The 60,948-nt window shown below is 53.5% G+C and overlaps 1 protein-coding gene across 4 annotated transcripts; it reads right to left on the reverse strand.

Moving 5' to 3' along the window:
* Window positions 1-44,992: 44,992 nt before the first annotated feature.
* Window positions 44,993-60,709, reverse strand: SLC16A1 (solute carrier family 16 member 1). Of its 4 annotated transcripts, XM_037410409.1 has the most exons (6): window positions 59,246-59,251; window positions 59,117-59,129; window positions 51,453-51,710; window positions 48,199-48,342; window positions 46,890-47,753; window positions 44,993-46,586 (listed from the first exon to the last, which is right to left on the reverse strand). In XM_037410409.1, exons 3-6 carry the CDS (start codon window positions 51,667-51,669, stop codon window positions 46,309-46,311), a joined length of 1,503 nt encoding a protein of 500 aa, XP_037266306.1. In that variant the 5' UTR covers window positions 51,670-51,710; window positions 59,117-59,129; window positions 59,246-59,251; the 3' UTR covers window positions 44,993-46,308. The 4 variants fall into 4 exon arrangements, with proteins under 4 accessions (XP_037266306.1, XP_037266305.1, XP_037266304.1 ...); XM_037410408.1 differs by lacking the exons at window positions 59,117-59,129; window positions 59,246-59,251 and adding an exon at window positions 60,598-60,709; XM_037410407.1 differs by lacking the exons at window positions 59,117-59,129; window positions 59,246-59,251 and adding an exon at window positions 53,318-53,570.
* Window positions 60,710-60,948: the final 239 nt, after the last annotated feature.

The raw sequence follows: 60,948 nt of genomic DNA on the forward strand, positions 1-60,948 counted from the left end.
GGCAGTTCCAGTTTGAAATGTACCTGCTCTGGGTTGGGCTGTGCCGTGAGGATGGGCAGGAGGAACAGCCAGTGCACTCGTATAGAAAAATAACAAAAGGCCCATCCTCCTCATTCAGGGAAAGCTTTTGTTTAGAATAAAACCACAGAGGAGACATTTCAGCCACTTTAGCCTGGGATGTCCTAGCTGGGCATCACGCTGGTGGTGCCTGTGCCAGTGGTACATGTGCTGGCAGTGCCCATGCCGGTGGTGCCCATGCCAGCAGTGCCTGTGCTAGGCCCCCTAGGTGCAGATGTGCCCGCTGGGCCAGCAGCAAAGGGCTGGCACCCAGACCAAGGCTCCTCCTGCGACATATCACTGCCAGCACTCCCCGGGAGGAATTTGCTGAGGGGCAATTGAGGGCGTTGGGTGGCTGGGAACAAAGTGCCACCCTGCTCTGCCTTCTCCATCTCCATCAACCTTTAATTTTATAAGAAAGTGAATGAAATAATCAGGTCTGGTTTTTACACCTCGAGAACTCATATTCCCAATCACAAAGGTGAATAAATCATCTTTATTTCAATAAATCTAATGCAATTACTTTCCACTACTAGGAAAATTTTCTACTATTTCCCCTTGAAAAAGAGCCTATACCACGCCTGCATTCAATATCACCACAAAATGGAAAGTTAACGTGATTTAGGGGAGCTGAACTATTCCTGTTAAGTAACATTTTCCAGGTCTTGATTTCTCTTCCAGTATTTCCTCTGTCAATTAGCCAAAGCAATTTCCGCTGACTAATAAAGCAGTTGGTTAAGCTTATTTTCCAATCAAAACTCACTTAATTCCAGCAAATAACAGTTGAAAACAGAACTGATCATAAGTATTTTAAATAGCCAGCATTTCTACCCCTAGAAAAACAAATTGCCTGGCAGAAAATGAAGGGGCTTTTTCAGCCCTGGTCCTCCCTGCTGAGATTTCACATCCAATCAGGAATTCCAGCCTTCCAAATAAAAACGGGCATAGTCTCAAGGGAATTTTTCACCTATTTAATGATAGCCATCCATGTTAAATTGTGCTTTGCTTGACTGTTTTGCTGGTTCAGAGTTTCACCCAACAGGTTTGATCCTGCAGTATCCCCAGACCACCCACGGAAATGCAGATTGCAAGGACTCGCTTCCAGCCCGGCACGGCAGCTGCTCCTTGCCATGCAGGACAGCGCGCGGATTTTTAGGAAAGAATACAAAAGATGTTTCCAGCTCAAAACTCCTAAGTAATTTAAGGGAAAACTGCTGAAGCTCGTATTCTTTGTGTCTTGGATTACCACCCACGCTTAGCACGAGCACCTGGGCTTTACCTCCCTGCCAGGAAGATGGATATGGGTTCGAGCCACTCCAGCTCGCCCTGGGCACGCTGGGCTGGAGCACAACTCTGCTCCGGGAAGCTTGGCAGCATCTTCTTGTGTGCTCAGATCACACTGTAAGGCCAATTTATCCAGCTGATACATGTTCTTATCATCAATTATTGAAGTACGTTGCTATTGATTGCTGATAATACCTTAGCAGAATTTCTTGCTTGGTAGAAAATAGCAGAAAGATTTTTTTAATGGTAATTACTTCGTTTTCTTTCCCAGAGATGAATTCTAATTATTCTTTCAGTTTCACAATGTCTGCCATGCACTTTGCTGGAAGAGCAGGAGGACGCTGAAATAAAGGCTTTAATTTATCGTACATTACGTATTAAGTTCCTTTCATGAATATTAAGTGGATGAACAGCCATAGTTTTGAAAACAAAAGTCTGAATGGTTAATTTCCCTATTGTTCACTACTTGACGATTTCATTTCTCCTCTCCATTGGAACAAAAGTCCCGTGGTGTGACCTGCTCCCCCCGCCGAAATCGCTGCTCCATGTCCCTGGGCACGGTCCGTGGGCTGTGCCCGGTGTCAGTATTCTGCACAGCGCTTGCCCGCCTGTTGCCTTCCCCAGCGGCTCAAAAAAAGACTTCAAAGGCAAACTTCAGACCAGGGAATCTGACTTGCCATCAGAATTTTTTAACCTTGAAGACACAACCCCACTGACATGTGGCTGAATGTTAATGAGGACTGGGAGGAAAAGGCAGCACAGAGGGAGTCAAAACGGGGGGGAAAGGCGGGGGGTTGGGAAAGGTTTCCATCAGGCTTCAGAAACAGCCCTGGGTGACACATAAACTTAATGAAGGTGGCAAATATAAGAGCTAAACTGCAGAAGTTAACAGGGACACGGTGGCCGAAGCCTGACGTCCCAGCACAGCAGAGGCCCCTCTGGGATGGCAGCCAGGGACAGAAGCCGGAGGTGGAACGAGGCGATGGAGAGGGAGCAAACCCTGGGACCACAGGGAACCCGCCAGAAACGCGGGCACTGCTTTTTGAGAGAATTCCTGTGATGTCACACCTTCAGAGGTTCTCTTGTTTGCTGGCATTGTTGATTAGATTTTGTTCTGCAATCATGCAGCGAATTACTTTTTCAGATTTCAATCATAACATTGGTGTGTCAACAGTATTCCTGAATTCTATCGCCGCATCCACCTTGTGGAGGCAGTTCTTCACTGCTCCGAAGAGAATTCCCATGGCATCACCTTGGATTTTTATTGAAACACACTCCATAAGCTTCTGAGATGGTAAGACTTCATAGTACCACTAACATAGCCCCAATTCTCCAATAAACTGAAATATTAGCATTACTTATATACATATTTTTATATACATATATATATATATATAAAAAAAACACTTTTTTTTTTTTCTGAAAGGATCTCCCTGCCACAACACCATCTCTATAGGGAACTTCTCTCTTTACTCCCTACAAGCACAACGATAACGTATGCTGGAATTAAATAGAACCATTGCCTCCTGAGCCCATTATCTTCTTATCATGATGGGGTACTCTCTAGCAACTCATGTCTTCCTCCAAAAAGGAATTTCTTTCCCTGTTCTCTGCCTTTAACACCGCCCATCATCCATAACTATTGTAAGGAATCGATTCATGCATGATACTATTCCCTAAAGCAATGTCTGTGAAGCTTCAACCCCAAACCACCAACAGATAGGAAAACCCTTGGAGGTTAAGGGCTACAGAAACCTGGGTTTAGCTGTTATTTTCTCTTGGAAAGGAGTTACCTCATTCTAAACGGCACAACTACCGTGTTGAAAGCCATTAGCGCTTGCATGTCCTGCAGTGCCCTACAGGAAGGTATTATTTCTCATATGCAACATAAGCTCCTGAACAAAATCCAGAATTACTTGGGAAGAGGAGGCAGAGTACAATTTAACAGCATTTTTGAAGGGAGCCGAAGCGCGTGAATGCAGAGCTGGTTAACCTCACAGCTCAGAGTGCAAGGCACCAGGATTGGTTTCTAGGCAAGCTTTTTGCTGCTGGTTTTTTTTTTGCTGACAACAATGAATTTTCATACTAGGCAAATGGAAATTAAATTGCTCTAATGAAAAGCAAATACAGAGGTTTTGCACTGCTAATGCTAAGTTTCCAGATAGGTCATCCTAAAAATAAAATCTGTGCACAGTCATTACAAAAGCTATTGCCTCTTAAAAGAGAAAAATCCTCCTAAACTCCCAGGAATTTTTAGCATCTTCCTCCAGAAGCCACCCACCCAAAGTTTTGATCTCTTCCCCACTCAGCCTCAGCCTCTGGTTTAAAATACTTTATCTGCCTTGCACACTCAGCGCTGTGTGGGCTGAGGGAAGGCAGGAGGCACCAGTCGTCCAGGGCTCATTTACTCAGGCTTTGCAATTAAATCTTGGCTGAATTGGGCTTCTGTGTGTGCTGAGTCTGAGCTGAGGATGAGGATGGTGTGCGGTAGCTCCTTCAGCCCCGTGCTTCAAGACAGCAGAGTGTAGGGGGACGAAGACAGTGGGTTGATTGACATTGATAATATGCAGCTGTTGGCCTTGCTTTGATGAAGTGCAGCTGTGATCCCACAGCAAAGTGGTTAAATAGCTCTGAGGAGTGTAGGAGGGCCTGGATGAAGCAGAGACAAGGAGGGGACCCAGATGAAGTAGAGAGAAGGAGCAGTGTGGTTTGGCCTCAGGAGGATGGAGAAACAGCATGGACAGTAGAATCTGACCAGCGGTAAAGCATTTTGCTGCTTGCTATTTTGTTTTGTGTTGCATTACTTCCTGACTGCCGTAATGCAAATTGTAACAGCGGACAGAGCACAAGCCTGTGCCAGCCCTGACCCCAGGGAAGGGACATCCCAGAATTTTCAGGTGTTACAGTTTAAAGCAATATTCCCATTATTAGCTGCAGAGCAGAAAGCCAGGTCCTCACACTCTCATCAATATTTTGCCAGTGATGGCTGGAAAAGGCTTTTCTGTGAACCCCACCTCTCCCTTGCTTTTGTTGGCATTTATAGCAATGCCATTTTTCCAAAAAATATGTGGCAAAAATTACTTTGTGTCCCAAGGGACATCAGCGGTGCACATAGGGGGAAACCAGATAAGAGTATACAGCCTGTTGTCTCAGGCTAATAAATGATTTTGTGACACTTATTGCAATGACAGAGGAACTGGGGAAAGCAAGAGAGTTTGAAGAATTAATGCCAATTATTATTATTAGTTACCAAAGAACCACAGGCGCGATGGCACTGGGGCGACCAGCACGTGCTGAGCCCTGGCACAGGGACAAAGCGAGGTACCTTCTCGCCCAGCCACCAACGGACTTGCTGCTTCCAGAGCCCTTTGTGGCAGCGGGTGGCACACTACTGTGTGTTTGTCACCTCTGGTAGCTCCAGGTCACACGAGGGAGGACGAGGCTAATGTGGCACCATGGGGAGCTTCGGCCTGGGTCAGTTTTTTGGCGTTGTTAGCGCAGAGCTGCCAGTCTGGCCCTTTCTGGCTCCTTTTCTGGGGCATCTCTGAGATCAGAATAGGAACCGTGACTGCTATATGAAAATCACTGAACGTGGGAGTTTGGAACTGTTTTCTGGCCTGGAAACATCTATCTAATTTAATGTGATGCCCTAATCATCCCGTTAGTGTGTTCAGCACCGTAGACTAGTAACACCAGCAAACACTGACATTTCCATGGCACAATGTGTGAGGTATGGTTGTGTAGCCTGTGAAGCTCCATTTTCAGATAAACCCTATTTTTCCCTCATAAGGAGATTGAGAAATTGTAATAATTAATCTTTAGCCAGACAGCATTAGTTACCAGGAGCAACCACTTTACAGCAAGCCACAGAAATAGCAGGAAGCCTTGGGGATGCAGAGGTGGGCAGCAGAGCATTAAGGCCATGTTTGCCACGGGACCTAGCCCAGGGGAGCGTGGATTATCTGTTTTCCTCCCTGTCGGTGATGTTTTACATGCCAGAGTACTTTTGCTGTTAAGCGATTTGATCTTTTGTCTTCGCTGAGGCTGGGCAGGCATGGTATATGCATGTCAAGGCTTTTCCTGCACTGGAAGAATCCCTGGGAATCTTCTGGGTGCCCAGATCTTGCTGCTTCTTCTTTCTTTACCAACAGACACTGACTTTTCCTTCTGATCTCCACCGCCAGCCCCTGCTCACCAGGGCAGGGTCCCACAGCCCTGGGCAGTAGCAGAGCGTGCAGCAGCAGAGATGAGGCAGGCCTCCAGCAACTAAATCTAGGCTTGAGTTAACATGATTTCTTATTAGTACTTTCCATGTGGGGACTTTCTGGCCAGATCTCTGACTTGGTCTAAACTCTAGGGAAAGGGCAGGATGGTTTCTGCATTGCAGGCTCCGATGTGCCACCTCCCAGCAGCCAGCATCCTCGGCTGGGCCCCTGCTGCCCGCTCAATGCGATCATGCCCCTGGGTGTGTGACCTCCACCATCGCCCAGGCTGGTGGGGACACATTCTCCACACCTGCAGAGCCATGAACTGGAGGCAGCTTGTATAGCAGCAGCACGTGATCCAGGAGAGACCATTTTCTTCATGTTTATTCCCTGACACCACCCACAAAATACAGAACTGTCCCCTGTACTGCAAACATCCCAGCAGCACCCATGTGTGCTTGGGTTAAGTGAGCTCTGCTTGGCTGAGTGTTAATGAACATCGATCCCCTGAGAAGATTTTGCAAGAGCTGTCACTAGGAGACACCTTAGTCATTAAAGCAGTTGTTTCTTAATGGGGTCCGAGGAAATGTTTAATGGTTAAAATGCGTGCCAAATGTCTCCAACACCAAGACATGGAAATGAAACTCCATGCACCGCTGTTTGCACTGTTACTGCTGGATTTGCTTCCAGGGCTTGCCTAACGAGCAGACATTGCTCCCTCCTGTTGGCCCAGGGCCCACAGAAGATTTTATTGCATTTTATAAGATATCTGTGGGACTGTGCTACATTTTCTCTTTACAAATGTGCTTAATTACGCTGTACCTTCTGGCTTTTGCTGGGCTCCATTAAATGAAGCTGAACATGGCTGTTGACCCAGCAGCCGCTCTGGCAGGCAGTGACCAAGCAGATGCACTGCATCCCTCGGTGACTGATCTCACCCTTTTGCTGAGGTCACTGCTCCTGCAGCGTCAGCAAAGCCTCTGAAGAGCAGTTCACAGAGGTGGCCCTGCTCTGGGGACAGCATGGCTTTTGGAAGAGGGCACAGGCAGATCTGCTTGGCTAATTGAAGGCAACGTTTGAGTAGCTTCCAGAGGCGCTAGGGAAGAGAGAGAGATGCCCTAGTCACAGCGTAATTGCCCATCTCAATGGGATGGTGGGGTGGAGCACAGCCCCGCAGGTAGGAGCAGATGGGAGTTGGGGCATTGTTACTGCGGAGCATCAGTTCTGTGGGGAAAACCTGTCGTTTGCGTGGCCTGGCATGGTGGTGCTTCTCAAGGCACTTCTGGCCTTCATGTGCTGGTGGGCTCAGAGGGAGAATACTTGTAGTCTGCAGCACTAATGTGATTTATTTGTAAATACTTCCAGGAGCTGTGAAGTTGCCTATATTTCTTTCTAAGGATTTAAAGATCATGGTTTGGTTTCACAAAACCTTCCTCTGATGAAGTTGTTTGCTCCTTTATTACAGTGTGGGGGAAAAAAGAGGGATTCTCATTGCACCTGCTGTCCAGATTAAATGCTTAATTGCCCAGTTAATACTGCCTTGCTCACCTAAACTTGACATGAGCAACTTCTAGAGCTGATACAGGGTTGGTGATGCCAAGTATCTGTATCTTTTTAAGGAAAGCCTTAAAAAATATTCATAGCTGTGCTAAAAGCTTGCTCTTTGGGTGTTCTTGTGATTCCTGAACAACAGAAGATTTCAGAGCGGCTCTTTTATTGCTCTGTTAGTGCTCAATCACTGAGAGAGAAACGCGTGAGAGATAAATGAGATCTCATCGTCTTCTCATGTTTCTCAATTTATTTCTTGGGGCATATTTCCTTGCTTTTCTCTCCAGACAGCACTTTATCTCTGCTTTTCTTCCATTACATCTCTCCCATTTTTCATTTTTTTTTTCTCTAGTTCTCTTTAGTTTTATCCAACAGCTTCTCAAGACCATCTGATTAGCGGCATAATAGACAAACCTTTTTCTGGAATACTTTCTGGTGAGATCTGATGTTTCAGGCAACTGCTGCCATGCCTAGGGACCCAACTCTAAATCATTAGACAATTACAAGTGTGACTGAAAGAATATCAGAACTTGAGATTAATTTTCCCAGCACTCCTGTGCTTGCAGTGCCTCCAGACTTGCTCCCTTCTCCTGCTTGCCCACAGCATCCTCCCCCTGTGCCTCAGGGCGATACCCCCCCAGGGGCAGGGTGGAGATGTCCTCTGAGGGTAGGGGATGCCTGGTGGCTTCCCTGGCAGCTGGCTGGCTTCAGGTAGGGCTGGCTCAAAACTTGTGCCCTGGGAAAAGCGGTGTATGGAATGACTTCATTACCCTTGAAACTTACGGTTAGATAATTTTGGAATGAAGCGAGACTAGTGCTGGTGCTGCAAAACTGTGATTTTGGCAGACCATCAGGCTCAGTCGTGGGACAGGACAGCGAAGCAGGCAGTTTGTGTGGAGGGCACACTGGATGTGTGTAACCATCTCCGTAAGTGCAGCATCTGCAAATCTATTTGTGGCTTTTGCTCTTTTTTTATTTTCACTTATGATGTGTAAATAGGGGCTTTTTGTTTTGTTGCTGGGTGGCTTCCATGATGTAGGAAGGCTGTCCCTGGGATGAGCAGGCACTGCTCGCTGGGTGCTGGTGGCACCCTTGCTGTCACTGTGTGGGAGGCTGGGTCTGCGATCGCTCGTCTTGCTGCATCTCAGTATTTCATTCCCTGTGGTGTCCCACTGAAGTGATCTGCTCTGGCCATCCAGCTTTGTACCAGACCCCACTTGCCCAGCTGGAGACCACAGCTGGGACCCTCGTGATCACTCCTCAGGTCCCTCTCCTGCACAAAGCCTTCCTAAAGCCAAATCCCCGAGCAGGGTTTCTGACCCCTGGAGTGGCAGCACCCTGTTGTGTTTTAGATGGTGAATTCACTGCTCTTAAAAAACCAGCCTGAGCTGCTGACAAAGGACACCAAAGTGTTTTGTTGCTAAAGGAGAAGATAACAGAACCTCTGAAATGACTCCTGTTTCTCATCTTATTACAATGCAGTTGCACAAATAACTTCAGATTAAATAAACACATCTGCATACAAATTGCTCCAAATATCTTTTGATGATTCTCATGACCTGAAATAAAGGTTCAGTTTGAAGCAAATGAATGGTTTCCATTGAAGTTTATTTTGCTGAGGAACTGGTGCTCAGATGGGTACTTCCCTGGGAACAGCAAGGCTGACATGGAGGCATCCGTTCTGAATTTTAAGCAGCCTCCTGTAAACACTAACTGGAGCAGCAGGAGCATGTAATCGATAATAAATATTCTACACCATCTCGCTCCAAAGATAATTTAAATGCAAGCATTTGAAATAGCATGCTAGGAACTAGAATATTTCTAGACTTTTAGTTCATTTTGGTTCTCTCTTCCCTAGTACCGCAGTGCAAGAGGTGAATATCATCTCCACTGAGACTCAGAGTACTTGCTTTATAATTTTGCATTCTCAGGATATTATCTAACTTCTTCTGATAAGTGCTCCATGGCTCGAGCCCTTTATTCCATCTAGCATTCTTTTTGTCACTAAATACTGGAGTTAGTTTCCTGAGGACGGACTACCAAATTCTCATGGTGATATCATCTTGCAAGTGAACTGCTTAAAATGGGGGAAAGGGGTTTTTTTTGTGACTGTGGGGACATGTGCTCGTGTGAGTCTGAGACATGCCCACCTGGGAACATAAATTATGAAGCATTTGAACCAGCAAAGGGCTTTCAGGAGTCAAATTCTAGTGATGCAGACAATAATGCAAGAATGGGTTTTTAGGAGCCATAAATCAATGAAGCTATACCAGAGCCCACTGCTAATGAATATACTTATCTTCATGTAGAATTGTTTCTGCCTTTGCTTAATTTAAACTACCAGGAGGTCAGCCCAGGGTTGGGAGAAGCAGGGAGAGAGGAAAGCATCATTGCACAGACAGCTATTACCTGCTGGAAGCTGTCCTGGATCTGTGAGAACAAACTCTATTTGTGTTCAGCTGTGATTATGGTCATCCTAAATACATCCACTTTCCATAGAGATTAGTATTTTAATTATACGTGTTGTTGCAGAGTCATGGCTTATGAGTCGGGGTAGAGCTCAGCTTCTGTAAATTACAGCGGCTCCACTGACTTCAGTGCCCACTGTGAGCCAGTGCCTCTCTTTATTTGCTATTTATCTCCTCATCCATCAGAAAAAGCTTCTTGCCCAGAAATACCTGCACATCTTCTTTAACGCATATCCTCATCTGGGGAGGAAAAGCCCTGCCACTGTAGGGCCACAAATAGCTGTTGTGCAGACCGTTCTCTGTGCAGAAAGGAGAACAGCAGGGAGGGGTGGCTGGCCGAGGGGAGGCAACTCTGCAGCCTGTGGGCTACCAGCTGTGTGCAGTGTTCTTGGGGTTTTTGGCTCAATAGAAAACATTTTGTAAATTAAACTTTCTCTTTGACAATAAATATTGTCATTCTCCTAAGGAAACATAAAGCCTTAGCTGGAGGAATAATTAGCAGGGGAAGCTCAGCTCTGTGCCAGCCCCCAGGACCCCAGGCTGCCCATTACCCCAACATGAGACCAGAGCGGGGTCTTCCCAGGGAAAAGCTGCTTTGTTTTTTGAACCATGCTCCTCTGCTGCCTTAACATATTGTATTTATGTCCTGTTTGTTTAATGTCTGCCTTTTATTTACTCAGAAAAGACGTGAATTGTGACAGTTTTACAGCATCGATTACCCTGCCTGTCTTGTTTGCCCGGTTGCAGGCAGTAATCGCAGCATCTCTGCCCTCACAGCTGCCCAGCCTCGTGCCAGGCACGTCGCTGCCAGTTTTGCTTCTCTGCTTGTCTCCTGCAGCTTGTGCTGACCACAGCTGCATCCCTCCTGCTTGTGCTCCAGGGCCTGACGCTCAGGGTATAAGCTTGTTATCAGATGGGGTGGGAGCACAGCATGCATTGCAGCATCCTCCCCAAACCTGCTGTCTCCACAGCATGCCACACATGGGGACTGCCTGCTGCTCTCCAGCATCATCTTAAACCCTGTGGCCCCATCTGTACCCCTCACGTGAGGTTTAGGGGCTGACCTCTGGTGGGTTCTGGGCTGGGGGAGCTGGTGGTCGGTGCCTGGGGCTTGAGGCAGTGTGTGCTGTGCCCAGCTGGGCTCTCCATGGGTTTGAGCCGGCACTTGGGTCCAGCACCAAAAATGTTTCTAATGAGCATTGCGTTTTGATGTTCCTGGCAAAAATAACTGCACTTGCTTATGGTCCAAGGGTCCTGAATTACCTGATTGTGTACTGCTGGGCTATGTTAGTGCAAGTCAGCAGACAGGAGCAGGGTGCAACCGCATGAGGTGCGAAGGATAGGCTGAAGCACGCCCTCTCCCATTAATGCAGGAGTGCAGCTCCAGCCACCTTGATACATCACTGTTAATATAAGAAGAAATTCCTATCAGAGTAGATAATGATCTCCCACTAATCACAGGGAATGTTAAGCTGTGGATTCTTAAGATAATTGTCTCAGTAATTAATGGGAGATCAGATACTGGTATTAGGCTCCTTGTCCAATCGATTAGAGGAGGAATGTTACTTCCGTGTAGACAATGACAGAGACTCTTTATCCAAATTCCATGAAGAAGAGAAATAAAGAAAAAAAAACAACCTGTAAAAGCTGTTCCTAGAGACAGGGAAAGTATCTCCCACAGTGCTGTCTAACTGGCTCGTGTGGGTAGCAGGGACCCCCGGGGCATCGTGCCCCCCCCCCCCCACCGGGAGGATGCAGGATGCCGGTGCCACCAACAAGGCCGGGGTGACCGACCCCATCAGCCAGGCTGGCCGGGACACGGGCCCCTCAGGTGAGCTCAGATCAGCAGGATCCCAGCAGGATCCCTCCTGTTGGGCAGACCACAAGTCATAGCACAGCCGTTTAGTTGCTTTCCTCCTCCAAGAATTATAATACTCCTGACAGCAATCTTAATTTTCTATACAGAGAAATTAAAAGAAAATGTTAATTGCACTAGCTGGGTTTCAGAATAATTTGTATCGCTGGTAAAGGGGCTCCTGATCGCATTATTATTTATCTAGCTATTGATTATAAAATATTAAAAGTGAAGCTGACAACCAGAAATTCTTTTGCAGCACTAATCATAATGGAAACAGTACTCAGCATATTTCTGCAAAAATGTTCCAGCTAACATATTAAAATCTTAAGGGTCGCAAATAAACCTGAAATTACAAATGTCCTGGGTTTGAATTAGGAAATATTGAGTAAGTGTAAACAGAGCTGGGGTTCCACTAAATCAAGAGAAATTAATGCAGTTTGCTTTCATCTAGAAAGAGAAAAAGCTTAGATGAAAAAGAAGGAATTACTTAAAAAACCAACCCCACAACATGCCCAACACCAATTAGTGTGTATATACATCCTCTGCTCGGCGGCGGGGTGGGTAGCAGGTGGCGGAGCTGCATTCCCACACGCTCCGTGCGCCGGCAGCCTTTGAAGGAAGATCTCGTGTGTGTCCCTTTGAAATGCAGCAAAACACTTTGCTGAACACCTTCATTTGCACTTCTTAATTATTTGCTTCCACGTGTCCAAGGCAGTTCTTGCTTTCATGGGATAAATTATCAAAAAATATGGGAAGCAGCTTTGTTTTGGTTTAGACTCTGGAGTAACTTCCCATAAAACTATGACCATCTTTTGTGCTGCTTTTTCCCAGCTTACCTGTGTCAGCCCAGCTGTGGGGTGAGGCTGCGGTCTGTAACAGCAAAACTTTTGGGTGCTTTATCACTTTGACAGAAGCTTTAATGACCTGAAGCAGGGAGAAATGAGTTTCTATTGCAGAATCTAAGACTAAGTGACGTGAAATCCCTGCCCAGCGAGATCTGCTCTGACTCAGGGCAGAGGTGAGCCGAGCTCCGGTGCCTCCAGCCCGTACCCAGAGCAAAAGGGATCTCGGCAGTGGGGTAGCAGCCAGAAAGCCTGGCAGCGGGTGCTCAGCTCTGCCTGACCTCTAGCAGGTTCTTAACTTCTCCATTGCTTTGCCTCGTATACATGAGATGTGTGGCAGGGTCCTCGCTCATACAAACCAAAGCATTGCAATGCTCTTGAATTTGTGTGTTCTGCTTGGCTGGCTCCTAAAGACTGGACAGATGGAAGCAAAAGTTACAAAAGCAAAATTTTCCAGTGGAGGTGGAAATGAGGAGTGAGAGCAGTGTTTTTCAACTTGTCCTCAAGCCTATGTGGCTTTTGGTTGCACCTCACCAGTCTCTGCAGTCAGCACTTCACGCTCAGAAACACCCCTCCTGTAAATGTAATATTGGGGAACTCAACTTGGATTTCATGCACCAGCTGCTGGCTAAATGTGCCGTAATAAGAACTCACAAATCATGTTTTCCCATGACTTTACCAAGTTCTGCAGAGCTGTCCAGCTTCACGCAGCTCCTTGGAAGAGTGCGTGGAGGCTCAGAGCCACGCACTCCAGCAGGGAGCAGAACTCGTGTCGGCTCAGCCGTGCTGCTCGAGGCTCCATCCTGCTCATGGGCTCGTTTCCACCAGGTGCTCTATACCTGGCCTTTGGCGACCTCGTCCTAGGGCAAAGCATTTCTCATTCTGTTTACATCTCCTGGTGTAATTTGTTACTAAATTCTTACACCTCCCCTCAGCCTGCAGACAGGCGTTTTACATATGGTACATGGCAATATACACGGGTACTGTAAATGAACACAGTGACATTCTGGTGTAGATTAAAGTGAAAAATTGAAGTTGCGTTCCTAGCTTCATTTCACTGCAGCACAATTCATTGGTGCCATCTGTCTTAGTCCTTTTTAAATGGCAGCTCTTCAGGATTGATTGGCAAGTGAATAGATTTCCTGCCACAAAGTTTTGAGGTCAATCAATCACTTATGTGTATTAATTAGGAAGATCTTGAAGTTGCAGTGTGCAAGTTTTTTTACTTCAATGAGCTACACATACTGAGTTGCTTAGACTTTTTTTAAACAGCTTATTTTTTACTGTCGGTCAGAACTCCAGGCTGACAGAGACAAAAAGGGATTGGCATCTCCTGTGAGCAAATGTGGGATTTCAGCAGACGTGGCTGTTGGGCTACTTCGGTATAGGAGTGATGGCACAGCAGCACTCTGAGGGCACAGAAATACAGATGCCGTTCTCCAGATGAGGGAAGGACCCAGGTATTTAGGCAATTAAAGGCAAATAAACTCTTCTTGCAAGAGTGGGGGTATGTACTGTGGAAGCAATGAAGTCGTGGTCAATCCCTGCCCAAATTCCACCATTAAATGCGGAGTGCCAGCCCTACTGCAGGCTGGCCGACTGGATGCTGCCCAAACTCCCCAGGAAACGGCAGTGCAATAAAGTCACCTCATGTTCTTTATGGATTTGTAGCGTTGCTATGCACAGTTAAACAGACAATGTTTTTCACCCAGAGAAACTTGCATTTTTACAGTCAGAGCAATGATTCTTTATACGCGCAGTATTTTTCTATATGGAGTTGCTGACACATGAAATAGAAAATACAGGATATAAGCTGGACTCTGTGTGTGTATGTATACACACACAAATTTTAGTTTGCCTATCAGTTTAACTTTGTAAAGTGGTTTGAGCTTCTGTGCACCCTGTAAAGGGGAGAGCTTAAGCAGGGGAATGTTTGCCAGTGCTTCCAATGATGTTGAGTATTTCCTGGATTTTATATGACAAAAGTTTCTCAGAGTCATGTAAGCATACTGCCTGCAGTCTGTTCTTGCTCCCTGTGACAGCAGTTGTTGGATACCCTCCTGCCTTTCCGCCGGATTGTTCCTGGGCTTTAAGCTCAGCGTGGCGAGCTGGGGTCGCCGCACGGCAGTCACATCACTTTCCTGGCATAAGCTTCTGACAGCAGCTGATCATGGGTCAGTCACCAGGGAGCTTTCAACCATAACGTGTGTTTGGAGTGTTAAACATCACCTTCGCGGGCGTTCTTGTGGAGCCAGTATTGAGGCCGAAGGCTGGGGCTGCTCTGCCTGCGGAGCTGTGCGAGGTGACTGGGTGAGGTGGGCGCGTTGGGCTGCAGCCGGGGCTCCGGCTCCGGCACAGGTCACGGTGCCGGCAGAGGCAGGGCTGCGCAGGGAGCAAAGGTGGCTGGAACCCTCCCTCGACCGAGGCTGTGACAAAAGCGGCTTTCACAGTATTTCTGACTGGTTCAAACCCAGGTGGCTGGAGGGAAGGAAGCTCTTTGTAAGAAGAGGGTTAAAAAGAAACTGTTTTTAAATTCTCTATGATCTGAATTGTATCTAACTACGGTCAGATGGTGAGAAAATGTCTAACAACCTCTGCAGTGTTATAACAAGCATCAGGAAAGAAAGGAACTGGTTATTTTGGAAGATACAGCACTGGCTTAGGTAATTGCAACTTCTGCAAATGCTGAATTGTGTGAAATTTTAAAGTGCATTTTTGGGGACATTTTAAATGCTTTATTTTCTCCAGAATGGGGTATTAATGCTTTTGTACATTCCTCCAGCTGCAGCAGGAAAGGCATTGTAATACCCACCTTGGAAATGAGCACTGTGTAATTAACACCTCTACTTAGCCTCAGACACAATGGAGGCTTCCAGGATGAACTGCCCGTAGAAGAAAGCTAAATGCCTTGATATGGCAATTAGTGCTTTATTGGAGCGCTGTGCACATCTCCCACCCAGCCAGCTCTCTGGTGATGGGGTGGCTCTGGAGCGAGCATCCTAGCCGTGTGCCTGCAGGGACACCCCCACCCTCCCGTGGGAACTGGGGGGAATCCGGCTGTGAGCACCTGGCTGTGCAGGACCCCGAGCAGTGCCCTGAGCAGCCCTGGACTGTGCCGAGCCATGGTGGCACCGGAGTGGTTCCACCGAGCTCGCTGGGATGCAGCTCATCACCGCCGCTTCTGTGTAAATTTTGGCAGAACTTCTCCAGCTCCTGCTCCGATTGCCACAGAGGGGAAAGCTCCCATTCTGTAGGAGCTGGGAAGCGCTGGATGCCGTTTCCTACCTCTAAGTACCTGTCTTGATCCACGTGCCATGGGGAATCCTGCAGCTCAAGCCCGGCACTGGTGAGGGTGTGCAATCTTTGCTGCACTAGAAGGTTTTGCAAATGATGCAATTGTAATAATTTGTATGTGAAATGGCCCTTCCTTCAGCTATAAATTTAGTCTGGCCAACTGAAATTCCCAATCTTTTCTTAGGGGACTAACTTGAAAGAAAACCCAAGGCTGCAGCCTGTCTGTACTTGTAGGTTTCTACTTATTGCAAAATAATTTCCCACCGCTGTTTTGTAAACTGCTTTGACAGAAACAAAGCAGCAGGTCGGAGTGCTGGCTTCACTCGGCAGCAGCTGCGTGGAATTGCAGGTTTGACCTCATTTTATCCTCTGAGTATTTAGAGATTGCTTTCATGCCTGGGAACCATATGAGAAGAATATAGATTCCTTCCAGAGCATGTTGAACTTGGAAACAATAAGTGACCTCTAAAGTTGAATTCTATAGCCACAAAATAAAGAAATTCATTCTTCAGGAATGAAAGAAACAGATTTTATATCAACACAAGAAGAACAGCTGCTCAACTAAAAATAACCAATAAAGTGGAAATAGAAAAGCTGTTTCCAAATGATATCCTTTTGAAGAAATCATTATGCCATTTCTGTGATTCCCTTATGCTTTCCGTATCTACATCGCTATCTAACAGAGGCTACAGAAGTTGAGGGATTTGATAGTCTATCATGTTCTTCCTTTGCAAACACACGGGCAGAGGGAAGCTGTGCCAGATCTGTTACTACATTCAATACCAGGGAAAATGGGCAAATTTCCACTTTGACAATGCAATGCCCAAAGGGCATTTTCACAGAATAGGAGGGAAAGAGAGAACCCAGTAGTTTCAGGCTATTTATCTTTTGGAACAGCTTTCCCTGAGGAACGGGAAACACTGTCATGGCAATGCAAGACCAATTCGCTGAATTCCCCCAACTCTTTGCCACTCCTGTGGCTTCTGGGTTAGTTCATCCTCCCTCCTGGCTTTGTCCTCTCTTCCCCTGTATGTACCTACAAGGGCTGCAAGCAGCAAATAATTTCTAATGGCCAAATCTGCTCAGCAGTGCCAGCAGTGCAGAAATACCGATGTTTGCCCACGCAGCTGTTAGCCAGGACAGTGCTGATGCTGAGCTGTGCCAGCGCACAGCGGGAAGCCCTGGTGATGTTTAACGTGCCTGTTCTGCAGTGAAGCTGGGGAGCTGTGGGCTGGAGGACCCAGCGATGTTTAATGCGCTTGCTCGGCAGCAGGGCTGGTAGCTGCTGCCGGCTCCTGGTGACCCCCGCCTCTGCTCTGCCCCTCCGGAACAAACAAGCCTGTCTAAACAGACACGGATTACTGCCTTGATGAGTGCGGCTGCTCTGAGCTGGGGAAGATAATCCACTTCCAGCTCAGTGTAGGTGCTGCCTGGCCCCAGGCCTGGGTCCATCAAAGGGAGTGACAAAGGTGCAGCTGATCCCCACTCCTGGGACACATCCCAACCGCCCCATGGCCGGGTTCTGCCCAGGAACCACGGGCTCGGCTGGCTGAGGAAGCAGCTCCAAGCAAAAGTCACTGGTCTTCCTTTCTTTTGCCTTTTTTTATTACTATTCTTCTGTCCTTCAGTGCGGCTGGGCAGGAGGAGGGAGGGATGCAGGGAAGCACCGTTCCCATCAAACTGTAGCACTGATGGCTGGCATGGCCCAGCGAGACGGATTTAGACATGAATAAATAGGTGTGTTAAAAAGTCTTGTCCTCCGCTTAGTGCTGTCTGTGCTGACAGGCTCATTTATGTCCTGCTCTCAGAGAGAAGTGGCAGAAGGTCTGCATGTCCTCTCCGTGCATGGGTTGGATTGGTGTGTTTGCTCATCTCTGCAGCCTCGGTGCAGCTCTCCAACCACCCTGGGCGTGAAATGGTTTACAAGCAAAGTTTTCCTTTTGCTTTTCTAAGGGCTTGAGCTCTTCCAGACAGCAAATTTCCAAATACAGTTAGACCAAAAGCAAGCTCCCCCGATACAAATGGATCTTGGTTTTCTGACTACTTAATATGCCATAAAAGCTGCACTCTCTCTTTTTTTCTTTTTCTTTTTCTTTTTTTTTTTTTTTTGCATGATGGTCAGCTCCCAGGGAGGAGGAAAATTTTCCAGCTAGGATTAAAAATAGGGCCAAAAATAAACTTTGGTCATAGCCCTGTAGTCATAGGACCCTGTGGGGCTGTGCTGCTGCTGCTGTACCTGGGCTCAGACTCAGCACCCCTGCCGGTGCCCTCTCCTCGCCTGGGGAGGACAGAGATGGTCCTACCCACCCTCCCATGCCTGCAGCCACTGGAAAGTTTCCTCCAGAGCGGCTTTATTGCATTCGTTCAGAGTGAGTTAAATAAGGAATCTTGATTTCATGGAGTTCATAAAATTTTAAACAGAAATTATTGATGGAGAAAAAAAAATTTGTTCACACATGCACCAATACCTTTTTCCTCCCTCTTTGTTGTCATGAGCTGAGCTACATCCACACTCACTTGTGTGCTGCAGACAATGGGAATAAGAAGTTGGAGAGAAGAGGTGGTGAGAATAAGGGAGGAATTTTGGGCTCAGTGCTGCTGACCCCACTCTGAGCAGTGGTGGCAAAATGAGGGACCACTGAATGGGAATGAGCAGGAAATTATGGCATTCTCTGCTGAAAATAGCTTGGTAATCGAGGATTTTATGTATATTTAATTTAGAAAGGACTTTGTTGTTTCATCTCAGCTAATTGTGTCCTGGCTGGGAGAGCTTCTGCGCCAGGGCTCAGGCACCATGCCGGGCTTGGGCAGGAATGCCGAGGATTCAGCATCCCATTCCTTGCCATCTTCACCTTGCACAGTGGGTTTCAACGGGCTTTTCAAGCACTTTACATCAGGCCATAAACGTGTATCCACTAGTTACCCACCCACAGCAGCCGGGGGAATGGAAGCAATTTCTGAGGCTAACAGGAAAAAACAATAAATCTTGCCGAATGGAAGTGAAGTGCGCATGTCCAGATAAATAGATGAATACTGCAGGGACCAAATTGTCTTTTTGATAGATGATACAAAGATAGGGTCATAAAAACCACTTTCTCCCCTATAAGTACGTACCCCTTGATTTAAATTAGGAATAGTGCCAAGAGTCATTACCGATTTAAACACAGCGTTTTGCAGCCTGTCAGAGGTCAGGGCCTGCCAGCTCTCTGCCGCTGCGATGAGCGCTCCAGCTTTGGCTGCAGCAGCAGGAGGAAGGGGACAGCTGCAAATCCTGAAAAGCAGCAATTGTTTTGTAGCCTTGGTCTTGGGCGCCAGCCTGCAGGCAGAGATGGAAATCCCTTGTTCTGCACTAACTTATGGTGTGATGCAAACACAACTTTAGGTGCTTGAGCTGTTCTTTGCTGAAGGGTAATTTGAAGACAAGCAGTAGATTAATTAGTTGAGGACGGCAATGTGCTACCCAGCAGCCACAAGGGAGTCCCCTTTGCAAGGTGCTCATGCCAAGACCCTCGCAGCAGGCATGCAGTCCCATTTAGCTGCCATCCTTGCTGGCCAGGGCACAGGTACAATGCCAAACCCTGCATGGTAACCACTGCCCGCTTCTGTATGGAGATCACTTGGGTACCAAGACCCCCTCCCACCTCTGTCCGAGCCATAAGCACAGCCTGGCAGTACCTAAAGGACATGAAATAAAGCTGAATGAAATACAGAGCCAGCTGCAATCCTCTGGGCACCTCACCTCCCCGCAGTCCCCAACCTTCCCCCCCAAACTTTAACAATTGCCATGGTAGCAGGGCAGAACCTGGAATTTTGTGCCTGGTTGAAAGAGACTCCAGTTACCGAGCCCCTCACTGCTGATATTTATGCTCTGCTCCCAGTCAGACCAGTCTCTATTATCACTTCCCTGGAGGCGTTTGGTGCAGCAGCAGCTCGGGGAGCTGGGCATCCTCTGGGCAGAGCAGAGCCTTTCCTGGAGGTAGGGGTGCAGCTCCGCAGGGGAGCGGCTGGGGAGGGAGGGGGTCCCTGGGATGACACGAGTGCTGCTCAGCCAGCGGAATACAGCACCACCGGCCACTGCTCTGGATCTGCTAAGCCGAAGTGATGTGCTCCCTGATAAAGGCCTTAATTGGCTGGTAACAGGAAGGGGCATCAACTGAGGTGGAATGCCTCGTGAGATTAAAATGTGTTGTTAAAGCTATTCCCAACCTACAGGACAGCCTTCCTCTCAACTGCTGCTTCTGACTTCAGGGTTTTGTGCTCTAGTGCTTCTTTATTTCTTGGTGTTTCTCTTCCCCTTTGCCAGTGCTGCAAAACAAATAGGAGGAAGAATGAGAGAAAGCCCAATGTCAAAAAGAAAGAAAAACCTGAAAGCTTTATTTTTTTCTTTCTAAATAATACAGGCAAAAAAACCCACCCCAGAATAACCCAGCTGAAGGGCTTGCACCTGAAAAAAAAAAAAAAAAAGTCTTTAGTGCTTTGGGAACTTGGAAGGCAGAGTGAGTGGCAGCTTCCCAGGGTCTGTCCCGCAGGCAGCAAGCCTGCCCTGCCTGCAGCGGGGTCCTGGTGCTGCCCGCGCTGGCTGCCCTGGCCCCAGCGGCTCGGCTCTGGTGATGCTGTGTGCTAAAGCATTCCCTGCACGGAGAGGAAACAGTGCTTTAGCTCCCTTACTCTGCCAGAAACTTTAATCAGGTGTCCCCAGACATCCTAATTAATTTGTTCTGAGTGGAAATAAATGTCTCTAGACTTCCTTTGTCATTTTCAATCTCTGTTCAACTCCCACCTGTTTCCTTCATGGTCTGTGAACTAAAAAAGAAAGGGGGAAAAATGGAAAGGAGTTGATTTGAATTTTCCTTATCAAATGCAGTTACCGTAGTTAGGCTCTGGGGATCTCAGAGAAAGGTTGCACATGTCTCTGCTGAAATATAAACAGCTGTGGGAAATGCCCTTTAACTGTAAATGTTGCATGGAAGTCATTAATAATCTGGAGTTTCATTAGATATCTCCAGATGTTAACTTCAATGCTCCGTGCGAATAACAGGAGGTCACCATCCGGCTGCGTGAGGAGCAGCAGCAGGGCTGGTGTGGGAGGGGGAGCGTGTGGCACGCTCGCTGTGCCCGGCTCCCCTTCCTCCCGAAGCCAAGGGGTCCTGGGGGGGGGACAGGCTTGGAGCCATGCCTTGACTGCTGCTCCACCCTGTGCGAGGGCATGGCACAAACCAGGTGCCCAGAAAGGTTGGGAATGTCACACTTCTCCACCTCTTCCTCCCACAGAGGGGCAGCTGCTGCCCCAAACCTGGTCCCAGTGCACAGGGAAGGGCTGGAACGGGAGCTGTGGGGAGCTGCAGATCCATCCCTGCCGTGCCTCACTGCCAGTGGAATCTGGAGCGGGGTCCCTCTGTTTGCATGGTGGTAGAACAGGTCTTTCAGAACAGCTGCAGGACGGTGATTGTTATTTTGAAGACCTTGTTACAGAAAGATTAATTCCCGTTACTGATCTCTGTTTCAAGCTGAGCACTTAAATGCACCGGCAGGAGTTGGGCAGTGATTAATTGTCTTAGAGCTTTGATTCGAAGAAAGCAAAACCTCACCAAAGCCAATTTTAAAGAGTGGAAATCCTTTTCTAGTGCAAGACGGGTGATTATTCAGCTAAAACCAGACACTTCAGAGCCAGCCAGGAGGATGTCTCAAGGGAAAACTTTCTGTGTGCCCAGAGCAAGGAGAGCTGCAAGTGAGGTCCTGGGTTTTGTGCCCAACTAACCCCCCATCCTAATGGCACCCAGGGCATCCCCCACGATGCTCCCACCCCACACCAGAGTGACCTGTTCCCTGGCCAGGGACCATGTGAGATAACTGGCACTGGTGGTGGGTGAAGGTCAGTGGGTACCGGAGGCAGCAGACACTGATGCTGCTGCTCGGAAGCCTCCCCGAGGCAGTGGGGCTGTGGGAAGAGCAGGCTCTTGCAGCTGAGATCTGTGGAAAGGTGACCCAGTGCTGCAGGGCTCTGGGAAAGCCCGTTACACCTTATTTCCCAGGAGACTGTTAATACCCAGGAAAAATTGAATCTGTTCAGGTCCTGGAAGCTCAAGTTCACCTTTGATGCCATCACCATTTTCCATGGTGGAGATCACACAACAGAGGAGCAGCTCTGGATGGGCACCGGCCCCCTCCGCTCCCCAGCCCCTCCCTTGCAGCAGCCGTGAGTGAGGGTCTGAGGGTGCCCCCCAGCACCAGCCACTTGTGGGGCCTTGGAGGTGGGCGCGGGGCATGCGGCAGGCTGGGGACGACATCCTGGCTCTGCGGAATGAAGGTATTTTTCCTCCTCTACAGAGAATAAGGTCAGTTATAATATGGCCAAGACACTTCAGCTGGGGAGTGAGCAGGTCATTATACCTAGCAGTTGATTTTCATAGCTTTTTTGATATGGTGCATTAGCAGAGTAACAAAGTTTATTAACCTGTAATAGGGTTTATTTCAGACTGAACAGCCTTATTTCAGGGCTGGCTTATGTTCAAACAAGTGGGACGGCCAGCTCAGCTGCTCACTTAAGAAGCTAGGAAGTGACCTGAAAGCAGGAAGAGAACGTAAACAGAGCAAAAAGCTCTTGCAAGGCAGGACTCCCTGGGTCTGGGCTCTCTCGCAGCTCAGCGTGACTGGTAAGCACCAGCCTCACTGGGGTGCAGGCAGCAGCCGCGGCTGCGGAGGCAGCTCATGATGGAGCTGTGCAGTGGGGCAGCCTGGTCGCCCAGCTCCCTTCGCTTTGCCATGACCTTCGGTGTCACTTTTATTCCTGGCCAAACGAATTTACTCTCTGTGTAATTATAGAAAGAAAATAGTTTTGACCTCGTCTTCATACTTTTCGGCTTAATGTGTATAATTGCTTTGCCAGCCATTTATTACTGTCAACATTTCCAGTCAGGGGCAGTGGGGAGCAGCAGAGGGAGGGCATGGGGGACCGAGAGGTTGGAGGTGTGCAATAATAAAAAGCTGTTTACAATTGCATATTAATAATAGATATGGGCCCAGACTGAAGAAACATCAGGCTGTCCTTGGGCACCAAAGGCCCACCGGGGCGCAGGTGAAAGCACTGTGATATAAACGCGGGCAGGTGCAGAGCACAACAGGGCTGTGGTGGCTGTGCTCCCGCCAGCCTGGGTCCCTGGCCACTGTCCCCAAATCACTGGTCTCTGAGAGATGCTGCCTGTGCCAACAGGCTGGGCAAACCCGCAGGAGGGCCCCTGTGGCTGGCCTGAAGCCACCCCAATTTAGCAACCAGCAGCAGCATGCGAGATGTTCACAGTGCTGGCAGGGACCTGTGCTGCCGGCGGGGAAGGGGAGCGAGAACTGAGCAGCTATTTCCCAGCAGCATCCTCTGGTGAGATATTTCTGTCCACATGCAGATATACTGGGCAGTAAAATAAGGAGTGGAGTCAAGGCTGTGTTTACACTTGTGTGTGGTGGTGAGAGATGCTGTGTAGCAAAGAGCCTTAAGAGGCGAGCTGCGATTGCCCTTGGCTCTGCAAACAGATTGTTTTACAGAAGCAAAGCTGGGGGGGAGGTGGGGGTGTGTGTCTCATGTCCCAGCTGGTACAAAGCGGGTATCAGTGAAAGCTGCCCGTGCCCCAGGCAGACAGATGCTCTGCAGCACTAGGAGGCTGTGCCAGGGGGGCTAATGTGGGGCTGCAGCCCCTGCCCTTGGTCTGCCTGCTGTAAGCTACTCTCCTTCCAGAGGTGCTGTAAGGCAGGTATGTCCAAGACTAATGTGTTATTGATCAGCAGATAATAGGAGTAGCTTTATTTCTAATGACTGGATTGCTTATTGATCACATTCACATGCGGGGGGTGGGAGGACTGAATGTACACCATGCGTTATTGCCAATGTAACCCTATATAATTAACACCATTCTGGGTCGGCATCACCAGCATCTACAAAGGTGTGTGCTGGAGAGGAGCGTGTGCCCAGGATGGAGACCTGGGAGCCTGTAAATCTGTCTGCGTTTAAGCATCCTTACCAGTGGAAGACAACCCAGCTGCTTAAGGTAATCCTGGTAACTGGAGAGAAGGGAGAGAGGAGAGAGAGAACTCCCCGGGATGAACAGGCAAAGCCTGGAAATTGCCTGGTACTGCAGCACTCAGCATCTGCTGCAAATCCCGGAGGGCTGAAGTGAAGACCAGCCGCTGCTCGGTTCTCTACGCTATTAGCCAAGTACAACAGAGTTCTTGCTCCTAGTTCTGGTGGGCCAGGGAATTTAGGAAAATCGGCCAGATATGGAAATTACCTGATAGTACAAAGTGCTCTAAGGAAATAGACATTTTTTTACAAGTTATTAGCTACCCTTTGTCCTTTAACCCTGAGAGACTATGCAGATATCTAAGCCGTCATTAAAATTTGCATTTCAAAGTGATATATGCAAAAATAATCATAAATTTCAGCTTTTGCAATATTAGCAGATTAAAACAATTGGACTCTGGGTCCTTGGCATTTATATCAAATTCATTCCACCTTTCAGCTCCCCAGCCCAGGAGGGAAGGGAAGAATATCCTCAGCTAAACTCTGCTCTGCGACAACTGGGGCATGTGCCCCTTTGGACAGTGTTCTTCATGGAAGGCAGGTGATGGTGAAAGGGAGAAGTCCCTCTCCCACCCAAATGTGCCAGGGATGGCAGGGTAGTGGGGGGGTGGGGATGAAGGGAAACCTCAGCCAGGACTCACCGAAAGGCACAGACTTTTCCAGCTGGATGCCTTGGCAAAACAGGGCACCCGGGCTGCATCTCCCCAGCACCTCCTGCAGATCCCCAGGGGTTTCCTCCCTCCCACAACTGCTCTGCAGAGCCCGGGCAGCTCCGTCCACCGCTGGCACGGCCTTGTTCTGGGACATGGTGTTGAGCTGTCTTCCTGCCACTGGTGCCGTGTATAGGATGTGGTGTGTAGGACATGCTGTTTCCTTATCTGTAGCACCCAAGAGAGGCCGAGGAGCCCTTTCTAATGGCAGCTGAACTGAGAAAAGGATATTCCCTATTTGTCTGTGGTAAGCCTTGAAGCCTGGAGAGGAATGGCAAATGGCGATTCACTCAGGACTGTCAGTTCAGCTCTTCCTGCACCGCTAAGGCCAGTCCTGTACCTGCTGCCTTAGGCAGCTCAGTGGCTTTTGCAGCCGCCTTCTCTTTTAAGTCTGGTCCTTGAAGGTGCTGCCAGTCTGAGCACCCGACAGTGGTCCTGCCTGCTTGAGCCAGCAGGGCTTAGCAAGGACTGCTAATGTGAAATGGACTGCAGTCTTCTGATACAAGGCAAATTAAAAACACAGAGGGCGGTTGCAGCTAAGCTACCCTTTATGCTGTCTGCCTTATTGCTTGCCTCCAGCTTGCCTTCTCCATCACAGCAGGGCTGCAAATCAGTTTTTAAGCAGGGTTGTGCATCATGGTCTGTGTACAAAGCCTCAGGCTGGGCTACATGAGGCATTTCCCAGTCCCTTCCTTGCCTTGGGTCTTGTCTACATGATGTCATCCCCTTCGATTAATGTCTGGCCTTAGACTGGCAGAGCCTGCGTGCAAGTTCCAGTTTAACAGTGCTCCTTGGTCAGACTTAAGCCCAGGGAGGAAGAGGAGGGAGTTAGTGCCGCTGGAGTGAGCCCTTCCCCATGCAGTAGACTGCCGGAGGGAGTGTTATGCCCAGTGAATGAAGACTCCAGTGGTGCTGGCTGCGTCTGAATGCACTGCTTGGGTTGGGCTAATCACAGCTGGAACTAAGCCCCAGGAACTCAAGAAAAAGCTCTGGCATCCACAGGGTCACATGCTGGTCTAATAGCTCTGACACAGATCAGACCCGCTGAGATGCACCTTACAAGCTGTGCAGAATGCAGCTCTGGCAATCCTTACCAGCAGAGAGTTCATTCAGAAAAAATGCAGCCTGATTGTTCACGTTCACTGCAGAGTAAACCACACACCCAGCACTTAATAATTCAAGAGCTGAGAAAAATAATTATAAATATTTAAAGCCTCTGGAGCTGTGATGCCCTTGGAATGGTGGTAGCACCATGCCCCATCACTTCCTTCCCCTTCGGCAACCCACTCTCCAAACACGGCTTTTAACTCCAGCAGCAGCAGGAAGCATCCCTGCGACTGGCCCTGCGGACCTGCAGAGCATTTCTCTTTTGCATTAAGAAACTGAATTACATCTGAAATGGTTTGAGACCTGAAGGTTTCAGCAAGGATAATGGGTTTTCATTCTGCAGGGATGCCAGCTGTACGTAAATGGTGTCTTTCCTGTGTTGTAACTCTCAGGGCCAGGACCAGACTCCTGGGCTCTGCTGCTTCCCCTGCCACTGCACAACGCACTTCACCGGATCTGCTGAGTCTGTGCCGTGTGGGAATTCCAGGGCACTTGGGAAGAGCCGCCAGCCACTGCCTCCATCCTGCTCCGTCCCTACCCCGGCAGGGTTTGCCCATCAGCCCGTGTGATGGATGAGCTGCCTGCGACGAGCAGAGGGCTGGGAGCAGGGGCAGCTCCTGCAGGGAGGCAGTGGGTGTACACCCCAGCCCCCCAGCCATGCTGAACCTCGCTAGTCTTTTTTTGTCATGCAGTGACAGCATCATGCAATGGTGGTTTAGAACAGTATCATGGCAAACAAGAACAGCTTGAGTTATTATCAAGAAGGTACCAACAGGACAAGACTGTTCATTTGTTTAATATTGTAAAACAGACAAGAAGACCATTACCCTGTAAAGGACACCGAGCTGCACCCACATCTGCCCTTTGCAGCAGAGCCCAGGGGAACAGCAACGCAGAAAGCCTCTGCTCCAGGTGATGTTCAATGCAGGGGTGCAGGCCTGTGTTTCCCGGCTCTCAAAAACAGCCAAATCAGATGTGAATAAGCTTTGGGAAAATAACAGCTTCGCTGCAAAGTGTCACCAGCCCTTAGCTGCATCAGGAGGTGGGATTCTCCTGTCCTTGTCCTTCAGCTCTGGCCTGAGCAAGTGTCAGTGTGGCTGGAGCGCTCCTGCTTGTTCTGCTGCAGGGCTGGTGGCACGGTCAGACCTGATGTGCACATCTTAGGGATGCAACAAGGAATTGGGGAGTACTACTGAGAGCAGAAACGGACCTGGGCAGGGCTATGGGAGGTTAAAGAGAAAGATGCAGGCAGTGGAACAAGCACCACTGCTCAGCATCTCAGCAATGACTTGACCTTCATCACTTTTAACTCCTTCAGTCATCTACACGAGCCACATTGATTGGGTTTGCACAGTGAAGCAGGAGCTCCCAGGCTGACATCTCTAAGAAACTCGCAGCTGAACCAGGGCTCCCTGCAGCCCAGCTCCGAGGAGCAACCCCAGCCCCTGCCCACAGCGGTGCAGGACCCAGCCTGTCGCCGCCGGCTCTCCCACCGCCAGTGGGCTTAGGCTCCGCATGGGCAGCAGAGCCGGGCAGCATCCGGGCTGCACGAGGAAGCACGTGGCCAGGGAAGATTAATTCTCTTCTGCAGTTGTGGGCTGTATGCGGAGAAATGGGGACAAAATTGCTTCTTTGGCAGAATTCCTCCTGCGCCTACACTGAAAGTGTCTCACGTCCTCATTTTGTGGATGAATATGGTCACATCAGTGCCAGTCTCAAAATGTCAGTGATTTCTGAAACCTTTGCCATCGCCTGGTGAAAGAAAAGCCCGAGCTATTGACTGAAAAGCACACAGAAGTGGACCCAAGATGCATTTGGACACAGAGGAAATTAATTGACTTTAAGGTAGGAAAATAAGTCTGCTAAAAGGGTATGGCACAAAGTGAGATCGTGGGGCACAAAACCTTCACTCAAGCAACAACAAATTGCTGTTCAGTAGGAAGAAGTTTCTTCCTCTCATCAGTTCTGATTGCATAATCCAATTAAAAGAAGTGTATTTTCTCCTTTCTGATTAGCACTAGCCAGCCAGCATGCAAATGCCACCAACCTCACACTTCATCATTTCCCAGTCTAATTACTGGTGAAGAAGGCTGTGGATGAGCAACAAAATTGAGTGCATTATTGACTGCTGTGCTCTTCGCCTCCTCCACATACAGGACAAAGATTAGACATTAATCCCCTGGGCACCAGAGGTCTCCTCCAGCTTGTCACCAAATCAAATACCGTTCATATAACTTATTTAACTTGGCATTTGGTTACAGCAGCAGTGGAAAAGTATCCAGCTAACGAAGGGTTTTTGTTTTGCTTGCAAACAGGGCTGGTTTGAGGGCAACCAGTTTTCCCAAGGACAATCGAGTCAGGGAGCCCAGAGCAGGGGGAAGCAGGACTCAGGAGGGTGGCAAAGAGGGAAAATCCACCCCAAGCCATGGTATCTCAGGTCACTGCTGACCGGCATGTTCAGGGGTGCATCTGCAGCCCCTCCAGCACACGTGTGGTCCAGGTTCACACCCTGCCCTCAGCACCCCAGCCCTGGGCTGGGTGCGATGCTCAGCCTTGGCACTTCAGGCTGCCTTAATTCCCATTCAAGTGCTCCGCTGCTCTCCAAAATGCCCCCTGCATCCCTCCTGCCTGCTCCTCCTGGGGCTAAGCGTGGATTAGCAGGGATCTTCCCTCTTGCTTGGGAGGATTAAACATGTTATCCCCCTGCAGTCACTATGGATTCAGCTGACACATTTCATTGTAAAAAGCAGGTTTCATTTTTGAAACATCTCTTTTTTCAGGCCTTCAGAGAGGGGTTTAGTGTATGCTCTGGGGGCAGCGAGAACCTCTGGAAGCCACCTTCTCTCTGCCAGTCAGGCCACCTTCTGCACAGCATCTCTCTGCTGCAGCACTGTCCTGGCCAGAGTCCTACATGTGGCTCCTAGGCACCAGCCAGGCTGAGGAGCAGCCATAGCATCCAGTTCCCCCCACTACCACAAAAAGGAGCCTTTCCCTCCTTTGTAAAGCCTTTGTAGGTAGGTTGCAGAAGGCAGCCCCAGGGTGGTAGAACTCACTGTCTCCACAAGCTCTGTCTGCTGGGGGTGCCCTGACAGGATACCTGGAAACGTATTGAAGGCATTGATTTTACTCCCCAGGACCAGGCTGGGAGCTGTGCATTGACTGTTGATAAGCATCTATAAAGAGAGGGCAAGCGATTTTCCCTGTGGCTTCTGCTCTGCAGCTGCATGGCCCAGCAGGCAGCACGCAGCGCCATCCCTGCCCTGCCTACCTCTGTGCCTGCCTGCTCTGGACGGGATGTCAGGGCAGAAGCAATGCACCTTAATGAGCAGGGGAGGAGGAGGGAGGAGGTGGCAGAGCTTGGCAGGCATATTCCTGACTGCACAATTAGCAATGAACAACTCCCTAATGATTGTTATAAAGTTTTAAACCAGCTAATGGGTCCTGGGAAGAAGAAGTTCATTGAAAGTACAAAGCATAAAAGAGCAAACACAAGCTGTGACATTTTAAATGAGAAGGCAGGAACCAGTCTCTCTGCAAGTGATTATGGAATTATAGTACTGCCGCAGTTATCCGTTAGCCAGGGATGTGCTGGGAATGCAAAGCCAGGGCAGCACGTATGGCTTCCCAGCGCCAGGGGCTGCCTCGTACGGGGGGAGCACAGCACTGACAGGGAGGGTTGCCCGTAGGGCAGGTTCCTGCCTGTCAGACCTGATGCCCTGGAAAGCCAAACCTCCCAGACCCACGGGGGTACTCTGACTGATGCTCCACAGTGGGGGGGTTGTGGGGGGCTGGCTACGTTGCTGCCCATCACTATGGCCTCTTTTCCCAGCCAGCACTAGGGAGCCTGAGCTAGTGGTGCCCGTGTGGTTCTCCATGCCTATGTATCGATCCTCTCACCTTCCTAGCACCTGGAGCCTTGAAGCTGCGGCTGGGGTTGGTGATGAGGGGACACTGTCCCCATAGGGTGGGTGCTGACCTCCCTTTGGGGTGCTGGGCTGCCTGCCCTGCTCCCCAGCACTGAACCGGGAGCTCGCTCCTTAGCCCAGTGCAGAAACCAGTGTCACTTTGGCTCACAAATGTTCTCTGGACTCTGCCTCCCATCACAAGCCATCAGCTTGCACGCTGCCAAATCACATCATGCCGTGCCGTGTCAGTCTGAGCAGCTTCTTGACCTTTCTTTCGTTCCCAAGCTTCAGCCTGTTTGCCTGCAGACGGGCTCATGCACTCCCTCTCCTTGAAAGTCTGCAGCCCTGATCTGGAGAGGAACCATGGCAAAAACCAGTGGTCCAGTAGCCTTGGGGATGGGCCTGCATGCTGGAGTGGGACCCCACTTTGCCTTCACTTGCCGGATGTGGCACAAGGAGGGAGATGGAAAACGCTCAGTGGCACCTGCAGAAGCCTCCTGGACCCTGCCTTGCCCCATGCCCATGGCAGCTGGGGAGCACAGTGCTCACCAGCCACGCTGCAGGGCTAGGGATACTCCACGGGGCAAAGGGAGTCATGGCAATAACCCAGCGTGTGCCCAGTCTGCTGGAGGGGCCACGGCAGGGAAGAAGATTTAAATGCTTTCATTAGATTAATGTGCTGTGGCATTTTAAATTAGGAAATATTAATGTGGAAATAATAGGGATGTGCATGGGTTATTTTTCATTCCCTGCAGCAGGCCACAAGAAAAGAGAGGGCTGAGGGAGAGCTGCTGTCAGAGGAGTTTCCACTGCCCTGGGTTAATCCTCCATCGAGAACGTCAGGCTGAGTGGCCAGGGGAGATGTGCAGAGGTGGAGGCACTTGCTGGCACCAGAGAGGCTCTGGATGGGACACTAGATTTGGGGGTTTGTGCCTAGGCTGTCACTCCTGGAGATGAGAAGCCTTCCTAATGGCCCCTGCCTGCCCATGGGGAGTCCCTCGCCCCTTCAGCAGAGGGTCTCCGACTGCCCTGGGACCCTGCACTGCCCTGCAGACCCTAATACCTGCCCTGCCCACCCAAGGGAGTGCTGCTGAAGTTGACACCTCCCTGTTTTATTCATGACTTTCATTCTACTTTCAGCTGACTCTCTGATGGCACCACTCCAATTTAATTAAGTAAATAAATAAAGTGATTAATTTCGATATCATGGACTCTTCTGTGTGAGCCCTGATAGCACTGCTTGCTGCAGGCTGGGCAGGAGATGCCCTGGTCCAGCCTGCTCCGTGGTCCCCCTCGAGTCCCCCACCATGTCAGACTGTCTCCAGTGGGCTCAGCACGGTGCTGCACCCACAGAGACCCACATGCTCCCACAGCGTGGCCAGGACTGGGAGGGAGAAGGGGCTCAGTACATCCCTCCTGTGAGTGGCCACCCAGCATCCCAGGCTCCAACAACAGGTAGAGAAGCTGGACCCCGAGGACAGGAACAATAAATCAGTTCACGGCTTCGTGGATACAAAAAAAGACAAAGCAGCATTCTTCCGCTTAGTTTTGCTGCAAAGCATTTCTTTAATACAATCCAGAGGACAATGTGGAATAACTCTGTTGTTAGTATCTAATTATCTTTGCTATTGACCCAGCACCCCTAAATAGTCTGGCCCAGTATGGGATTTTTGCCTTAATGTGTTATTTCCAAGTAGCCATGAAATTGCACAGGATTACAAACTTCCCCGCTTTGATGGAAAATCTTCCCGCTTTGAAGGTTTCTGTGTGGGATAGAGACTAAATGCTTTAGTGTGTCAGTAAATTAAGAAGAATATTCTTTAGTCCAAAGGGTAAATTCATCTGTTGCCTGCCTCTCGTGGGGCTGAAGAAGATGGTCTGCAAAGAGCACACCCAGTGCAGAAGTATGACAAGAGATAAGTCTCGGAGGTGCAGGAAAAGAGATAAAGCAGGTATATGGAGATAAAGCTAATTAAACTGAGATTCATGGATACAAAGAAAGACTAAAGAAGCTGTCTTTATCTGGTGATGATGAGGGCAGAGGAGAGGGACTGAGGACACCTGGCTTCTAATCTCAAGCCTCCCCTCAATGTGTTAGGTAGCCTAGGGCAAGTCACTTAATTTTTTTTTTTTTTTTTTTGCCATTTAACCCTGCACTAAGATAAACCATGCAGCTATTTATAAACACTCTGCAGCATTTCTGAAGCTTGGAATTGTTTGGAAATGTTTTGAGGCCCCACGTCATTGTACAGGCACTGGCCAGCCATGACCACTAAGCCCAGCCCTCACACCCTCGTGCACTGAAGAGATTTGGATTTGACTGGGGAGACACCTTGCATTTCTGCACCTCCTCTCACCCTTCCGGCAGCAGAACACTCACCAGCAGCTGAGATTTCATCCCGGGGAAGGATGGAGAGGGGAATGTCCTTTACAGCGGGGGCCAGGCAGTGTGGAGCAAACCCAAATGATGCTCAGTGTGGGCACAGGCTCATCAGCAGGATTTCAGGGGGGGCTGCAATAATATTTATGATATTAAACAAACCCAAGGCCCACAGCTAGTGGTGAAGGTAGCAAAAAGAAGATCAATATGATGGTTAATGGATACAGAAGGGCAATTTAATTGGGTGTTGTGTTTGATAAATTATTTGTAAAGTTAAACACACAATGAAGGTATTGCAAGCCTGCCTGCTTGGGAGGTAAATGAGTCAGCTGGCACAAATTGAGCCCAGATGATTAATGGTTATAAGCACCATTGTTTGCTAAACTGACAAGTCACCGAGAGTAAAAACAAAGCTGGAATATTTTTAATTGGATTTTATGTATGTCTCACTGTTCAGAACTGGTTTGGAAGCAGGTCTTTATTTGAGACAGGGAGTCAACGTGCCAGGCTGGCATCACAGATGTCATCCCTGCGGCACTGAGCAGTGCCCAGCACCCTGCTCGCCTGGGGAAGCTGCCGCTCCTGCGGGATGCCAGAGCAGTGTGCAGCATCCTGCCACTCCAGCACCAGCACCAGGGTGTTCCCTCTGACCTGGCCCAACAGAGGAACAGGACAAGCCACTGCCTCTGCGAAGCTTAAAATGAAAGTATTATAACATAGTAAGTGAACAACTTATGTTGTAGGGAGCTTTATGCTCACACAGCTGGATTAGTGCATAACAAACAACTATATGGATTTACATTTCAAATTAACTTTGGAAAAAGTAGTCTGTTGATTGCCTAAAATACATAACAGTTCTTTGGTCTCACCCAATTTTAAGCCCATAAAAATGCTGCTGTTACTAAAAATATGCTACTTTGGGAATCTGAGCCCCACAAAAGCCAATTAAAGTTAAATACTGATACCATCTCTTTACAACTTTTCTTATTATTTAAAAATTACTCCCATTCATTTCACCTGACCGGCATTTGAACAGTGGCCACAGACACACCAGGGCAGGACAGTGTGTGATGGATGGCCAGCCCTGTGCTCCCACAAATGGGCGCATATATGCATAAAAGTGATGTTGATTTAGCAAATGATTTTTTAAAAATGCAGATGATTCTTTCTCATAAAGGACTAGAAGACAAGAGATGCAGCTTTCTCCACCCTGTTTTGCTTATGTCCTGAGCCAGAACAGCAGTCCCTGGTTATGCTCTTTTGCTTGTTATCCTAAGCCTTATTTACGTAAATTTAGCATGAAAGCATGCATGATGATGCTGGAGAATTTGTAGGCATAAGCAATGCAGCGTCTTTTCTCCTGTTTCCTGCAGCAGCCATGCCGCCACATCACAAAACTGTCACCTGGAGCTTCTCCAGCACCTTCAGCTGCTCTTTCTTCTCCATCCGACTCCTCTCTTCCCCACGAGCCTTTCGTCCTCATACATGCCAGCTAGGTCACCCTCAGACATAACTGAGCTTTATCACTTCTCTGGGTGCGGGACCCAGGCCACGGTGGTGCCAAGCAACTCAAGTGGGGGCAGAAAAGCAGTTTTAGGTGAGCATCCTCTGCAGCAACTGGAGGGAGGTCAGCCACCACCCTGCCTGGGACCTGGCAATTACAGCCAACAAGTTTGGAACTAATGAAAAAAGCAACGAGGTCTCACAATGACCAAGTCTGAACGGAGTGGTTTCTGGCACCCTTTCAAATTGATTTTAAATATGAACTCCTTTTAATCCTCCTCCCTATCTCATTCCCTACATCGCTGATTCCTCATCAAACAGTTTAAATTAATTTGAGCCTGTCGTTCTTTGCCCTGTTATCCCCCCCCCATTTATAAATTTTAAATCAACTTGTTAACAACCTACTTAGTTGCATAATTTTTCTATAATAATCCATGCCCCTGGCCGATGGCATATTAATTCTAGAGATAACACACTCAGCAACTGACGGTGCAGCAAGCTCACGGCTGCGCTCTCACTGCCAGCAGTGGCTGCACTGCCAGGAAAATGCCTTTGTACAAAGCGGTAGCCCCGTGACTGCCAGGACTTGGGCTACCGGTGTTTTGCCTCCTGCTCCTGCCTGCTGCTCTCCAGCCCAGACTACTCCCCATCACGCTGGGGGCCACCACCCCCTGCACAGCTGGCGCAGGCAGGAGTGGGGGTCCGTGGCTTGGCACCACACAGGGACACCGGCACGCGGGATATCTTCATTGACAGGCAGGCAGCTGTGCTGTCCCTTCCCCTCCGCTCCAGACACGCTATCTCTATTCATCCTCACAGCCCAGAGGCTCTAGAGGAAGCTGTGATGCAGGCAAGTATTGTTTCCAAGATGGAAACTGAAGATACAATCTATAAATCATTTCCTAAGGGTTATGATAATGGGTTATTGATTAATAGCAGAGGGTAGAGAAAACATGGGAAGCACTGGAGGTCATAAATCCTGTAAATTAGGTAACCCTGTGTGTGCCAAGTGATGTGAGCTGTGCTCCCAGGCCCTTGTGTGGCAGCGGCTGGATTGCCTGCCTCGGTGAAGTTTGAATTCTCAACAGCACCAGGGCTGGGCGCAGCATGTCCATCCCCATCCTGCGGCACAGGGTGCTTGCCCCGGGCTCCTGGGAGAGGCTGCAGGAACAGCAATGTTGACCCCTGTGGGTTTTCCCCTTGGCTCCACAGGTGAAGGTCACTTCAATGAGATGCTCAGAGGAGCCCTTGCTCTCAGCTCCTCTGCCTTCTGGCCTGGTGAGGTTTAATTCCTCTCTCCCGCTTTGCTTTCGTTCCTCCTTTCTTGTCTGTCTTTAAGAGTCATTGAAAGCAGCACTTTATTTGACCATGCTGTGCATTAATCCTACTTGTTCTACTCCCATGGAGACATGCTGAGAGGGCTGCTACTTATTTTTCCTGCTTTTTGTTGTTTGGATTTTTTTTGTGGGTTGTTTTTTGTTTGTTTGGGGTGGGTTTTGGGGGGTTTTTTGGTTTGTTTGGGGGTTTTTTTGTCAATTTCATGGCTAAAGAAAAGCTGTCCATTACCTTTAACAACAACAAATTAGCCAGAGGTCTGCAATGAGAGACTGTTCCAGCAGGCCAGTAGTTTACCTTAACTACAGAACACAGCCCTCTCTGTTCAAAGAGCCGGTGGCTCGTGGCTGGCTGTGACCAGTGACCGCCCAGCACCGCTGGCCTCAGCCACCCGGGGCTGCTCCAGCCCGCACTGCTGCTCGCCACCCCCCACCCCCATCCCCCCCGCCCGCCAAGGCACCCCGGGGTGCTGCTCCGCGCCGGGAGCTCCCGCAGCCCGGCTCCCGGCTCCCCCAGCCCCGCTCCTGGATCCCCCCAGCCCGGCTCCCGGTGCCCCCCAACCCGGCTCCCGGCCCCCCCCCGCCCGGCTCCCGGCTCCCCCAAGCCCGGCTCCCGGCTCCCCCAGCCCGGCCCGGCTCCCGGCTCCCCCAAGCCCGGCTCCCGGCTCCCCCAACCCGGCTCCCCCCGCCCGGCTCCCGGCTCCCCCCAGCCCGGCTCCCGGCTCCCCCCGCCCGCTCCCGGCTCCCCCCGCCCGGCTCCCCCCGCCCGGCTCCCGCTCCCCCAAGCCCGGCTCCCGGCTCCCCCAACCCGGCTCCCCCCGCCCAGCTCCCGGCTCCCCCAAGCCCGGCTCCCGGCTCCCCCAACCCGGCTCCCCGCTCCCCCAAGCCCGGCTCCCCGCTCCCCCAAGCCCGGCTCCCCCCGCCCGGCTCCCGGCTCCCCCAGCCCGGCTCCCCCCGCCCGGCTCCCGGCTCCCCCAGCCCGGCTCCCGGCTCCCCCAGCCCGGCTCCCCCAGCCCGGCTCCCCCAGCCCGGCTCCCCCAGCCCGGCTCCCCCCGCCCGGCTCCCGGCTCCCCCCAGCCCGGCTCCCGGCTCCCCCCGCCCGGCTCCCGGCTCCCCCCAGCCCGGCTCCCGGCTCCCCCAGCCCGGCTCCCCCCGCCCGGCTCCCCCCGCCCGGCTCCCCCCAGCCCGGCTCCCGGCTCCCCCAGCCCGGCTCCCGGCTCCCCCAGCCCGGCTCCCGGCTCCCCCCGCCCGGCTCCCCCCGCCCGGCTCCCGATCCCCCAGCCCGGCTCCCGCTCCCCCCGCCCGGCTCCCGGCTCCCCCCGCCCGGCTCCCCCCGCCCGGCTCCCGGCTCCCCCAAGCCCGGCTCCCGGCTCCCCCCAACCCGGCTCCCCCCGCCCGGCTCCCGGCTCCCCCAAGCCCGGCTCCCGGCTCCCCCAGCCGACTCCCCCCCGCCCGGCTCCCGGCTCCCCCAGCCCGGCTCCCCCCGCCCGGCTCCTCCCGCCCGGCTCCCGGCTCCCCCCGCCCGGCTCCCGGCTCCCCCAGCCCGGCTCCCCCAGCCCGGCTCCCCCCGCCCGGCTCCCGGTGCCCCCAAGCCCGGCTCCCGGCTCCCCCAGCCCGGCTCCCCCCGCCCGGCTCCCGGCTCCCCCCGCCCGGCTCCCGGCGCATAGTGCCCTCTGGCGCCGCCGGGAAGCTCGGCGGGCAGCGGCGGGCGGAGGAGCGGGGCTGGCCTTGGCCTGGCCCCGGCTGAGCGGGGGCTGCCCTGCCCCGGCCCCCAGGGGAAAGCAGAGGCTGAGAGCAGCCGAGGGAGAAGGGGGGTGAAGGGCTGCGGGACCGCAGGCGGGACGCCCCGCCTGGATCCTGCCCGGTCCCCGGCTCCGGTCAGCACCCACCTCAGCAGTCACCACTGCAGACGAGACTTTCCCCTTCCCCCACCGAGCTGAAAGCAGGTGGCCGATGAGGGGGCTGTTCACTTTGCCATTAATGTGACAATATCACCAAGGAGCAATTTATGGGGGGGTCTTATGTCCTTGTTACCGCTACCTGTTACGCCCCGGCACCGAGGAGATGCTCCCCTGTCCAACAGGGTTGGGGCAAACAGCCGCAAGCACTGACCAGGCTTCCCAGGTGTGGAGTGACGGGCAGGAGATGCTCCAGTGACTTTTGCAGGGTTTGCAAGGACACGGAACCGCAGGGCAGCCAGTCGAGCATCGCGGGGGGTGATGGCTGTAATGGGCTCTGCACCCACCCAAGGCAGGAATATCCATGGACTGGCAGCGGGGTGCACAGCTGCTCCCCCAGAACCGCTGCTGTGCTCCTGTGCAGCTCTCATAAATGCACAAGCACCTGTTTCCCATGAACCAACAGCTCTCCAGCCCTGGTGCATGTGCCCAGAGGGGACAGATCCACCGCAGGTGCCGGGTGATACCCAACCCTGCTGGCCCTGGGGCCGGGCAATGGGCCTTTCGCCCCGCCATACCCTGCAGGCTGCATCACAGTGGGACCCTGGGCACCACAGACCCTGGTGCACCACAGTGGGAAAAGGAAGCAAAAGCCATTCCCTTGGGGAACAGGGACATCTCAGCCTGTGGGATCATGAAATCTCCTGGGAGAAACAGCGCCCGGCCACAGGAAAGCACTACGGGCTGCAGCCACTCACGGCAACTGTCAGTGCCCTGTCCAGGAGCCTATAACGTGCATTCAGAAATCATTATAAATAATTAGTAAGCTGGTATTCCAGGGTGATATCCCATAATTAAACACAATGATTTCATAGTGTTTGGCTGAGCGAGAACCCAACATTTCAAGATAATGGCTTGCTTTGCCTTTTATTTGCCATGTGTTAGATCCCCATATGGTCTCAAAAGCAGTTATTAGCACAAGTGTATTTCATAATTGGGTTTATTCTGACTTGTATGCTATTAATTACATCCTTAAAGTCAAACCTGGTAAGATCTTGTTTTTAGGACAGGACAAAACTATAGCTTCAGCTAATGGGAGATCTTACCGGTTTCGACACAAGAGGCATCACCGCCATTGGCGGCTGCCCCAGGATCTGCCACCGGCCCCTGAAGGACGGGGCTGTGTCACGGTGCCTGGCGCAGGACAGCACAGAGCCAGGGCTGCTGCAGGGAAGGGTTCCAAGGGAGCACCGCTCCTTTGAAAGCAGCAATGGCCAAGGCTGAGGCCTGGGAAACATGTCTGCTGCTCTGCACCCTGTCCTGACGGTGAGGCCAAGCAGTCCCGGCCACCCTGAGCGGCGGGCAGTGCAACGGGCACCCTGGGTCCCAGCGAGATGCTGCTCTCACCTGGGTGGGCTGGGCTGGTTCTGGGTCCCAGCTGCTGCTCTCCTGAGCAAATCACCCTGTTTTACTGTTCCTTTGCTTTGTGCAGGAAGAAACTTGGAAGAGAAGCTCCTAAATTATTTTATAGACATTTTCAGCTGTTCCCTTCACTCGACCCGGCCAGCACAGGCTGTTCAAAGCCGTGGAGCTGCAGGTTTGGTGAGGATGCACTTTGAAGGGGCTGATGCACTCTAAATGTGTCGGCACATTGTGGTTGAGCTCAGAGCTGGGGCTGCCTCAGTGCCTTTGCCAGGGGCTGGGACTGCAGCCAGATGTGGCTTTTCCCCCTTCAGCTTTGCAGAGGGATAGAAGCCATTTGGGATGGCACCCAGTGCCAGGCTGGGGTTTGTGCTGGGACATGGTGCCCTGACTGACTTCTCAGCCCTTTCCAAAGCTTGGGGCTGACCTGATGTAGTAGCAGAAATTGTTCTGGGTGAGAATAAATCTTTTATTTTAAGATGTTATTAATGTATTAGTCCCTCAGTGCTCTGCTCTCTGCTCCCACCCTGGCCCTGGCCCCAGTGCGAAGACCCATCACCAGCTGCGATGTCCTGCACAGCCCTGCAAGGGATTCCCCCCCAGCCTCGGAAGGAGCCAAGCGCTGCTCTCAGCTCTGCCCAGGCCATGCTCCCACTGGCAAACAGCTCCAGAGCCCACTGCGTGCCCCTCGGGCTGCTCCGGCCACCCTGCCGTGGGCACCGGTGCCCAGCTGCACGTAGGTGCTGGGCAGAGCTGGGGCCTCACGGCTGGGGCCAGCTGGTGATGCTCCTGCAGCACCTGCTGACAGTGCAGGACCCAGCTCCGCACTGGCAGCTTCCCTCCTGCCCCGGTGCACTGGGGTGGATCAGGGATTAACCTCTGGGATGTCTCTGGGAAGGGGATAATCGCCAGCCCGTTTGCTGCAGTCTCAGTTGAAAGCCGGGTAAATCTGCTCCCTCCATGCAGATAAAAGCAATGAAGATATCAGAGATGTGACACACCGCAGTGTGGGACTTGACTCTTCATTACTGAGTCATCCGACTGCAGAATTGATTCCATTTTCACACGGTTTATTGCAGTTCAAAGCATGGTTAGCTTTACCGTTTCATTGTCTGAGGGCTGCGGGCACTCCTGAGACAGACATCAAAGGAAGGGGAGTGATGGAGGGGTCAGCGGGGGGCTTGGGCTCCGCACCTACGCATGGGAACAGCTCGGGCTCTTGGCCGAGGAGCCGCCGTGACACCACTCTCCTCCCCTGCGGCTCGGCCACCCCGCAGGGGACAGGGCGGAGGGGAGGTGGGACACCAACACCACTGGATGAGGGATGCAGCTCACTGTCTGATGGGGAGGAGGTGAAAACAAGACACTGGTCTGTAATTGCAAACAATTAAATTCACAAAAACAGGCTCATTCTTATGCACAACATGCGGCCTCTAATTAAATTTTAAACATGTTTCATTTTCTGTCTTTCCCCCCCTAATTTTCCATAGAAGGTAATTAGCTATCTTTTTTTTCTGTGGGTATGTAATTAATTAATACTTTGTTAATCGTGGCCAGGATCATACTGTTTTGATTTACTCAGCGTTAATCTTTTCCCAGTGCAGTTACTCCCAGCTCTCATGCCTGGAGTCGCAGGTGCAGGCAGGCTGGTTAACTTGGCACAGCCCTGCCCGTACCCTGGCCCGCAGCCCCCGGACCCCTGGGGTCCCAGCCCGGCTCACACCCACACCCCCCAATGCACCATGCCCCCCGCCCCCCCCAGAAACCAGCTCATCCGCCTGCTGCAGGAACGGGTCCCAGCAGGGACATTGGAGCCCTGGCAGCTGCCTGGGGTGCAGCATCCAGCCCCCCGGGATGCTCGTGGGTCGCGGGGCAGGGTGGGGATGCAGGTACACGCGCAGGGGAGCAGGGCCGCGGGGGGCGTTGCCACGAGAGGGTGCTCATGCAGCTGGATCCGACGCTGGACCGTGCAGCCTGTGCGTGGGTACGTGAGGCAACGGCCTCCGGGCAGCTCCTGCCTGCAAACCGCTCCCGCCTGCAAGCTGCCTCCTGCCCACACGGCTCGCAGCAGCCCGTGGCTCCCCAAAGGACACCTCCTGCAGCGATTTGGGTGGCGGGTTTGCCCCGTCCTTGGGCTGGCTCCTGCCTGCCCAGGAGCATCGCAGTGGGAGCCCAGCTGGCCCCTGCCCGTGGCACCGTCTGCCCGATGCCTCCATGAGCCCAGAGAGGCTCCCAGCACAGCACTGGCCCCAGCCCCGCAGCCCCAGCCCTCCGCCCTGGGGCTGATGGACCCACCCGGACTCCTGTCCCCAGCTCCCGCCACACATGGGGATGGTTCCTGCCCGCTGCAGTGCTGACACTTTGCCAATTCTCGTGCAAGAACTGTTTCTCCTAGGGCTGTGTCCTGAAATGGGCACATGTTGGCACCATGTAACATCCATCATACGGAAAGCAGGGATGACAGCAGGCCTGGCTCAGAGCTCCTGGAGGAGCAGGGGTTTGTGCTGCGCAGTGCTGGGACCAGGCCTTTGCCCTTGCTGTGGCAGATGGTGGTCCCAAGGCAGCCAAGCCCCAAGCCGTCCCGTGTGGGTCACCAATGCTCTGCTCCAGCCCTAATTCTACCAGTAACCGGCTGCTCTGGCTGTAAATCTTGGTGGCTGGCTCTGCAAACCACCAGCACAGACCCTTCTCATGATTAATAGCAATAATTAAATTCATATCAAGCCACAGAGAAACGTCACAGGGCAGCACAGCAATAAAAGCCACTGTTGAGATGCTGACAGCCCAAGAGGGATGAGCAGGCAATGCACTGTGGCCCCAGGACGCTCTGATGATTTGCAGCGGGGTAAATCAGCTTGTCCCTGTGCACCCGGGGAAGCTGGCCTTGTGGCTCCCTCCTGCTGGGCCCAACAGCATCCAGGGTGGCCATGAGCATCTCCTCCTCCCCTTGCTGTACACTGGGGTGCAGAGTGGGCAGGGCAGTGGGCACGGCTGCGGGTGCAGGCAGGCATTTGGCCAAGGCACCAGCCTCGGCAGCTGCAAGCACCTCCTGGCTGCCAACACAGCAGTCATCAGCCAGCACTGCAGAAAGCCTGGGGTGCTCAGGACATGTCTGGGCCCATTGTGGGGCCAGTGTAGCCTCTTCCCACCATGCACAGTCATGGCATGCAGCATAGACTGAATCAGCCTGCCTACCATGTGCCTCCAGCCAGCTTTTTGCACCAACACCTCCTTTGCCTCACTGGCCCAGAGCCACCCTGAGCACCCTGCGGGCACCCCAGCTACAGCATCCCAGTCCCTGCCCAGGCAGCACTGTCTGCCCCCCGGACCTCAAGGCTATTCTCCAAGGCTGTACCCCAGTAACATGAAGATGCCACAATTTGCATGAAGCAGAGCAAAGGTCTCGGGTCCACCCAGGGAAAAGCCCGGGCAAAGTGCAGAAGAGCTTGTCCTTGGCAGTGTTTGCAGTGAACACAGCCCATCAGCCCCATGGGAGCCACCCGGGGCATGTGCTGCACCCTGCCATCACCGTGCAACGGCAGAGCATCCCTCACCTCCCCCGTAATGGCTCCGTGACACTGGCAAAGGGCTTTCATTAACAGAATATAATGTGCAGTGAAAATAATTGATGATCATCTTGTAGCAATTGATTATCTGTCTCCCGTAATGCCGCTTTGCTCATACCTTAAGGTGCTGTTGCTTTTCCCTGCAGAGCCCAGACCAAGTGGCGAAGGCTGCACACACAGCCGTGGCCGTGGCCGTGGCCACCAGCCCAGCTGCCCCCACGCCACAGGCAGGACTGGCCACCCCCAGGGCTGAACCAGTGAGTGCAGGCAGGGAGAGCTCTGCCTGTGCCGAGGCATGGGCCCGGAGCCAGCCTGTCCCACGGGCAGCCCAAGAAAGAGGAAGAGGAGGAAGGCTTCCCTGAGAGCCATGAGCTCCTCCTGCGGGTTCCTCCTGCTCCTCAGCTGCAAGCTGTGGGGGGTGTTGGGTGATGCTGGAGAAAGCATCTCTGCAGCCATGTTCACCTCTGGGGGAGTGGAGGTGGGCTCTGTGGGGCTGTGGTCATTCCCACACACCCGCCTGCAGAGAGAAGGTGGCAGCCACGTGGATGGCTTGCCCCTGACCAGGCAGGGCAGGTGCCCACTGCCCCCTGCCCAGCTGGGCAGTGCTGGTGGCACAGACTGTCCCCACAGCCGCCCTCCCTTCCTGGGCACGGTGCTTGCCTCAGCATCGCCCAGCCAGCACCTTCGCCGGCGCTGGGAACAGCAGCAGTTGTTTGCAGAGCAGCGGCTGGAGCTGCACACTCAGCAGAACCCAAATCTCCCGAAAATACTGAATAAACTTCCCCGGCAGAGCAGAAGCTGGGCAGGGACCCAGATCCCCTCCTCATGCTTGTCACATGAATGAGCTCTGCAGCCGGGCTCCCCTCTCCCCAGGAAGGGGATTGTGCCACATTGTGGGGAGGATTAGGCTGTTTCAAGAGACCGGGAGCATCTGTGCATGCGGGGCTGCTGCAAGGCTGCCCCCTCCCCTGCCTGCCCTGGCCCCTCATGGTACTGGGGGCAGGAGCTCCCACACAGCGGGGAGATGGGCCCAGGGCACCCACTGGGCAGGGGTGCGCTTGGGCAGCCCCCCGAGGGGCGGTGGGTGGGTGATGGCAGCTCCCCAGCCCCCGCATCCACAGGGGGTCACCCAGTGCCCTCCCCCCACATCCCCCAAATCCCCCAGAACAGGGACGAAGGGAAGGAAGAAGGGCATCCCGCAGCGCACCCCTCCCACGGGCACCCGGCCGGGGCTGTCGCCGGCGGTCAGCAGCCAGCAGCAGTTCCCGGTCAGCAGCCAGCAGCAGTTCCCGGATGGCGGCTGGAGCAACCGCCTGCTCCTCTGGGAGCCCCCAAGCCCCCCCAGCCACTGCTGAGCATTTCTGGCCGGCGACCTCAGATGTTTGGGAAAACAAACTGCACGGGAATTAGCTCCCAAGTATTTCCTCAATTCCGCCTGCTATGAAGAGAATTTTATTTTGCTACCCCCCAGGAGGAAGGAAGGCGGCCTGGCGGAGCGCAAAGGAAATCTGTGTGATCATTCAGGGGGTTGGCCGGTGGTGCCCACGCTGCTCGCCCGCTGCCGCTGGGGCCTCTTGGCTTGGGGACTGGGGGGGGTGCCCACGTCCCCACGGGCTTTCTGTGGCCCATTGCAGAGGCATCGTCCCAGCAGTTGCCAGCCAGCTCTGGTGAAGCAGCCCCAGGGGCTCAGCCCACAGGGTGTCCCTGCCACACGGGCTTTTGCAGAGTGGCACTTCCCCGAAGGCACCAAGGTCCGGTTTGAGCATCCAGCACCTGCTCACCCACCACCATGGCAAAAGCCAGAACTCCTGCCAGTTGCACCATGCCCTGTGGCTTATTTTAGCTGCTGTTTTACGGGTAGGTGATAGTGGGGGGCTCCGGGAGCCGAGCACCGCTCTTGTACTTCCCAGTGCCCCGGATACCTTTGCTGGTTGAAATAACGTGACTAAATATAGCCCTGCTCCTGCTCCCTCTGCGAGCCGAGCCGCCAGGGAGGGCCGGGGCACAGACAGCCCCTGCCCAGCCATGCCGCCTGGGAGAGGCTTGCTGCAGGGCAGAGTCCGCACCTCGCCGGGGTGCCAGCCCCACCACGGCACGCAGACCGGGCCCCGGCGCTCTGCCCTTACAAGCACAGCAATTATACGACTGCTACTAGACTGCGTCACTCCCCAGCCCGAGAGCAAGGGCAGGATTCTCATCCTGAACCCACCCGCCTCCCTTCCTCCTTCACCTGCACTTCCACGACGGTGGATTCCAGCAGCAGTCCCACAGGAGGTGCTGGAGCCAAGGCAGGGCTGACGCCCAGCTCCAGACAGCACAGCGCAGAGGGGACAGCGCAGGGAGAGGCCACCCTTGGAAAACAGTCAAGGATTTACTAGCAAAGTGTTCCCAGCCAGCCAAGTCCAAGCAGCAGGAAATTATTTAAACATTTTTTTTTTCCTTAGAAAAAGGGCTGGCACCCGGCCTCAGCTGTGCAAGTCTCTCCCAGGCAGTGCTGGTTACGGTAACACCTGTGTCAACTGTGGGGACACCAGAATACGGGACAGGCAAGGACCCCCCCCACCCAGGGGCATTGTCAGTGCTTGATGGCCATCAGCCAGCTACACCCAAGCCCCCTCCTGCAGCCCCCTACACGGGTGACAGCCCCCGTAGGGACCACCCCAGACACGGAGGGGAGCAGGCAGGGCTGGCAGCTTGTCCGGAGAAACAGGGACAACAGGGGCAGCTCCTCAGGGTTGGTTTATTGTGATGTGAACCCATTACTGTAGCTACGGTAGACACTCCATTTATAAAAATACAGTTCCTTGGCTTTACAGTATCACAGCTCAGCACTGTATAACAAAATCCTTTTGTACAAAACACTCTGTTGGCTTTATAAAGTTATTCTACAGTATGAAAAAAAAAAACCAAAAAACAAACCCCCCTGGCCTGCTTTCTGTGAGATTTAGACTGTAAGAGCCCCAAGAAGCCCCACAGCCAAGGGAGTGCAAGGAGAGCAGCCACAGAGCAGGGTCTGGCCCTGCTGGGGGCTCCGGGGACCCCAGGGCAGCTCCATCAGTGAGACCCTGGTTCACCCCCTTGTTTGGTTTCAGCCATCAGTGCAGGGCCATGGCAGGGGGGGGCCGGACCCTGGGCTGCATACCACCTGGCCCCACTCGGCTGGGGGGAAGCAGCAGGACAGGGGAGTCTGCCCATCCCCCTCGCCAGCGGGGGACCTCAAGGCTTTCACCAGCATCCTGTAACAAAGGGAGATGTCTCCACAACCGGAGTGCATGGGGACACTTAGCCATGGCCACCCCAAACCCTACCCAAAGCCTCCTCTTGTGGCTGAGGTGGGAAAGGGGCATCTCACCCTTGCCGGGTGGGGACCAGCTTCCACAGCCAGCAGGACCCACTCAGTGGGAGCCTTGGGGTGCTGGTGCTGGAGCAGCGGGTGGAAACTGGGGTTCTGCCAAAGCCCCATGCACCTCTCCCCAAAACAGACCTTATAATATGTGTCACAGAGAAGTGTGGTCCTAGGAAAGAAGTTCCACATTTGGTGGGTAAATTGTAAAAAAAAAAAAGTTTATTTGAAAAAAAACTTAGCCTCTTACATGATTTCTGATCAACATTTACTAGAACTTGAGAGCCATTAACCTGCTCCACGTACGTTGAGATATTTTCCAGCGCTAAAAAATAAAAAATAAATACGTACAAATTCTTTCCTCCCCCTTACATGTCCTAGATTGAGTGGTTAGGCATTCACTGCCTTAAGATCTCAGTTGAACAGAAGCAAGTAATAGAGGTTTCTAAGAGATAAAAGAGCAAAAGCAGCAGGCCTGTCTCAGGGATGTACCACCTCACCCACCCCATCCAGCCCCTCCACTCTGCCCAGGGTCAGGCACTCGCAACACCCGCCTGGGTGGGATGGACCAGCGCAGGGATGCTCGGGTGGGGGGGAAACCCACCCCAGGGGGACAGGGCAGCACAGCCCCACAGCAGGACTGGGCCCAGCACCCCAACCCAGCACTGCTGGCCAAGCCCCCGGCATTCACACCCGTTTCACGTCACCCAGTGCTGGGCTGAGAAGAAGCACTGCCAGGGCAGAGTCAGGGGGCAAGGGGGGAGACCCCAGCCCTCCCTACGGAGGGCTCGGCTGCAGGGGCTGCTGCAGCCCCAGAGCAGACAAGGCTGCCTGACACAAACCGCAGCCATCCTTCTCCAACCTAAATATCCCATGAGAGCACAGCTACAAGAAGAGGGATTTTAAAGAACTACAGTAGCTAAAGTGTTTTGAAAACATACCTAAAGACCAACTACAGAGACAGAAGGCACCAGGCACAGGAACTGAAGCCCACCCTGCCCCGCGCCCGGACCCCCCTCTCCACAGAGGGCCTGCGGTAAGAAGCGTGTGAAGCAGTATTCATCCAGGGCTGGCCCTGAAACCCATCGTGCTTCAACAAATCCAGTATCCTGCTTTTTATGGCTTTTTAACAACGAAACTCCCCCAACCCCACACACATACACATCCCCCTGCCCCCCCACCCCGAGCAGAACACAGGGCTAAAGCATGGTTTAGAGTTAAGGCTTGTCCAAATTCAGCTAGATATGAAGGCTGTAAGGCACATATTAGTACATTCATGTTACTGTTAAAAAGCCAGACTATAAAAAGCTCCCCTGCCCCTGGTACATGCGGATACTGCATGTGTAGCCCTGTTACCTTTGTTGAACACAGATGGAAAGACAATTCAGAGCCCGGTTAAAAATGAACACCTGGTTTAAACACTTCTCACGGCTGCCCAGCGCCAGCGGAGCACTGCCCCGGCCACCGCGCCAGGGCAGCAGCACTTCCCCGACACTCCGGGATTGAGACCAGTCCCTCACATGTGGCTCTCCTCCTCTTTGACACCATCCTCCGCACTCTTCTGAGGCGAGGGGGCCACGTCATTGTTTGCCTCTTTCTGCTTCTCAGCCTCATCGACATTGGTCTCCTCTTCCTTCCCTTCATTCCGTGCCTTCTCCTCTGCCTTCTGCTCCTTTGCCACCAGACGGTAGTTGATGCCCATCCCGATGAAGAGGTAGATCCCAGAGACTATGAGGATGACCCCACAAGCCCAGTATGTGTACTTGTAGTCACCGTACATGTCATTGAGTTTCCCTGAGGGACAGAGAGGGGACAGCTTAGTCAAATACCCCCAGAACCGCTCCAGGTTGTAGAGACGTTCCCAAGACCAGCCCAAACCCATCACCCTCAGCTTCACACCTCTATTCCTCCAGCCCCTGCTCCCCACCCCCATTGCCAGGGCTCACCCCTCCACTTCCCCAGCCATCCCTCAGATGCCAGGGCAATCTCAGTGCCAGTGCTCCCCCCCTCCCAGTGCCGAGGGCTGCCCACAGCTCAGGGGGACCCACCCCCGCCCCACAAGGCCAAGCAGAGCCCCCCAGGCACAGCACACCCTACCTAGCAGGGGGGGTCCCAGAAGCACAGGGCAGCACTCCACGATGGTCACCAGGCCGACGGCGCTGGAGAATCGCTGTGCTCCCACCAGGTCCATCAGGGTCTCAAACAGGACTGAGCTCAGCCAGCCGAAGGCAAAGCCAAAGAAGCCAGCGTAGATGCAGAAGCCGGCATAGGTGGTGGACATGGGGGCCAAGAGGTGGCACACCCCGTTGTAGATCACAGAGATGGCAAAGAAATACTGGACTCTGGGTCTGATCCACTTGGTGTTTGCCACCAGTCCCATGGAAGGTCTGGCCACCATGTCTACAAAGGCCAGGATGGAGAGCAGGAAGGCTGCAGACTCATTAGCAATCTTCTTGCTCTTCGCGTAATTGCTGAGGAAGACCAAGGGAGTGAAGAGCCCGAAGAACATGATCACGTTGCCTGACAGGTAGAGCAGGAAGCCCCTGTGCGTGAACAGGGACAGGTCCAAGAACTTGTTGATTGTCTGGAAGAGTGTGCTCTTCTGTTTCTTGGTCCTCCCGCCAATGAGGTCTGCACTGGTGTCACTGTCATCCTTTTTCACCACCTTCCCAGCTTCCTGCAGCACCTCCTTAGTGGCCTCTTTCTTCAGCTGGTCTGGCTTGGGGCCTATGGGCCGCATCAGGGATCCGGCCACGCAGCAGTTCAGCAAGAGACCACCGAGGATGAGGAAGCTGCCACGCCACCCAAATATGCCAAAGAAGAGCTGGTTTACAGGTGCCAGGGTGGAGAGGAACACGGGGCTGCCCGCCATCGCCAGCCCGTTAGCCAGGGGACGCTTCTTGAAGAAGTACTTGCCGATCATGGTCAGGGCTGGGTTCAAGTTAAACGCGAGGCCAAGCCCTGAAGAAGAGGAGAAACGAGGGGCTCAGAGCTCAACCACCCCCCTGAGCCAGCAGCACCGGCAGAAGGGGCGGTGGGACAAGCAGGGTTCCAGTGTATTGCTTCCCCATCACCTGAGTGGTGCTGGGCACCACTGCTGGCCGGGCAGGAGGCACCGGGGCAGCAGTGAAACCGCACACAGGAGCTCGGGGGCCGGGAGACCATCAGGGCACAGCACCAACCCGGGTCAGAACAGACACTCTCTCCAGCCAGGACCAAGTACCGGTCCCACATACAGGCTCCCCATATTGTCACCTGGGCCACCCCATATGTAACAGGAATCAGGGTTTATGCAAATTCACCATAAATATTCCCTAATAATTACTGGGTTCGAGATGCTCCTCTTGCTGCCCCGGGAGAGGTCTTACCTCTGCTGCAGCCCCGGTGGGGCAGAGCCATCACTTACCCCCTACAACCCCGACACAGAAGTAGAGCTCCTCCACTGTGTTGCAGAAAGAAGCTGCGATCAGCCCACAGCCCGAGAGGCAGCCGCCGGCGATCATGATGGGCCGGCTGCCATATTTGTTCACGAGGATGCTGCTGATGGGACCTGGGGAGGGAAGGAGATACACCCAGATGAGTGATGCTCGCAGGAGAGACAAGACAGATGCCCGCAAGCTCGCTGGAGGTTTACTGCCCAGGCTGCTGAGCTTTCACATAGTGACACTTCACCCAGCCAGGGAACTGGGGGAAGGGGAAACGACAGGAGGTTTGGAGGCAGCGGGAATTAACAGAGTTAATCTGGTTGGAGCACAGAAAGCTGAGCCATCTCCGAACAAGCTGCCTTCTGGTGGCTACACCCGGAGCGGCTGGGCACCGGCGGCCCCCCAGCAACAGGGGTCCGGGATGGGGTGAAACCACCCGCCCTGCACAGCGCTGGGGTCTCAGCAGCCAAGCAAGTGCACAGCAACTGCCTGTCTCCAGCAAGAGGTTTCTGGCCTTGATCAGACAAAGCTGTGAAGAAACAGGTTCGAGGGGTGCAGGCAAAGCTTCTCAAGGGCTCACGGGAGGGGTAGTGCAAGCAGAAGGTGTGCTTCTGTTTTCACTGCTACCCCTAAGCCAGGAAGAGCCCAATTGCTCTGCACACCCGCCTTAAGTGCTTCATTATCAGGAGCTTTAATCCAAAGTAAACAGTGATTAGATACTGCAAAGCATGCTCTACAGATACTAAAATGTATTTAAATAAACTGAATGAACATCCATTGAATATTAACAGATCTAGTTTTGCCATTAACAGATAGCAAGGTTGTCAACATGTTATTCATGGGTCCTCAGATGCTACTTGACCTTTTTGCCCAGTTTAAACAAAGCCTGGAGAAGGTCACAGGAGCCGGGCTGCTGCAGAAGCTGCCCCCAGCCCCACGGCACCTTGCTCTCTGCAGCCGGTGGCCAGCTCTCCAGTGGCCTACGTGCCAGCTAGAGCAGCCCACGCCAGCAGCTCCGACCTGATGCCACCAGCAGATGGGAAGGGGCCACAGCCCCTGTCCCGGGAGAGGCAGCAGCAGCACCCGGGGGCTGCCACATCGTCCGCAGCCCTGCATGCTTCCCCAAAGAGCACGCAGCACTTTGCAAAACCTGTACCTTGAACTCAGCAAATGTGATGCCTCTGGCCAGAGTCTAAAGGCAGCTGTGGCCTTTCCTCCGGGAAGCTCAGCCCGGAGCAGCAGGCTCCAAGGGCAGCTACCAGGAAGCCACTCAGCTAGGCAGTGCCACATACCCTGATGGCAATTCCCCCCTCTTTTTTTTTTTTTTAATTACAACAAAAAATAAGAATTTACACCCACTCCAGTTTTCTACATTCACATGAAGCTTTTCTGACCAAAAGTTAGTTGATGTGTTTTGATTATTCCTGCTGTGAAAAAAGTGTGACTAACAGAACCAGAGTCCTCCTCGACCTGAATGGGGAGCTGAGATTGTTACATCCACATACTCCGATGGTGACTGCGTGGGGCTGCAGGATGTGCTGCTCCACCACCCCCAGCTCTGCCCAGGACAGGAACTACCCCAGCTCTGCAAGATACCATCAGCCCAGCACCCTTTGCCAGAGCATGAGCTACTTTTTCTGCCTCCAAGCAAGCGCACAGCTCCTGCAGGAAGGTTCCCTGGGGGATGGGAAGAACAGGATGCAGTACTATGACAGCTCCAGTGCAATTCAGCCCCTACAAAGGGCCTGGGGGTTCAGGCTGTAGGAGCCCTGGAACAAGCAAGTGGGGCAGTGCCATGTTCCCGCACTCCGACAGCCGGAGATGCACCTGGGCAGGTCTGGGGTCTCTTCAGCATCCCTGCCACTGGCTTACAGGCAACCAGTTCAAGACCACTGGCTTACAGGCAACCAGTTCAAGACTAGCAAGCTGCTGGGATTTAATGGCAACAGTTCAAGGGGAGCAGAAGGGACAGTGTCAGCATGGAGGGAGGGGGGCAAGCCCGGGACTGGAGGAGGGAGCTCTTACCATGGCCTCCAGGGTGCCCAGAAGAACCAGCTCTGTGCTATTAGGAGAGGAGGAATGGCCCAGATTGAGTCTCATTAAAGCAGTTACACAGTTTACAAGCTTGTTATAACATCGGAGCAGGGAAATGTGCTGGTCGCTTCGCTAGCTGAGCTAAGACAAAGCAGAGCCTGTTCCCCCAAAGGAAAAGCCTCGTGTTCAGCTGGGTGCTGACGTCAGCTCCTTTCGATGCACAAATGCAGCAAGGATGCGGGCAGTTTGCCAGCTGGGGATGGCAGTGGTACAAGCTCTGATCTGCCTCTGAAGTGGACACAACAGCAGGCTCCCAATAAGAGTGTCTTTCAGCCAAGCGACCCAGTACAAAGCTGTGTTTGCAAGTGGGTATGAGACACCGGGGTTTGGAGAGCGGCGAGGCGAGGGCCGGGAGTGCATTGCCCCGCAGGGAGCACTCTGCCTGCTCCTCACCTTAGAGACTGGCATAAAGCACACAGCTTGGCGATTAAAAAGACTCCAAGAAGCAGTTTCTGGAGGATGGGGGAGGGGAGCTGCTTCAGTTTAAGTAGTTTTGCTTTATTCTGTTCATGTCTCTGCTTCCAGCGTGCACTGCCACCCTCAAACAGCACAAACTGCCTACGGCGCTGCTCGGCACCGGCAAGGAAGAACAGGCAGTGCCAGGTTTCACTACACTCCAGAGCACAGCTGAGCCATTGGAGCTGACTAGAAACTGGGAACAGATCCCTAGGATACAACCACTGTTTGCTGGATTAAAAAAATCAATAATAATAAATAATAAAAAAAACCCCTGGTGTCTTTATCTAAAAGACCTTGTGAGCTGGGTATGCCCGGCAAAGCAGCTCCCCTGGCCTTTGAGCAGGAGTTGGAAGCAGATACAGCATCTGCAGCACACTGTAACAAGGACAAGGGCAGAATTACACAAGTCGTAATTCCCCGGAAAGATTTTACTTACAGCTTTGCAGAGGAGGACAGATTAACCCGGTTTTTGCATTCTGGGCATTAAATAGAACTCTTTGAGTAACATCCTTCATGCAAACTTGCTAAGGCAAGTTTTGCTCTCACATAAGGAAAGAATTCCAACTTTTAGCATCATTTTGGTTGTCGTCACTACAGCAAGGTGTGAATCAGACCCAGCAGGAGAGCTGCATCCTGTACTATGATGCACAAGCATGTGTACTGCTGCCTCCAGTCCACTTACCTCCTGCATACATAACAGCCAGCATGATGGAGGAGATCCACGAGACTTTGCTGCTGGATGCATTGAAGATGACCTCGATCTCTTTGAAGAACACTGTGATGGATTTGGGGAAGGCATAGGAAAACCCAATGGAGATGAAGGCTCCGATGACAACAGCCCATCCCCATCCTCCTTCAGGAGGGGTGTATCCCACAGGGCCTCCGATGGCCGGTGGCATCTTGAACCAAGTTGGCAATGACTCAGTTGGGGTTCAGAGATCTGCAAAGGACAAAGTATTGCCTCAGCCAAAAGCAGACAGCTGCAGCCCCGCTCCCTGGCCTGCAACAGCACGGCTTGAGTCCTGCCAGCAAGACTGGCGCGGCAGCGGTGCCCCAGACCACCTCCGGGAGAGCTGACCCAGGAGGTGAGTGCTTGGGGCTCATCAGCACACTGGCCCAGTAAGGCTGTCCCCAAAACACACACCCTGGTTGTGGCTGGCCTTGAAGAGCCCTGGCCATCAGGTATCCATAAGCAACAAATTTAAGACACGATACCCCACCCCAAGCTGAAAATGGCAGGTGATGTGAAGCAGGCAGGGCTACAGGCAGCACGGGGCTGGACCTGTGGAGGGGCGAGCAGGGTAGCGGCCGGTGTGGTCAGGGCTCGCCTGCCCTGCAGCTTCTCCAGGAGAGTGATAGCAGCACCGCCCCGGCACACTGCTCGGTCTCGGGAAGCCCCAGGCCACCCAGGGCAGGAGCAACACACCCAGGTTATTAAATCCAGATGCACCGAGGGAAATAAGTCCACACACATGAGGCAGGACGGCTCCATTTCTGCGAGGAAAGAGCAGGCAGGTGTCACAGCACACCCACCAGCCCAGCCAGCTCTGATGGTCACAGGCTGCTGCTAAATTTAGTGACTGGGGAAGGCTCCTGCTCGCTGCCAGCACTGCCCAGGAGGGGAGGTGGGTCTGCCCAGAGCAGCCCCAGGATCACCTGGCACCCAGGCATAAAAACAATTCACCTTAAAAGCTCAAAACCAGAAGGGATTAGAAAACAAAATGAAGAGGGAAATGCCACCCAGGCTTGCTGAAGTGTGGAATTGCCTTCGAGAGGCTGATTTGGAGCAATTCCGAGATGGGTCAGGCTGCTTATGCATTCCCTGTGCTGCAGCTGCTGCGCAGCTGGATCACACCCTGGAGCTGTGGTTACTCAAAGAAATAAGGCTACTTCAGGCAGCAGAGAGCAGCACAAGCCATCCCAGGGAGGAAATGCAGCCAGAGCAGCTGCTCACAAGCATGGTTTACAATATGCAAAGCAACAGGAATCGCTGCAGTCCCCAGTACTGCTGTGTGCCCCTGCAGATTTTAGAAGACACTTCCTGATGCCCCACAGCTCTCCCCATTCTTGCAGCCAGAGACACCCACCCTGGCCACACTGAGCACCACCAACCAAGCCGGGGGACACTGGGCTCCTTTGCCAGTGCCCACCCCTCACTGCACTTCTCTGCTCTGCTGCTCAGGCTTCCACTTGAAGAAAAAGCCGCCTTGGAGCAGGAAAGCATTCTCCAGAACTCCCCCAGGTCACACCAGGCGCAGCGAAATTTCAAAGCAGCATGCTGGCTGAGAGGTGCAACCTCCTATTTATAGCACGCTCCCGGCAATTACCATCTCATCCACGGCTGCTGACATGCCAGCCACCACCTGGCACTCCCCTCGTACCCTCAACATGCAGTACCATGAGTGCCTGCCTTGCTCTCGCTCGCTCCCCACCACTTCGGTGCACACCCGAGGCCGGGTTCCAAGGTGTCCCGGCTGAAGTGCAGCCAGTGGCCCCGAGCCATAGGGAGCCCCCGCTCCCACCTGGCACCGCAGGTGGCAAAGTTACCTGATACGGCACCAGGTTTGCCAGAGCCACCTGACACCCGGATGCGCTCAGGTGATGCCTTGGACCTGCACAGGGCGAGAGGAAGCAGAGCACAGGGGGCTGGTTACCGTAAGCCGCTAAGACTGGTTTAGCCCAACCCAGACACCGATTTTTTCGCTGGCAGGGTATTTTCCTGCATCCCGGCCAGTATGACACATGACCATCACGAGCAGATCCGAGCCACCCTGCCACTCCAACAAAGGAATCATTTACAAGACGCTGCCCCGGGCACGTCCACGGCTGAACTATGCTCAGGAGCCAGAGGAGCAGATTGCCCCCCCTGGACCCCAAGGACCACAGCTGCAGCAAGCAGCCCATCCGACACCACGCCGAGCCCCCGCCACTGGGGTCTGGCTGCAGGCAGGTCCCGGAGGCACAGCCCAGAGCCAGCATGCACCCACGGGCACCAGCCTGGCACCGGCAGGCAGGGAGGGAAGTGCCAGGCTCTGCAGAGGCTCACCACGTACATTCGGCCTCTCAGCATGCGGAACAGCCCACCCGCCCATCAGCTCCGTCTGCAAGGCTGCTATGAACGCTGGGTTTTGCTTACCATCACTTCCCCGCACCAGCTGCATGCTGGAGCTCTGGCCACCTCTTGCTTTGAGTCACACTGAGCTTTCACAGCATTCAATGAACTTTAAAGCATCATCCAATGATACCAATTTGTCTAAAACATTTCAAAAAGATGAGACTACCAGGTGTTGGCAGTAAAAGCTGCCAGGAGGGATACAACGTATTTGTTAGCACTAATTAAAACTACTGGCAATAAAAGCTATCCTAAGCAAAAGCTGGGGGGTGCTGATGAGGTGTTGGGAATTTTGTCCTTTTGCTCCCGAGACACGCGTTTAATTCTTCCACCCCTCTCAAGGAGCTCAACTGCACTGAAATTGCTGTGGCTTGATTCATCTATTTGTTCTTTCCTTGCAAGCAGCATTCCTCCTCCTGTGGGTGCTCAGGTGGCATCTCTCTCTACAAAATAGAAGACTTTTCGTGGGTTAGACATGACCTCTCTTGCATTGCTGAGGCACAGACAAAAACCTTGATCTGAACAAGGCTTGAGACCATGAAGCAAGATTCCCAAAGCCTGACGCCAGAGGGTTTACATGATGAGTTCTGCATGCCACAACATTTTTCCCTGACTCATTGAAAATCCTCATTAAGGAAGACCAGTTTTAGAAAACTCTTCCTTCAACCGCATTAAGGCTTCTTGCTTATTTCCTTCTTGTCCCAACACAGAAGTTTCAAAGGAGAGAGGGCAACAAAAAAAAAAAAGCACATGTAAGGCAGCCAGTTCAATTGGAAAGCTTCCCTCCTCTTTGCAAAAAGGAAAAAAAAAAGCCACCCAGAACATAGTTATGACATTTACAGCTCTGTTTTGGAAGAGCTGCAACGTGTAAGACGTGTTTGGAAATCAAATTCACAGCTGCCAGGCAGCTAGCTACAGTTTGCCCTATTAGGACATAAAATAACCATATTTGCAGTAATTAAGACTGATGAGACCAAGTAATGACTGCAAGTATCACATCTGCTCCCCGTAAACATCTTGTCTAATCCACAGGAATGGGTAGCCTACAGCAACCCTCCTCTGCACAGCAACAGCGAGACCAGGAACCGAGACTTCTTAGGCAGCAAGGACATTATCACCTCAAAACAGATCCCACACCAGACCAAAACCCACTCCATCTCCTGGGTTCTGCGCACAAGCTCTGTTATCCCTTCTCCAGCGGGGCCTGGAACAGGAAGATTTCAAGACTTTTAGTTACATAATGTAGCAAATTGCCATGCTTTTAAAGGCCCTGGACTGGCAGGACTCCAGCGCAGAAAGACAGAGGCTCACATTTATAAAGCGCTGCAAATGCCACAAAATATTTCTGGGGCAAAGCCTCTCTGGAAGTGTCCTCACACCGCTCCTGTTTGGGGTCAGAGGAAGAGCGATGCCCCCTGCCCACACATCATGTGCCTCCACCTCCCCTCACATGCCCTCCGGCTCACGGCTTCCCTGCTCCAGGCACACGGCATCTGTTGGGGGCAGGCTGCCTCTGCTCCCAGCTCCAGAGAGGGATGTGCAACGCCTGGAGGGGACCTCTGTGGCAGCAAGATTCCCAGAGACACCCCTGCTGTATGGTGGCTATTTGGGCTCCTCATGCCTTGTCAGCTGGACCCGGCCTTTGGCCAATGAATGCTGATACCAAAACGCCCAGGCCAGGCACCAAAGCTGCCCCCTGCCAGCAGCCCCAGCCCCTGCTCCCCAAGGGATCACCCACCACGAGCCCCCAGCAGAGGGGAGGGACGCAGGAGGGGGACGCTGCTCCCCAGGAGCCTGGCGAGTGCCTGTTCCCACCAGCCCTGTCCTGAAGTGTTACCTGAACAAGAGCCTGAAACACATCCATCCACCCAACCCCAGCCTCCCCAAAGGGGCTCACAGCAGCCAGACCTTTCAGTGCCCAGCACGCGGTGGGACAGCACGGGGCCATAAAGACCCTTGTGGGACATTTGTCCACGTGAGGAACCAGCAGACCCTGAGCATCCGTTCAGGTCCCCAAAACTATACCGAAGCCTCGTACTTACTGCTGGGGAAACAGAGGTGCTGGCAACGATGAGCCTGGTTACAGTGTATACAGTAACACTTCATAGCTTCAAATTTGCCCTTTTTCTGGCCAGAAGCTAGATGAAACTGATTGTTACAAGCTAATGAGACACCACTCTCACCAGTTTTAAGCAGGTTTACAGCATTAAGTGTGGAGCTGTAATTCCAGCGAGCACCCATAGCCAGGGTTTAACCTGGCAGCACACAGGCTACGTGACTCCCCAGTGCTCGCAGGGGAGCCGCACCAAGACAATACTCAATTGAGGTCCTGCTCCGCCGCCACGCGTGCTCGCAGGGTGAGGCGAGGTCAGCAGCACGGGCAGGGTTTGCCCAAGGCCCGCAGCCCACACGGGCGAGCTCAAGGGTTTTGCCAGCAGCAGCTCAGCACCTCTGCCCACCCGGGCCAGCCGGCACAGCCACAGGCGCATCCCGCGCTGCCAGCCGGGTGAGCTACCCCGGGCACGCAGACAGGCCGACGCCACAGGGCACGGTGGCAGCGCGGGCAGAGGCGGCACCAGCAGCTGCCCTGCTCCAGCTCCCAGCTGCGCCGGCACCAGCCCTGGCCTGCAGAGGCACGGAGCAGCCCACTCACCCCGCCAGCAGCCGGCGCTCCCCGGGGCTCCCCCTGACACCCACCACTGGTCTCTCCAGCAGGCAGAGCCCCTCCAACCACCCAGGGACAGGCCCAGTGTGGCAGCTGCCGTGCATGGGCTGCAAGCTGCCTTGCAAAGTGGGACATTGGGGTGGTTTGTCAGGAGCTTCGCGGGGGGAGCAACCGACCCAACAGGAGGACGGGCAGCTGTTTCTGCCTAACAGACAACAGGCATGCTCCCATCCTGGGCTGCTGTGCCTGCTTGTTAGCACCAGTGATGCTCAGCGTGGCTGAGCAAGGACCAAGCATCTTACTGGTACAAGAAAGTGTGAAGTCGAGCTTAAGCAAGCTATCAGCAAGACCAAAGCACAAAGCCTGGCTTATCTCTATGCCAGAGCCTGGCCGTGGCTCCCCCAGAGCCCTCTGACCCAAAACCCTGCAGGCAAACTCAGAGAGGTTTGCAGGCGGGTCACAGGAACGTTAGGTGAAGCAGCTCTTACAGGCATCCTCACATCCGCTTCAGCCCCAGGCGCAGCACCCGGAGCCCCCTCTCCAACCAGCCCCACAAGGGTATGGCTCATCCCCGGGCAAGGGCTGGCCCCTGCCCACCCTCCACTCTCAGCCCATCTCGCTGCAGACCCAGCTCTGCCAGCACTTTGCCCCAGGGAGCTGCCGGGCGGCTTGTCTGTGCTGGGGAGTTTCACAGGCAGGATTGAAGGGACTCACCCAAAAAGCACACATTTAAAAAGCGCAAGCCTGACAGTATAAGGGCACCATCCCTGCAGCTCAGAGGTACTGGGGATGGAGCAAGGGTGCTGCTGGTGATACAGCCTCAGATGCCGCTCATGCTCCCAGTCCCTAGGAAAAAGGCTTCCCACACAACCAGCTGTCAGCCCCTCCGCAGCCAGCTGAGCCTCCCCGTCTCAGGAAGGCTCGGAGCCCCTGTGCAGGCTTTCACAGTCCCCCCCCAAGTACAAGCCATGCTCTGCCAGGGAGCAGAGCCAACCCTCCCTGTACCAGCGGTACTCAGGAACGCTCCCAGGACAGCCAGTACCCGCCAGGAAATCCTCAGAATGAGAAAAATGTGGTACCAAATAGCATTGGCATTCTTTCTTTAGATGCCTGAACCACCAGCCATGGACATGGCCGCTCTAGGTTTCATGGCAGAGCAGGGTAGCAGTTGGCTACAAAATGCCAGAAAGCCACAGCCATCGGAGTCAAAACATGACTGCCGCTCTCTTCCTGGGAGCAAGAGTCCGAGCTGCCTTTGCTCCCAGCCACCGCCATATTATCACTTCGTTAAAGCCCTCAAACCAGGGCCGAGGCAGTGCAGGGCTGGCGATGGCAGACTCTCACCAGCAACCCAGCAGCATGTGGGTGACTGCAGTTTTGGGAATTAACTACAGCTCCATGTGAATTTTCTTTGGCTACAGTAGAACTACACTGCGGCAGCTTTAAAGGCACATTTGAAAGCGACTTGCACAGACATCACCAGTGAGAGGCTCCCAGTTTCTTCAAGTCACTGTTAGAGGCCGATTCCACAGAAGGAAATAGGAAAAGCCATAGAAGTGCAACAATGAGATTAGCACTACAGTGCTTAATGAGATACAACTTGCCTCCTTTGGCCTACGTGCGGCTTTTCAACTCCTTATAAAGGAAATATAAAATAATAGCATGCAAGTCACCGGGTATTTTCCACCTTAGCTGCCAGATAAGTCAGACCAATCTGTGTGAGATAGGCACCAGGAGAAAGCACTCACAACCATTCACACCTTGTTCAGGAACCACCTCCTGGAAGGGGACGATGCTTTCCACCTTCCCGAGGGGCCAGGATGGGCACAGGCCCACCCCGTGACTTTGGGGCAGGGAAGTTAGCGGTACACTAGCAAAACACTTGTTCGTAATTAAGAGATCCATCACTCCAGCGATTGATGTAAGATGGATAAAGCCCCTCCTCACAAAGCCACCCAACAGGAGCAGGGTGTTTCTCTATGCCTGGAGCCTGCCCCCCAACCCCAGCACACACCAGCTATTCCCTGTACTGGCCCATTTCTCAGCCCTGCTCCTTTCCTTCTAGACACAGCCGAGAAAACCTCAGAGCAAAGACACCCAGGAGAATCAGCCAGCACTAAATTACCTCACTTAGCATGAAAATAGGATGCTTATGCACCACAAAGGCTTAGGGCTCCCAGAAAAGCACAAAACCAGTATCATTAGATTTCAGGTTTCTTGTGATGCAACTAAAACAAAAAACCACCATCTTTTTTCCTCAGAAGAAACTTAAAGCCTGAGAACATCAACAACCCTTGCACAAAGCATCGGACCTGGGAGCCCAGCAGAAGGGGCCGTGCAGCACTCGGGCAGTTTGCTGTCACAAGGAAGGACACACATCCCACCTCTCCTGCTGCGGATACAAGCTGCCCACACCAGTTTCCTTCTGATCCTCCTGTTGATGCCCATCCCCCTTCCTCAGGTCAACTTCCAAACCCACAGGCATTGCTCACCCTTCCACGATGCACACGCATGCCCCTTGCCTGTGGGACCCCAGCCTAAGCCAGGACACCCACCCTGGCTGAAGCACCCCAGCAGCATGTCTGCTGGGGCTCACTCCCTTCCACTCACCCAGCTGCTCCCTGGCCCCACTGAGCATCGCATCCTGGGGCTACCAAACACCTGCTGGAGGCCACCAGGCTTCAAATATAGTGGTCACCAAGGCCTGGCGAGCTCCGGCTGCACCTAGCTACTGGAGCAGGGAAGCAACTGCAGGAGACATTGGCTGCAGGAGCTTTTCAACAGCCCCACGCTACTGAGAGCGGGGGGCACGCCAGCTACTAGCAAGCTCCAGCGGCCCCAGCTTCCCACTGCCCATCACAGTGGGACCATGGCGGCAGGGCGACAGCCTGCCCCTGCACCCAAGGGTGGGTAGGTGGGCATATGCCCCAGCACACGCACACTGCTGGCGGGGACCGCAGTGCCCGCAGCTTCCCCCTGAGCAATGCAAAAACATGCATTAAAAGGCACTTCTCCAGGGGCCGGAGCACAGTCCTGCAGGCTCCCCCCATGCAGCCCCCTCCCCGCCAGCTCCTACCCCAGCGGGACAGCAGCAACCGGCCCACCCAAGCGGCTTCGAGCGGCCGAGGTCCAGCGCCTGCCATGAAGAAACAGCCAAGTGCCCGTGCACGCGTCCTGTGGAACCGGCACCTCGATGCTCCCCCCCGGCGTGGGCAGGGGGCTCCACGCCGACACTGCGGGCCGAGGAAGGGGCCAGCCTCCTGCCCCTCCGGTACAGCAGACCCACCCGCACTCCCAAAGCGCATCTCCCACGCGTTGGGACCGCAGCGAAGCAGCCCCCCCGGAGCCCCCACTCCATTATCGGGTGCTAGCCGCTCCGTTAGTCACACACACACACCCCGCTATCGGGACCTACAGGGAGGGCGCGGGGGGACCCCCCGCCGCAGCCCCCAGGAACGGCCCTGCCGTGCCAGCGGCGGAGAGCGGTCAGGGCCAGCCGGGCCCCGTCCCAGCGGGTCCCCACCAGCCCCGCCGGGGACAGGACTCGCCATGGCGGAGGGACGCGCAGGCCCGCGGGGCAGCCCCCCCGGCCCTGAAGCCCAGAAGCCGCCCGGGACCCCCTGAGGCCACCAGCCACCGCCTCCGGGGCGGGGAGGTCACCGCGACAAGGGCGCGGGGCGGGACCCGGCCCCGGGGCGCTGCTACCCGTGGCGGGGGGGTGGGGGAGACACGACACGGGACTCGTCACGCAGCGGGGCCGCTCGCCCACGCGGCCGTGCCGGCGGCGGAACAAACCCCGGCGCCGCGCGCACCCCCGGCGTGGGGCACAGGGGGGCCCGGAGCGGCGGCCACGCGCGACCGGCGTGGGGCCGCGACCCGCCGCAGCCCCACGTGCCAGAGCCCCCGCGCCGGGAGCGCGCGGAACCACCAGGGCGATGGTGTATGTGGGGGGAGGGGGGGGGGACACCCACGGCCCGGCCCCACGGCCCCCCCCCCGCACCCGCCACATCCCGTCCCGCCACGTGGAGCCGCCGCGGCGCCGGGCCCTACCTGCGCGTGCCGCCGCCGGCCGAGTGCCGCCGCCCCCGCCCCCGCCGCTATAAGGGCGGAGGGGCCGCGCCGCCGGGGGGGGCGGGGACCGGGGCCGGGCCGCTGCCGAGCCGCTGCCGAGCGCCGCCCCCGCCGCGCCACGTGCGCGCTGCCCCGCGCCGCCGCAGCCCCCGGCCCCCGGCATCGCCCGGCCCCGCCGTGCGCCCCGGCACGTACCGCCCCGCCGGCGGGAAGCGGGAGCGCGCCCCGCCCGCGCGTGCCCGGGCGGCGGTGAGGGAGCGGGCGGCCGGGGCCGCCGGCGGGGGCCGGGCTGGCGCAGCCGGGGTTCCGCGGGCCGCAGCAGCAGCGCGG

This window comes from Falco rusticolus, chromosome 17 (assembly GCF_015220075.1).
Source record: "Falco rusticolus isolate bFalRus1 chromosome 17, bFalRus1.pri, whole genome shotgun sequence".
Lineage (NCBI taxonomy): Eukaryota > Metazoa > Chordata > Aves > Falconiformes > Falconidae > Falco > Falco rusticolus.

Bases quoted from the DNA above. Each gene is read 5' to 3' on its own strand.
- SLC16A1 (XM_037410408.1), bottom strand. From the start codon at position 51,669: ATGCCACCGGCCATCGGAGGCCCTGTGGGATACACCCCTCCTGAAGGA. The intron at 48,343-51,452 runs GTAAGTGGACTG...TTCCCTCCCCAG, and splicing joins GGCTGTTATGTATGCAGGAG to GTCCCATCAGCAGCATCCTC. The intron at 46,587-46,889 runs GTAGGGTGTGCT...TCTGTCCCTCAG, and splicing joins TCTGGGACCCCCCCTGCTAG to GGAAACTCAATGACATGTAC.